This window comes from Melanotaenia boesemani, chromosome 1 (genome assembly GCF_017639745.1).
Source record: "Melanotaenia boesemani isolate fMelBoe1 chromosome 1, fMelBoe1.pri, whole genome shotgun sequence".
NCBI classification, from domain to species: Eukaryota; Metazoa; Chordata; class Actinopteri; order Atheriniformes; family Melanotaeniidae; genus Melanotaenia; species Melanotaenia boesemani.
In genome coordinates, this window is record NC_055682.1 from 26,828,654 (window position 1) to 26,900,742 (window position 72,089).

Consider the following 72,089-nt stretch of genomic DNA (forward strand, 5'->3'; position numbering starts at 1 on the left):
TTTGTTTTTCTACTGTTTGGAATTGAAAATCGACTATACATATATATATATATATATATATATATATATATATATGTATGAGTGAACAACCTCAAGACTGTCCTCATGTGGAAGTGGATCCCCCACTCACCTGTAAACATTGCTGTGTACTTATCTTTGCAGCTTTAGAAAAAGACAAAGGCAGTTTCAAATGGACACGGGACATACGCACACACATGTCTATAGACCACTTTCATACAGACCCACACACACAAACGCACACCTCTAATATTGTTATATTGCTGTCAGGTTTTCAGTGGCTTGGGTTAATCAGAAAGCAAGGGGAAGGGTGCTATCTACTCACCACACTGCCACATTTATCGATTCCATTTACGCATACACACACAGACACGCACTCCCCCACACAAACTGACACCCATTTTCACCTGAAGAACAGGCGCCCATAACGCCCCTTTAACTATTCTATTGGCCCCAAATAGATTTTCTCATTTTACGCTGTAGAGGCAGGGGAAACACTGGAGCAGAACTGAAAATGATATAAATGTATCAAAAAACAGATGAACAAACATTGTTGGAAGATTTATTACTAGAGATTTTAATAAAAATAGGAGGCGGATGAATTGATTTTGGTTTAAGGGAGGGTGTTATAAGGAACAATTTATCGGGATGGCCCAGCTAAGATGCATTATTTTCCGATTGTTATCTGGCTTCACTGTTTAACAGGCTGATTTGTGTTGTGTATTGCATTTTATGGGTAAGAAGGAAAGGGGAACTTTCAATGATTTAGGTGGGATGTATTAATCAAAGGCAGCTGGTGTGAACCATAGATCGCCAAGCAAAAGAGGTACAGGTGACAGCTCATTCTGCTAAAGAATGTTTTGGAGCTGCACATCACTGCTTCTCAATTCTCCTCTCCTCTTAACACCCTTCACCACCTCCCTGTCTCTCCATCTCACTATCTTTCTTGCCTCATCATCTAATCCTTTCTCTCCCTTTCTTTTCCTGCTATCTTACTGTACACATGCCTCTTCTCCACAGTGTGGTGCACACTTGGTTTTAATTTTATGAGGCTGAGAGTAGCTTTTAACCACCCATGCAGCAAATAAACTGGGGGATTAGGAGTATTTAGTGTTTTCCTCCTTCCTAAATGCTCCCTCGGTGTTCAGTGACCTTTGTTGCTGCTTTGACATGATACAAGACAAACCCATCGTCATCAGGTTTATCCATTCATCCCACTACCAGCTGGTAAATGATGTACTGTTTTCCTTTTTACTGAGTGCTTGGTTTCTAGTCTGTCTAGCTCATGGTTTAAGAATTTTTAGCCTTGTTTCTTAAAGAGTGTCCAGTTTCCCTGTTTTTTGTGTAATGGTTTTTAAGGTAATGTCATTATATTTCTTTGTGTATATCTGTGACCACTGCTAGGTTTGCATCTGTCTCACCATTTGCACCATTGCTGTTGCATTGTTTGTGTTCACAGTTTAACTGCAGTTTCCTTTTTCACCAGTGTAATCTACTCAGCATAAGTAGTGCTTCTCAGAAGGTTCTGGCTACTCAGACGTTTTCCTTGACAGTCATGATGTACTGTAAATGATGAAGTTTGAGGTCCTCTTTATGAAGAAGACATGAAGAGGACAAGCAGGAAGACATACAGGACGACACCAAAGAAACAAAAAACAACAACGACAATGAATTAATGAGTAAGTGTGGTGAAACTTATTAGAAAGTTGCATGAGCATTTAAAAGAAAAAGAAACTGGATACTTTGCAAAGTGCAGGCCTTCAGTGTTTGGCATCTCTGCCTACTTTCTAAATATTTGTAGACAGCAAAAAACTCTCTCTCTCTATCACATGTACACACACACACACACACACACACACACACACACACACACACACACACACACAAACATAATGAAAGGCTATTTGGCCTGGCCATTCACCTGTGGTCAGAACTGATTTATGGTGATTTGTAAGTTAGATTGGTTCTGTGATGAATGAGACTGTGTGTATAGAGTAGATAGGTAAAGCTGCATTAGCTTAAATGCAGTATTGCTGCAGCATGATGACAAAATCTGTTTTTCATTTAAAAATAATACGTGTTTGTTGAAATTCTTTGTAGCTGACTATATGTTATTCAATTTAAAAGCTGAGGTACTTGCACAATGCACTGGGAGGGCCTTTGAGAGTAATCACAGTCTAATATTAATCACAATAATTCACCTTCATATTTATAGACTTTACAATAACAATTTGATGTATTAATCTAGTCATTGCAATCAGGGAATGGAAGCAGAAAAACAGCTCTATCAGTGGGTATAATGGCCAAGAGGCAAAACTCAGTCAAAGGTTCTTGGACACACTATGTGATCAACAAATGCAAGGTTGCTGGTGCATGTTATTGGGTGGTCACCAACAACTATCAGCTTCACACTGCCTTATGCATGCTGTGTAAAAGCAAGGATGGAGTGACCAGCATTTGTATAAGTGCAATCACAATAATGGTGTAAAAAAAGATGGACAAAGTCAACTACTGTAAATTTCTGCAAAATTAAATATCATATATGGCCACCAGGAGTCCTCTCCAAAACATAACTGGTTCCATTGGTTTCCAGTTAAAAGAAACCAGAAAATTTTAAAAGTTTCCACATTCCAGTTACAACAATACTTGTGACCATAACATCTTACTAGACCGGCTGAAAAACCGGGCTGGACTTTCTGCAATAAGCACTGCAATTGATTAGTCCTATTTAAAAATCTGAGCAAACCAAAATAACCTGTGGGGTTCCCAAAGGCTCCATCCTGGGGCCACTGCTGTTCAACATCTACATGCTGCCACTCACTCAAATTATGAAAAACAACTAAACAACCACAGTTATGTTGATGACACACAAATCTACAATACCATCTCACTAGGAGACTACAGTTCAATCCAAACTCTGATCAACTGAATTAATTAAATTAAAGATTGGATGTGTCAGAACTTCCTTCAGTTAAATGTAGACAAAACTAAAATAATAGTTTTTGGAGCCAAGGAATAAAGATTAAAAGTCAGAACTAAGGTTCAAACATCTAAGTTCAAAACTAACAACCAAGCCAGAAACCTGGAAGTAGTCACAGACTCAGACCTGAACTTTAGGAGTTATATCACAACAATTGTAAAGTCGGCCTATTATAACTTACAGAACATATCAAGGATTAAAGGAGTGATGACTCAGCAGGATTTAGAAAAACGTTTCCATACATTTATCTTTAGTAGACTGGACTACTGTAACGCTTTCCTCACTTCACTTCAAAATCCTGCTGTTAGTTTACAAAACACTGAATGGTTTAGGACCAAAAAAGGATCTTCTGGTTCGTTATGAACCAAACAGATCCCTCAGGTCATCAGGGTCAAATCTACTTTCTGTACCCAGGGCCATAAATAAACATGGAGAGATAGCATTCAGCTTTTATGCTCCTCACATGTGGAACAAACTCCCAGAAAACTGCAGGTCTGCTGAAACTCTCAGCAGTTTTAAATCGGTGTTAAAAACTTTTCTATTTACTCCCCATGATCAAAACAACTGTTAAATTCCTTACACTGGAACTTTATTTCTTGCATTTTATCAATTTTATTTTAGCTTTTTTTCTCTATTTATATTTAATTTCATTATTTAATTTAAAGCTTGTTTTTAATGCACATGTTGTTTCCTGCACCTGGCTCTGATGCTTTTAATGATTTATGTAAAGCACTTTGAATTGTCTTGTACATGAAATGTGCTAACCTTGCCTTGCTTTCTATGCTAAGTAAAATACTGGCTCTTAAAGAAACCCCTTTTTTATCAAATCGCTTATCAATTTTACTGTTCAGCTTTACACACTTGTCTAAATATTGTCATTTCCTGCTCCAAGAAGATCAGGAATTGGACACCACTGAAGTGACCTCAAGCCTTCAGAACTACAGTTCACAAACCAATGAATGAAGCCATGATGGCTTCTTCCCTCTTTTATTTTGCAGTTTGTTTGCACAACATCAACACATTGTACAGCTAAAACTGACTGCTGCTGAGCATGCATGCATATACACACATAAGAACCCTCTCACATGTGCACACTCCACAGCAACACATAAGTGAAAACATAAATGGGATCGGGGGCCCCTGTGGCCCATGGATCATGCACAGAGGCCCTTATGAGCCAAAGGTCAAGGTCTTTATGAGCAGCTGAAACTCACTGCTTTAAAACAAAGGAATTTAATGCCCTCTTAAGCTGGTGCTTTCCTTGCCTGTGTATTTAGTTCTGAACTCAGCAGTGCATAAATAATTTAAGAACATTTAAGTGCTTAACATGCTTTTGGATTGCAACTTTGTTTTATGTGGGTTAGGAGGAGGTAAAGGTGGCTGGCAAAGTGTTGCATTCTACTGACAGCTGAAAATTAGTACCCTCATCAGTTACATACATTGGTTTCCCTTTAACCCTTTAGACTGGCTCGTGTTGGAGGAAACTGAGCTTAAACATTGATGTAAATCTCTATAGTCTCCTCTGTGACAAATAGGAAATGTCTTAAGAAAAAAAATCTAAATTTTATTTTTAGCCAATGTAGATGATTTCATCTTGTGCATGACAACAGGGAGTAGGATCTGCAGATGGTGGCGGTGCTCTTGGAGTCCCTAAGGCAAAACTCCTGGCCAACCCCTAAAAAGTGTGTAATTGGGCGCGGGGAGATTCAGTGTCTAGGGAATCTCTTGGCCCAAAGGCAGGTGCCCCCCTAGCTAGTCCATTGCCATAACCAACTGCCTGCAGCCTGGACTTAAAAATAATGGGAAGTGGTTTGCATGGCTGGCTGGGAAACTACTAGCTGTTCAAGCTAGATTTTTACCTTTCTTGTGTTCGCCAGCCTCTTGGCAGTACTTGCCTTGAAAGGAGATCCATCCCATTAAATGGGAAGTACTTAAGAATGCTGTGCCTTACTACTGAACCATATGTTTTCCTTTCTGCTTTGTCTCTGAACATGTTGTAGATGGAAGGAAGGCATACCTCTTGTCCCACGATGAACAAGTGGTGTGTTGTACAAGCAACAAGGGACCAGACTGTTGTTCTTTGACTCATTATAGTACCATAAAGTTACAGCTAAATTCCTTGTATTCCATTTTATTCCATGCTTTGCAATTTAAGAGTTTCCAGTGAATGCTTATACCCAATTCTGTGTTGATGTAACATCCATTGTTCCGTCTGTACAAATAAACCATTGTCTTTAAATTATTCAATCCAAGGGAGATTTCACACTAAATGTTTCATGACAGATCTATCCTGCTTTATATTTTATAAGAAATTCTTCAGCCTTACATCTGTTTTATTATAGAATTAACCTGCACTCTCTTTCACAAATGAAATTAATTAATCAAAAGAAAAAAAAAATTTAAAAAGCCAAGTGCAGCTAAGCTTAAGTTGAGCAAGCATGCAAAAAAGAGCTATGATAACAGTGACATATGTAGGTACAGATGTTCTCACAAGAAGAGATTCAATTAATCATTAAGTCACTCCACATGTCACTGCTTCAGCTTAACAAGGTCCAGTGTATCTGAGCCAGAATCACTATATGTTCTCATATGCGTGCATATAAGTGAGTGTGTGTACACGCGTGTCCCTGTTTTTGTGTCAGGGCTGATTGCTCTTGACTTCATTAATCTCTGCAGTGTGGTTATGATTAGCTCTCTGAGGCATGCCAGAGGACATCTGACACACTCGCTCACACACTTACTGTCAGGTCTTGCCACCTTTCCAACCTGTCTCTATCATGGTCCAACCAATTAGCTTTGTGCAATGATTCCTGTTCAGCGCACACACAATAAAGCAAAAGTTTGTTAAATTTAACACTGACGCAAAAGAGTGTCTGTGAGTTCAGGAGTTAACTTAAATCAACTTTTTTATGTTGCACAGTTTCACTTTAGGAAAGATTAAACAAGAAAACTCACAGTTTGCAAATTCCAGTGCCTTGAAAATGTTCTTGGCAGGATGTTTTATCAGTTGTTTGACATCAAAACTGGAATTTGTATGTTTGCAGTCTACATCTTGTAAGCCTAGTTACATTTTTATATGTAACAGAGTATGTCCTTTGTACTTGAGTGGATGTGCGAAACAAGTCTATTTAAAAAGATGAACAACTACAAGTGGAGAGATAAACCCAGAGAAAAACATAGTAAGTAAAGAAGGAAATGTCAAATAAAAAGAAAACAGTAATACACTATCATGCGTCACAAATTCAAAAAAAAAGAAAAAAAGAACAAGAAAGTAGACAAAGACAAAGCCAGTAAGCAATAGCAATCAGACAGACATAAACCAGAACGGTACATGGAATGAGTAGCAGATGAAAAGAACAAGTGAAGTGTAAGTGGTAAAGTGCCACAGAGATGGAGAGTTGTGAGATGCAAGACTACACCCTACCATGATCAGAGTACGGACTGGCTGATTTATTTTCCCTCTCCAATATTGAGTCCCTCAAAAAGAAAAAGAAAAAAAGCACATTCCATTAAACTACTAAGGGTTTTATTTCTGAAAGGAGAATGTGCTTGTGGGCATGAATGTGAAGTGAAGGAATGGTCATCAGATGCTGCAATCATGCAACAAAAAGCATCTATTCCTATGTCTGTCATGGCCCATGCTCATTCCCACTCCCTGCTTCCTGCTGACCATATTTGGATCTCCAATCATCACAGCTATTAGGACGACGCAGCTGGAGGATATCAAGTCATCATTCTCATCGCCATATAAACCTCACCCGGACCTCCAGTCATCGCTGGATTATACTACTCATCGTGGTAACCAGTCGTGCACATGATCTATATCGTATTGTATCTGAACCGACCTAACTTGTACCCTCTCTTCCAAGAACCGTACCTGAACCTCGTCCACACCACGGAGAATCCTGTCTGCCCGCTCCAGCCCGTCCTTCCAGCAAACCCTGCATACTGCACAGCACAATTCTAATAAAGTGTCTCTGATCATTCTCCGAGCGCTCCTCTCTTTGGATCCATACACCCAATCCATGACAATGTCACTCTGCCTGACCACTTGTTATGATGATTTTTATGTATTTTGTTTGTTTTTGTAAGCTACACGCTATGAAATTATTGTGAAGAACAAAAGTGGATGCTCATAAAAACTGATTTCAATTTAGATCCAATCACATTCAATTATTAGTTTTTTTTTTGTTTTCATATGGTTTGATCACTGGGTCATTCATGCAAATATAAGGTCTATGTTATATACTATAAACTATAGCATTTCAAAACAGAACTGCAGCTGGTTCAACATCTGAAATGCAATCATGCACATCGTCTATTTGAGGGAACATTGTGCTCCAAACAGGAAAATATAAGTGAGTCTTTTTGATAGATTTGTACCATAGTTGCGGGGACTAAAATAACAAAAAAATAACAAAAAAAATAACAAAAAAAAAAAAAAAACCTGTAGTCTCACACCAAAACATGCAGCATCATGAAATTTTTAATCTGTAACACTCTACAAAGAAAACTTGCTGCCATAAAGGTCTGTGTGTTTGTTTGTCTGTGTGTGTGTGAGTAAACACAGACAGCAAAATGACAAATTGTTCAAAAGCAAAATGAGAGGAGTAATGATGGAACAATAATGCCACATGTGTACTGTAGCCTGTGCATGTGTATGTGTGTGTATGTGAGTGTATGTGTGGTGATGAATCTCTCATTGTGACAGTGGGGCCGGCAGCTGCAAATGTCCTTCTGGGTGGGACACACACACATGGACACACACACACATACACACCGAGACACAAATACACAGATGGAAACGAGCACACTAATGGATCACCCCTGTCTGCATGCAATCCGCCACAAATAATGATGAACCACCCCTGCATTAAACTATTTTACACAATGCTCAATTCATTACTCTCCCACCCTCTCTCTCTCCGGGTATATGTGAGATAATAAAGGTATGATATTTCTCCTTTACTGGCAGAATCATAGTTTTTATCCATTAGTATGATATTAGGAATGAGGAAAGGTGGAAGGGAGGGGGTTGGATGGAGAAGTAAGTATAAAAGGCTTCAAATTGGTTTAAAAGCATTGCCACTGTAAAAAGTAACAGTAGCCACAGGCAGAAGGTATGAAGAAGCAATTTGCATGGTTTTGGTAAAAATACCAGGGCCAAGTTCCAGCATTTTACCTTCAGCTCTAGATGGAGGGACTTTTACTATGTTAGGGATGAAAGCGTTATTTAGCTGATGTGGGGGAAAAAAATTGGAAAGTTAAAAAAAAAATGATGACATGAACTGATGAAAACATTTTAGGTAGTCACAAGTTGACACACATTCCCGTTAAATCTAATGGGAAAGTGTATCCAAACTTTTGACTGGTCGTGTATTTCACCATATTTATTGAATATTGCATTACCGCTGTTATTTTAGCCCTTAATAAAATAGTCACCTTAAATTATTTTACCTACTTAAGATGCTTCATGTTGGATTATTTTTAGTTACTGGCAATTTGAAATGACTGCAAGATGCAGTTACAAAACTGTCTAAATTGTACATCAGACATAATATATGTCAATAATATGTTTAGCTAATTCTCATTGCAATGAGGAGTTTGGCCTTGTTAAATTTAACTGGTAAAAGAGTGCAATAGAAACAGCTGTAAAATTATTTCTACACTGCCTATGTTCAGAGCAGATTTTTACCAAAATTTAGAATCGAGATCTAAGCAGAGCATGTCATTATCTAGGATTCAGTCTAATTGGTAATCATAGAAATATAAACTGGCTGCGAACTGTGACAAAATGTTTGATAAGAAACTAAAAACAATTTCACTGTTAGACTAATGTCTACATTAAGCTTTTTTAACATGTTTTCTTCAAATTTGTAAGTGTCTTATTACATAATTAAAAATGCTCTGATTTGCATAACTTACCCAGAGACAAAGTTTACATAAAAAAAGCATCATTATCTTAATTTTGCATTTTTTTCCAAATAGAATATATGTTATGGAGGCAAAATCTTTAAAAAGTTTTTTTTCATTTGTTTTAATAGATTCATAGATGTGTAACTGTTATAATAACAAAGGGTCCACAACAAATGTCCCTGTGATGTCTTTTGTTTTTTTACAAACTCAAGATGAAATGTTTTTTTCTTTTAATTTGTTTCAGTGACTTGAAGAGCATGCCACTGCATAAAAGAATGATTAAATAAAAGCCAGTGCAAATATACTTTTAATTTAAAATACATTTCCCTGCTTCACTTTGCTCAGTGTGGAGAAACAAGAAGAAAGAGTCATTATGGATTTCAATTAAGTGATCCCTGGGCAGAGAGAATGCGTCAAACTGGGGAGGGGGGAATTAATGTGCTGCGGACAGATGTTTAATAATAATGGCCGAACTGGCCCTGCCGAGAAACACATATCCCCTCCATCGCATCCAGCTGTGGCTGCAGGACCTTCACATGCATGGACAGACATGCTGAAAAACCACACAGACAGGCCCACATACACAGACACTTTTATATAATCACTCACACACTGACACATCCAATAATAAGTCAAACACACACACTACGCAGAGCAATGTGTGAGAGTCTTATACACATCCACTCACCCATACAAGCTGGTATCTCCACTGGTGTGTGCGTCTTTATGACCAGTGCTGGCCACAGCGCATATGGCCCTCATTTAGGAACAATGGGCATGGAGAATGACTGGTTGGATGAGCTTCCTGACTGTGAGAGGTGACAGGAGGCGTGTTAAATGACATGCCCCGTATAGAGAGATAGAGTAAGACAGGAAAAGAATGGGTATTCATGAGTAATTGTGGATAAGGACTTATTGCCTCAGTGAGCAAAGAAAATGTTTGGACCAAGAGCTGACAGAGGAAGAGGAAAAGTTGTGATAGCATCTAGTCAGGGTGGGTCGAGAAGTGGATTATTAGCCAGAATGTAAACAGCATGTTCTTTTATGAAGTGCTCTCATTCTCTTTTCTGTGTCACTCTCTCACAGTTACACACCTGGTGACACCTAATCAGTGTTGTGGCAGGACAGATAGCTTCCAGCCGTCCTTACAGTCTTGTCAAAAACAACACTCCCCCTAAAACTCTTTCTCCCCCTCCTCTCTCTCCCACACACAAGCGTTGTTTCATACCCTCTTGTCACAACAACAACTCTCCAGTAATTACCAGGGTGGCCGCCCTCCTACCGCCCTTCGATGGATGGGCTGAGCAACCATGGGTTCGACCCTGCAGCCATAACTCTACCCAGGACATCTGCCGACTGCTCTTCACCACTCCTGTGGCCCTCAGACAGCAAATTGGCCTCAGAGAAAGACAGAGAGCTAGAAAAGGATTCTCAAACAAGCTCACTCCTTTGCTCACAATGAAGCAGACATGCCAGTACACTGGAATGAAAGAGTATGGAGGCAGACACATACTCATTCACTTTCACTATTTGTCGTTTCCCTGTCTCCAAGGAGTAATCTATAATACAGACATACCTCTGACCAATGGCTCGACAGATATCTTTCCTCGCGCAGATACAAAATTGTACACACAAACACACACATAACACCCTGCTGAGGTGATCATTTTGACAGGGAAATATGACTGAAGAGGAGTGGAGTGAAGATGAGGGGAAATAGGGGAAGGAAGAGCAGGGAGACATGAACTGATAACTGTATGATGAAGGGTGATAACGTCAGGAAAGGAGGAAAATAGATGAAGGGATGGATGCAAGAAGTCAGGCAGCTGGCAGATCAATACACACATTTACTATCTGTATCCAGAGAGCAAGCATTTTTAAAATGTTTGTGTGTGTGTGTGTGTGTGTGTGTGTGTGTGTGTGATTTTTATTTATATTTGTTAATGAATTTGAAATGTATTAGTACGGGCGATAGCGAGGAATGAATTATCAAACATTTTTTGAGCAAACTAAGGAAACTTTCTTTGTAATATCAGTAATGATTTTAGTTAAGTCTGTAAAAAAATAAGCAATTGTCTGCTTGAATTTTAATTTTTCTAAAGAAGGCATGGTAACTGCTGACAGTTTTTTAAGCATATCAATACATTAAGTTGCGTCTAAATAAATTTGCTTGAAAATGAAGTTGTAAATTATCAGACACAGATTAGTAATTTTTTACTGTGGTCATCACTTGTTGGAAATGATAATTTTTTGTGTTTTTTTAAAGAACAAATGCAAAACATAAAAACAAGAAATCAAGCTATGCACTTAATGAACAGAAGGTCTAGAAAATAACACAAATAATGTTTGAAAACACTAGCAATATTCAAAACATTCAGAGGGTGCAGACCTCTGTCAAGCCATTTAAATTTCTTTTTGCCAATGATTGTGGGCAATTTTTTAGAGTTAGAAGCTCCATCCCCCCGTGGTGAAGGATCCTTTAAAAATTACTGCATCAAGCATTGATCCTGATCACCCCAAAATCTAATTTGGCTACTTGTTCCTTATTCCATTATTGATATTTCCTGAAATTTATTTAATCAAAATCCCTCCATAGCTTTTTGAGTTATGTTGCTAATAGACAGACAGACCATCAGAGAAACCAGCCAGGTGATACATAACCTCTACCTTGGCGGAGGTTATAATAATTTATTATAACATAGCCTTCCATCTACATTAGAATCACAGTCTTACTGAGTGACAGTAAATTATACCAAGAACTGTATACACAGCATAAACTTTTCAAAGTTTACGTGATGTCTACATACGTCGGACTTTTTTAATTAATTATGTTGAGATCAGTACAAAGTAGGTCTGATATTCGTTATCTTTTTTTTTTTTTTTTTTTTTTTTAAGAAGAAAGGTAATTTTTCCTACAGTCCTGAACGCATCACCAGGCACTTGTCGTCAGGACAACAAGTCATGTCAACTTACTCACGTCGGAGCAGACATGGCGGAGCTGCAGAAAATAAAATGTGTAGTAGAAGAGTTCCTAAAGGAATACTTCCTCCAAAACAGGTGTATCTTGTGGATTTTTGTTCACCTTTTATTAATGCGAGAAGGAATGCTCTAGCTGGGCAGTCAGTGAACGGTTTACAATGACTAATAATCAAACTTTACCAGAGTTTTTAAAACTAACTTTAGCATCATGCTTCCATTATTAGGCTCCCAGCTAATTAGCAAAAAACGTTTCAATACGTTTGTCTAGGCATATATAAAGCTACATCGTGTAATATCTATATATTTAGCTATAGTTCAATGAGGTATTATGTGTTTCAGCCAAGCAGAGGAGAACAGACAGAAGGAGACCCAAGCTGCCACCGAAATTCAGAGCTGGTTCCGAGCCTGTAAGGTGCGGGCATACCTCAGGTACAGAGTTTGTATGTGAAGATAATGATTTGATCCGATTAGAATTTTGTTTCTCTCTCTCTCTCTCTCTCTCTCTCTCTCTCTCTCTCTCTCTCTCTCTCTCTCTCTCTCTCTCTCAATTAACAAAAAGCAACTAAACATGAAAAGTTTGAAAACAGCAAACACAATATTTGATAGGTATCAAAAGTATTAAGTGGTATTAGGTATAGTTGTCCTTTAGTGGCTGTAAAATATTCTGGAAGGGGGTGGGGGGGTATAGTTAATTTAATGATAAACCTTGATATTACCTCACCCCAATAATTATCCCTTTTCCAGAGCTTTGCAAATGCCCTCAAGGAATAAATGCGGCTTGCACTCTGAGCTCTTTTCACACACAGTGAAATGTATATCTCCATCTCCGCTCTTCTTTGGCTACTGTGACCCCAGCGCCATTCTGCAGGGTCAGCAGACAAACTTCCAGACAGCAGGTTAATTCAGATTACTTTAGTTAATTGATCAATGTGTTAAGTGGATAATTAGCAACAATTTTAGCTGCCTAAGTGCAACTCCAGGGTTGTGCTATCCCCACTATAAGCATTGATTTTCTGGGCATATAAATGGCCTTTTGGAAATTGATGGCCTCATTGCAGGCAGAGAATCGCAGTGGACTTGCATTTAGAGTATGTTTGAAGATTAATACAAATGTGCACCGCTGACTAAAGGGGGTGAAAGGCTCATCGGGTATGATCGAAAAAGCCAGGAAGAGCAAGGGTGTTTGTGTGTGTGTGGGTGTGCGCAACTTGAAAGTTTCCCTGACCTTTTGATTTAAGTCCTTTTATGGACCAAGATTTGTTTAAAGAAAATCACTTTTTTTTTTTCTTTTTTTTTTTTTTCACATTTTTACTCAGAATGTTTCTTCAGACAGTATTCATTTTGTGATTTAACACTAAAGTCTTTTAATATTTAACTTTATAATAAAGTTATTTTTTAAAATGTCAGGGTCCTATTGGGTTTATTTTTCTGCATTAGAAGGCCAAAATCTCCCTAGTTAATAATCAAAGAGATAAATCTATCATTTAGTCCTTCCTGCCTTCCCCCATGTGTATCTAAATAACTTTTTCGGAGTTTTGTTTAATTCAGTCACTTAAAGCTACCCATCCAATCCTCTCCCCAATATGATTTTATTACAGCCATCTGCACAAGAAAGCAGTCATTATACAGAAGATATGGCGGGGCTTCACAACAAGGGCACGTGTCAGACAAATGGTGAAGGTAAGCCAGAGCCTGGAACAGCTATAGATATATTGATTATGTTATGATAGCATGCATTAGAATTCAATTGCCTTATTCCTAAGTCCCTGCCTCTGACCTTAAGAAATATAATTCACTCATTGCACATTTGGAAATTAACACTTAGTAAATATGATGCAGTATGATAAGAAATTCCATCTGTATTGCAATTCCTTATATGCATCTAGAAAGAGTGTTCTGATAAATAGAAATAAGGAAAGAGTTGTGTGCATTATGATTGTGTGCATGTGTGCTTTAGTAAAACAAGGCCCCATTTTCAGCATATTGCCTCCAACTGCTTCTTAATTGAACAGATTGTTGATACCGGATCCAATACCCAGCACTCTCACATATAATTTTCCCCTGGATTGAGTTTTGTAAATGTATCACAACAAGCTATTTATCATGCCTGTAAATTGACTGTTTGCTAAAGCATAACTGCCAGCCAGTGTTTGGGAGGCGTTCAAGAAATGGTAAGGGGGTGAGGGGGTGTTATAATACACAATGAAGGATGTGTCACAACACACATATGGGCTAAAACGAGGCTGTTTGGTCTCATTTGGAAACAGACGAGCACTAATTTGAATCACTCAAAATTGCCACAGTGCACTATTTTGAATTAGTCCAAATATATTCCATGCTTCACCTCCTCTCGCTCTGTCTGTCTGTCTGCCTTCTTTTCTCCGGCAGACCTTATCTTGTGTAATGTGACTTGCTCAAAGCCTCTTCTCAAATCATCAAGCTGAATTTACAACCACCTTTCAAGTCTTTGTCTTCTTTTCCCTTCCTGTCTTCCCTCTCTCTTCCCTGTCATTATTGAAAAAGACGTGTTGAAATATGAATCGCTTTTATGGCCGACACTCCAGTTTGCTCCTGAAATGTTCCCCCAGCGGTCTGCTGGCACGTTTGGTCTGTGACGGCTCGTTGAGCGTGTTGCTGAATATTCTCTGGCCTTTTGTTGTTAGTCTCTTCTGTGGCAGTGCTGTCATTGATTATGAAATCCAGAGGAGAGCGTTTGGCCGTCATACATCTCCATTAGCGCGCTGCTTGACTACCATAGATTTTCTTGGCCCTTGTCTGCGCTGGTGTATTAAGAGAGTACCGTCCTCCCCTTGATACAAAGTCCCACTAACCATTTTCTGTCTCTCTCTATCTCTCTCTCTCTTTCTCTCTCTCTCTCTTCCTCTCCTCCTTTCTCCCTTCATCCCCTGACTTTTTCCTCATTCTTCTCTTCTCTTGTGCTTTCCCTCTTTCTGTTTCTGTCCCTTTTCCCTCCCCCCACCCCATCTACTGTGGCCCTATCTGTGCTGTCTCTTTGCAATGTATTATGTATAAAGAGCTCTTTATCTTTGACGCCTGCTGTGGACAGATCAGAGAACCGGGAGACAAGATGTAACGCCATCTTTTCCTTTGTGTTCACAGGAGGCATATTTTATCATGAAGATGAATTTCTACAATGTGATGGCGGTCAGGGTAAATATCACCACAGTGTTTTGTATTAGCAAATGGAGTGTCGTGGTGGGGGGACACTCTGTTGCTCTGTCTGTGCTGTGAATGCAAGGCCTCATGAATAGCAACCTCCTTTGTCACTTTTTTTTTTCATTCAGCATTTATTACTTGTAAATTGACTGATGCTGGAACTTTCAGGGCGATGCTTACATGAATCAGGGAATACAAAATGAAAGTGTTTTCCCACACACAGATTTGACTTTTGCTTGCATTTCTTAAGCATATTTGCAAGCCTGTGTGTTTTACAGTTTACAATTTTAATAAAAACTACAGTTTAATCTGTGAATGTAGTCACAAAGGAGCTTCTCTCGCTATCTCACACACACAAGAGCTCTACTCCAAACACAAAACTAAAACATGGGCATGTGTCATAGCAGGAACTGGGAAGATTTAGATTCACAAACCTTTGAACGTACTTTAGTTAAAAGAGAAAAATAACATTATGTTGCTTATAATTATTTCTCCAAAATGTAGATGACATGGTAAATATGGTGCTTATACCAACATGCTGAGTCTGATTCTGTGAAAAACTTTCTGCTTTATGCTGAAGTAATATTTAAAAGAGAAGATTTGTTAATAACTTTAGAGCCAATTTCATAAACTAATGTCCAGCTCATCATGATTGCACAACACTGTCTCTGGTCCGCTGTGTGCTAGAGATGTATTATCAATTGAATTGGAGCTTGAAAAATCATGCTATGAAACCATTTCCTGATTGCATCAAGCTTTTTTTCTGCACTCTGCAATAAACAAACACACAAAAAATACTGGTGCATATAGGGCCTTATATATAAACACTTCTAGAAATATTTCTATAATAAGACAATATAATAGCCTGCAGGGTCAGACCCTGGTTATTGAGAACTGGTAGAAACCACTACTATCTGATGCTTCATATAGAAATGTATACTCTCTTTTTTTCTACTACTGTCTTTATTCCCATACTATCTACTACTGTTCAACTTATTAATCATAACACTGTGGCTGTGATTGATGTTTTGGCACTTTTACACATGGATATTTCACAGAAACATTATATTTTTACAGTTTCATATAATTTTTCTCTTGCGTATGGCCTCACTCTGCCAAAACTGTACAAGGGTTTTACAGACCAACAAAAATCCACCAGTGTTTATTGAGGGTGTGTCACTGTCCAAACGGGCAAAGATGGTTATAGTATTTTCACATAGTTGGGAAAGGCTGAAAATGGAAGGTGTTATATTTTACATTTAATAGCAATCCAAACAAATTAAATTGACCACCCTGTTTTTTATTAAATATCCAGTTTTAGGAGAGAAAGAACCAGAAGTAGTTTTTGACCCAGCTGTTTAGGTCACTGGGTGAAAGGTATAGTTGATGTCACCATGTAGAACAAAGTAAATGCTTCTGAAGTTAGAGGCGAGAGGCTTTTATTACCCATTAAAAATAACCTTCATATTCCTATAAAACCCCCAATGTTTCCTAAAGGAAACAATAGAAATTTAATAGAATATTATGTGAAAAGGTTTGGTGGATCAGCAGTTAACAATGCAAGAAAGCACTGGTTTAATCCCCACATGGGCTCAATGAAGCTTTGCTGTGCTGAGTGTATTCTGTCTTTGACTTGGATTTTTTCAAGTGCTCCAATTTTATCCCACTGCCCTTGACCAAGTCTTTGGCCTCAGAAGAAGAGTCTGTCCCTGGGTGCTATACTGTGTGCTGGCCACATCTCCTAAAGATATGCCATGCAGAATATGCAGAGACAAAATTATGGTTGATTACAGATTGATTGCATTTAAAAATCTAAAACAGCTCATAAAGTGTTATAAAAATTACAGGTTGATGTGAAAGTACATCCAGTATCTGATGGCCATTTCCTTTTCATAATAACACCTCTTGAATGTTTATTATCTGTATGTCAGACCTGCAGATGCTGTTTCTTGGCTTATGACACATGGACCAACTGAACATGTTAAAGCAATAGTGTCCATGTGTATAAAACACAAAAGTAAGTCACTGTGCAAAAATGAATGAATGAAGGACACCAGTTCTCTTTTCCAGGAAGTATTTATTATTTAAAAAAAGAGAAAGAAAAACATAAAAGGGAGAAACAATCATCTCAGGATCCCCTTGTGACATTTCCTTTGAATCAATTTTGACTTCTTTTCTCTCTCTCCTCCTCTTGTCTTTAGCACGGTGTGGTAGATAACAGAGGATAAAGTATTAAGGCCGTAATAGAAACCAGTGTTTACATGCCGCACCTCGGATTTGTATTAGATTCAACAGCATCGATTTCACTAGTCAACAGAGGTCAGCAAGAACTCGGGTGGCGCCAATTACTTTATTTAAAATTATCTATTGACTGGCAGATCAATGCTAATTCTCATTTTGCTCTTTGTTGTTTTTCCCTATCCTCCATTCCTCATCCTCTCCCATCTTTCTTCTTCTCATAGCATGATGATTCTTTTACCTGCCATTGTTTTAATCTCCTAATTAGTCTGAAGGACATCCGCCCCCTTGGTTTAAAATGGTCCACTGATGTGTGTGGGTGTGTGTGCTAGCTAATCTACAGCCCCCTCAATCAGCAAAGAGTGATGTGGTTAAATATATACAGAGTTGTGACGGTTGTCAGTCCCACCTTGGATTGTCCCTCTGTCGCTATACATGCAGGCGCAAACAGTGTAAATAATGCATAGATTTTATATGAATGTCATGACAACACAAAACACTTGAAAAAGACTGATTTAGATACTGCTTTATAAAAATCTTAATGTGTGTCAAGTGTTAGGTGTTGAAGTAACAGGGGAAATTAGTTTATTTTATTTATTGTTAAAAAAAATAAATAAAAACAACATATTTTCTCATCTTCCATGCCAAGTTCTGACAAAAACCTTTTGATTTCGTACAGATTCAGCGGCAGTGGAGAGGATTCTTTGTGAGGAAGTATGTCCATAACTTTTATGCACGTAAAAGCTACATGGAGAGGCTGATCATAAAAAATCACCTTATCAGGTAAGAAAATTAGGTGTTTAATACAATACAGAGTTAATAAGGACAGCATTTTGCAGTTTGTTTTATATTATTATTTCTGATACTTAAAATGTAGTTGATTTTGGTTTTTTTTTAATATTACATGGAGACACACTTCTCTGAATTTTGAGCATATGACTTTGAGTGTGTCTGTGTTAGTATGAATGGGAAAATAGATGAGAAGGGGGTGTGCATGGTTGGCTGTTGATGTGACTGTCTGGAGCTCACTGCTCTCTGGCCCCCTCGGGCTGCTCACCTTTAGAGGTTTGTGGGGGTTGAGTCCGGGGGCTGGCTGGGTTCAGGGTAGGGGTCTGAAGGAGAGGTACAGGTTGGGCTGCATCTAGGGTGTGAGTTTTAGAAGGCTGAGTGAGTAAGGGGTTGAGACCTCTAGGGTGCTTGGTGATGGGCTCTGAGGCAGGCGCCAACTTACAGAGGGTGGCTGTCTGGGCTGGACCTGGTCTCGGGTGTCAGGCCAGGCCTTTCCTGGGGCAGTGGGTGGTTCTCAGGCTCGCAGGGCTCTGGGTTCTGTCCTCAGCTCATGTCTGGGGGGCTGGTGCCTGTCGGGGCTGGCTGACCACAGTCCCTAGTCCCCCAAGGCTCACACCCCATGGCAGTGGGGGCTCTGGTTGCGGTCTTCCTTTGCCTTGTTCTGGGCAAGTCCGTGGTCGTCCCTGCGATGGGCTGTCTTGGTTCTGATCTCTGTGGTGGCTGCTGGTTGCCCAATGCTTGGGGTCCTCTCGGTTTGCCTCTGATCCTTGGGTGAGACGCGGTTGCATGATCACTCAACACAACTCACCCCTAAAACTTTCTACACACACACATGTACACATGCCTACCCCCATATACTTGTTGCTGTTGTGTTAGTTTTAGTTCATGGTTTTTACAGGTTTTCTTCCCCTCAGTGTTTCTGATTGTCTGTTGTCTTTTCTTAGAAGCCTTATGAAGCCTTATAGCTTATATTATGATGTTAACTGTTTCTTTCCAGTCCAGCAGTTAAGAGTAAAATGAGCAAGAAACATATTTGGAAGAATGAACTCGGGCCTGGTCGATATGGATTTTTTGAGGCCGACACCGATATTTGGCAGAAAAAAATCAGATTACCGATTAATTGGATGATTTTTTTAAAAAAATATATAATGAATAAATTAACCTCATTTTTGGTTCATTAATGCTTACAGCAACAAAAATAGGAATTACAGGCCGAACATTTTACTGTTTCACGATACTTCATCTTTATATGTTTAACTTTTCAACAGAAGAATTTCCAAAAACATGCAACAAAGCATTAAATAACTGGGAAATTAAAATATAACCTTTAAAAAAGTCAATCTATAAATGAATTGTATAAATAAATGATTAATTAATTAATTAATATATCTATATGCCTCAACCTGCAGCTGATGGAGAGATGAACGGTCATTCTGTACTCAGATATTTTGTACACTTACATTATTTCTGCAGTTACTGGCTACTTAGCTAATGTTAGGCTGGGATAACAGCGATACTATTGCTAACATAGACGGGTGTTATGACTGGCCGTTTTTTAGGAATAACTTAACCACACAATATGTGTGAACTGCTGACATCAGTCAGTTCTTGACGTGCTATTACGGCTACTAGTGAACGTTGCAATGCTTTAACATTTTACATGGACATCCTGTTCCGGTGCTTCACACTTCAAAATAAGAGTTCGGCTTACAGCAGTTAGCCAAAACATTTCAATGGGGAGCACCTTAAGCTAATTTAGCACAACTTTAGCAATGCAGCGTAAATAAAAAGCTGACCGACACGCCGAAGCACGCGCCACTCATTATTACATCTATGTTGAAAAGAGAGGGGGGGGTGACTGTGGGATTGAATGGAGTTAGAACTCCATCTAGTGGACAAACGCTGCAAGGACATCATTCTGCAGACTCCAACACTTCACTGCATTTACTGTTTTATGAGAAAGTAAGACTAAATCGGCGTATAATCGGCAAAACAACGGCCGATATTGGCCATTTTGAAAAGGGCTAACATCGGCCGATTTAATCGGCCTGCCGATTAATCGGTCTGGCCTTACAATGGACCTAGTAGGGCTCCATGAGCAAATGTCAAGAAAGACTCCTCTGTGAATAAAAGGCAAAAAAATGCTTAGACAAATCATTGCAAACTGTTTCATAGATGAGTTTTTCCTAAGAAGTTTGTTGCTTTCCCACAACAACCGGCCTGAGTTTCTATAGAACTTTTTAGTAGCCTGTATAGTACCACATGAAAAATTTTGTTGTTCAATATTTGTAGTCTTTCAATAAAATGCAAAATTCTGTTCCAACAATTTTAACCAGCATTGTATGTTACAATGGACATATGACAAGATGCAACATTGTTCTTAAAAGAGGTGAAAAACTTCTTTATGTTGTGTCTTGAAGGGGTTGCAAGGGAAGGAAACTGGATAACATACCATTCATCCACATCATTCATGCTTCATGTAAGTTGAAAGTTTTCCTTAAAAGATTAAAATATGGAAGAACCCATAAAGCTCCCCTTGGCAAAGCAAATTTGTTCGACACAACACAGCAGCCACATCATCATTCTGCTTGCTATGATGCTGGACAGGACAAATTAAAAAAATATATACATTTATATGGAAGAACTAGGGTGGGATGCAAGGAAAGGAGAGGTATTGAAAGAGACAGTCATGCACTGATGGAGGGAAAAGTGGAAGAAAAGAGAGAAGTCCTTTAAAGTGCTCGAGGCCAAGAGACAAAGAAGTGAACGATGTGAAGAAATTAAAAATTAGCCTCTGATTTGAACCGCAGCTTGTGCATTAATAAAACATCCTGTGCTTCAGGGCTTCGTGCTAGAGATACGCCATCTTTTATTTTTGACAAAGTAAAAAAAAAAAAAAATCACGTTTAGCTAATAGTGACATTTTTAATGTTGCTAATATATTTTACAAGGAAATATCTTTAGGCTTCTGCTAAAATTAAATGTAAATTTGTTAAAGTGCTCCTTGGATCACTGACTTTCCCCCTCATTTCCCCACAAGCGTTCCACCTTCCCTCCTCACCCCGTTTAGAGGTAGCATGGATTTAGCTGTTAAAATCCATCACGGAAATGTTGCCACTGTATACATGTAACACATAAAGACAGATATACAAAACTGCCTCAGGTACTCTAACTCTTCTGAGAAGTAACTGTCATGATTGTGCTAATGAGTTCCTAATCAAATTTGCAAACTTTAAATATTTTAACCTGAACTATAAAAAAAAAGAACTGCTTTTGCCAGCAACATTTCTGTTTGGAAGTTTACTGCTACACACACTTTTATTTATTTATTTTTTACCTTTTTACTTTTTGGGAAAAGAATGTGATACAAAGGAGGAGTTAAGAAAGAAAGAACATTTGTTTGCAAAAAATAGCCCATTAATCTTTGTGATTGGATTTCATTTTACAGATCTGGTCCCCACTCTTCCCCACTGTTTTCACACAAACACACACACACAAACACACACACACACACACAACCCCTCCTCCACAGTGCTTTGGGGTGTTTAGGTCACTTTTCCTCCAGTTAATCATATGTTTACTTAGAGCTGCTAGGGTCACGATCAATTAACGCTGTGCTGTCATTTATTTAAAACATCCTTTCCATGTTAGCTGGTTTGCCCTCAGATTACACAGTGCCAGAAAGCTCACCCCACAAATGTCTGCTGTTAAATCCACCAGAATTTTCTCTTCTATTCTAAGTCCTTCTGTCTGTCCCAACCTCTGAATATGTTACTGAGTGTCGGACTGATGGTGCCCTTTCAGTGAATTCTGATCAGATGTGCATGGTAATGATAAAAGTAGTACACGCAGTACCAACCCTTTCTCTGTCCTTTCACTCACACAGTCCTTATTTTCTAATGAAAGATCTCCCCAGCACAAAACTATCTGTGCTATTTCATTAGGTACAGCATCTAACTAATCCGTGCCACTTAACACAATCCACTTCCCTGTCTCTGCCTCCCGCCCTTAATCTCTAACTTATGTGTCTCTCTTTCTTCTTCTCGTTCTTAATCTATTTAGCTCTATATCTTTTCCTCCCTCTCTCTGTCACAGGTTCACTGTGCTTCAGCCCATCCTCATTCATCCTTTCTTTCCTTCTGCATAGCCTAATGAAGTCAGGACCCCGGCGCAGTCCCCACTCTGCCACAGTTTTCCTTGATACCCCAACAATTTATCACTTTGTCAGGGAGACACTTAAAGTTCCTTGGCTTTAATAAGGGCATGCATTGGGACGATGGGGGCAATTAGGAAAGCAGAGCAAGCACGCTTTGCATATTTACTAAATGTGCTGGTGTCATCGCTACTGCCACTAACACGGCCTGTTGACTGCATGAATTATTCCTCTATCTGCAATAAACAGCTGGGTAATTATTACTGCCATAATCAGATAAATAATTCTCCCTGTGATGTTGCAACAACATGGTAAAATCTTTAACTTATCCTTAGGAGCTAAAAAAAAAAGGCTTGGGAATAATTTATGAATTGGTACGAGACTGAGCAGCTCTAACTTTTTTCTAGTCTTCTTATGGTGCGTTTTCTCTTCTTCTTCCTACTATTTTCCTGTCTTTCTTTACTCCAGCATTCTTCATTCCTCCCTCTCTTGTGTCCCTTCCAAGGACATTTATGAAAGCAGAGCTGCTATGGTGGAGAGAGTACAGGCCTGCCCTTATATCACTCTCGGCTTATTTGCGTCAGTCTTTCTTTTGCTGGTCTTCCCTTCTGATCCATTTTGGGTGCAAACTCCTTCATTTTGATCAGATGTATATGTTCAGTGTTTGGGTTGTTTGAGTGTGTGTCTGAGATAGTCTTTTCAGAGTAAAACAGTATACATAAGCACGAAAGATGTAGTCATTTGTAAAGACTTTTTTCTTTCTTCTTTTTTAAATTTCAGCAATACCGATTGGTAGTATTTCTACACTGCACTTGAGATTCCCTAAACACCTTTTTGTGTTGTCAGTTTTGCTACTTTAATAAATGAGTTCATCAATGAGTTGGTCATTTAATTGAAAGGTTGTGTTTTTATGGTGTTGAAGGCTCAATACATTGAGTGTCTCTGTCTAAATTGATTGTCTGAATGATCCCCCTACCTCCATCTTTTTCCAAACTATTGAATCATTCAATTGGAGCAATTAAATCAGCCAATCAGGTCATGCCTCCATTAGATATTTAGTACCTGGCCAATTAGCTGCTCCAGTGCTGGCCTGTATGACCAAAGGTGTGGCCTGCTGTTCCTCAATGCCTCACTCTGATATTCCATCAGTCCTTGACTCTCTGTTGTGAACCAAGGAATAAATTATTGACGAAGAAGTGGAAAATGTAGCTGTAATATATTAGGCATTTAAATAAGTTAAAAGTCCAGGGTGAAAATGTCAGTGAGGGTTTCAGTCATTTCAGAGTAGTTCAGGTATGCTTGATTAGCTTATTTAACAGTTCAATAGCCTGCAGAAGTAATATGAAGTCAGAGTGCTTGTTCCATGTTTTAAGGTGTGCTTTGGACATTAGTGTTCTATTATTTTAATGGTTATGCAGCAGCTGTAATTCATAGAATTTGACTGTTTAATATTTGTGCGTGTGTGTGTGTGAACACAGTCACAATAGGAGCACATTATAATGTAGTGAAAGTGATAGATCTTACAAGACAGTAAAGCCATTGTGTATTTATGTCTTTATTTCTTTCTCTTCGCTTTCACTCAAACACATACACACACACACAGACACACAACACCCACACACACATACAGAGGGCATGTGCGGCTTGCCGAACAGGGCTAATGAGGGTTGTATGTTGTGGTGGCTGGTTAGGTCGACACAGATCGAGGTGCCTTCAGCCGTTACAAATCTGTTTGGCTTTTGTCCACTACACAGCAATTAATAACACGGGGACTGGATGCAGGGAAGCAAAGGTCACCCATTCAGCCTGACCTACACAAACACATACAAAGTGCATGAACATCTAGAATGAACACGTATATGCACATTTCTGATACAAATACCCAGACAGGCACACACATACACTGATAAGTCTCTCTCTCTCTCTACAGAAACATACAGAGATTTGAAAACAGGCTAGGCTGCTTCTCTCTAAGGTGTTATTAATGCTCATGTGAGCAGAAATACACAGATTAACTGAGCTCACGTGAATTGAATGGTTTGTGAACCAGTATCCTACAATAAACCACAACTCTATATTTTATATTAATAAGTAATATCCGTGTTAGCTGGATAGACAAATAGAGGCCAGACAACCTCAATATTTACACTCTCACACATACCTCCACACTGCATTAAGTTGTTGTGCTTAATATAACATAAACATTCACATTTATACCTTCTCCTCTTCTTGCTACACACACAGACACACACACACTTGCACACACAGAGCTTTGTATATTTCATTTATTTTGTAATTTAATCTGGTGCTTTGGAAGGAATGAAAATGCAAAGGCAATGGGAACGTGTTGTGATTTCTTTTTAAATGTCAGCAGAGGCAGAATGTGTTAACCTCACATTACAGACACACTTTGAATATCCTGATTCCTATGTGGAGGCTTGTAATTGAAAACAGAAGTTGGAGAGAAAAGAAACAATAGAGAAGAATTAGAGGAAAGAAAAGGGATAGGAAAAGAAAAAAAAGACACAAGGCTGTTGATGAGCCATAGCTAAACTCTTATTGGTATTGTGCCAGCGGAATTAAATTGGTTTAGTTTTCTGAGCGTCTTTTCAAATTATCATGGCATGTGTGTTTTAGTAATTGTTTCCAAGTCCCCTTTTAAGTTATTACCTCCTTGTAACGCTAAGGCTGCATGATTGTGAAAGGAAATAGCTGTGTATGGGGTTTTAATGCATCCCATTTAGCCAGCTTCACTAAACAGATGTCACAGACAGACCTGTCCTGCCTGCAGTGATGAAATATATTCATCATCCTTCCACTTATAGCATCTCATGCTTTCACTTGGCTTTTTCTCTTCCACACAGTCTCATTCTTTTTTTTTCTTTCTTTCCTCACTGCTTAGGTTTTTTTATGTCTGTCACTGTGTGACTAGGAGTTTTTTTTTCTTTTGTTTGTTTTGTTTTGTTTTTTTAAGTCATCTGAAGGACACTTCAAGGTATTATCAGACTTTTTTCCAAACACATATTAACCCATAGATGAATGTGTAGCCAAAGGCAGTGCGATATAACATGTTAATTTGGTCTGAAAAATGTCAGAATAACAAAAGATTATTCTTACGTAGCACTCACACTGTAGGGGAATATATGAATGTATGAACTATTATTTATGTATGGTACTATTTACATCTGTTCTTATTAAACAGTCAAATGATAGTTTATATGATGCCTAAAGATGTAAATATAGTAAATATTTGTTTAGTTTTTGTAAGTTTATCCTACCACTTTTTTTTTGTACTTGTACTGAACTATAATCCCCTGACCAACACTCATTGTGGGATTAATTTAGTGGAAGTATTAAACTTATAAAAATTCTTTGTGTGTGTTAACTGTGTCCTGCAGGAGGGAGCTGGATGAGATTGAGGAGCTCCAGATAAGAAAAAGAGAATGTGTAGAGATGGTAAAAGAGCAAACAGCCAAAATCTCCCAAGCTCGGCGGTTACATCACCTTCTCAGTACAAAACAGGTTGGCATTTACAAACACCAAGACACACGTTGGACATGGACATGACTATGATGAGACTAATATTTAACCAAAGACCAATTGGATTTTGTGATTCCTTATTAATGAAGTCTCTATAAAAACAGTAGTTATTACTGTTAAAAAAAAAAGTCAACAGACTTTTTTATTCTTAAATTACAAGCATCATAACGTTGTTATTGTTGTATGGTTTCTTCTAGCTGAAGATTTAGACAAATATTGATCATTTACAGCATTGGTATCAGAGGGTGGGTGGTGGTGGCAGATTGAACAGCTGTCAGCTTTTTTCCTTCTCCCAGGTATTACTATTTTATTGGCTGTTTAATATTCCCCTCCATTCAGGATTTGATTAGAATGATATGTTAACTTTGTTTATTATTCATTATTATTTGTTGAATTTGACAAAAAGTGTGTTATAATGAATGAGTCTGGCTTTTTATCTAAAGTTGCAGAAATAGCTAAAAACCCAAACCAGATAAAAATAAAACATATACACACATGAAATAGGCTATCAATGTGTTAATACGAAATGTCTATTCTGGAAATTCATATGTGTAAACACATGCATGACATGTGCTGGAACACACACAGATTAAGATAAGCACTACAGGATAGCAAGCTCCTCTAGAGACTAGCTTCAGAGAGAAACGAGCCTTCTTTCTCTCCTTTTGTCAACACAAATGGGCTGTGTGAAGTTAAGTTTGGTGTGTACACATAAGTATGGATCCTCATGGCTCTTCTGATGTGCTGAGTGGAGTATTTTAGTGCTTCCCCTGACACAGGTGTTCTTGTGTGTGTGTGGCATCTTCGCATCTCTGTGACTCCCCACTGGGATCATAATGAAGACAAAGCACACTGGTCACTGTTGATTCAGCATCACCACTCCTCTCTCTCGCTCTCTTTCTTTCCATCTCTCTCTCCTTCATGTCTGTGCAGCAAGCATCGTCATTTTCTGGATACTAGCTGCTTCCTGCAGGTGTCTTGTGGTCATGACACACACATCATCATATACTGTACACATAACTTTTAAATATTTAATTGTGGATGTAATGAAAGCACTAATGCTCTGAACAGAGTTAATTGTGCATTGTGCAACATGTGCATTGTTTTTGCTATTTTTCCCTAAATATATGAGATGGGAACTTTATGAACATGCAAGAAGAAAAAGAAAACAAGAATGAAAGTTTGTGCTCCTCCTGTCCTCTGTCTATCTCTTTCTCTCTAAAAACCTCCCTCTCTCTTTCTCTGCATATGGCAGGGGACTCTTTCCCTTCGTAGTTCTGACCTTGTCAGCAGTGAATAGATGGCTCTCCCACACAGTTCATCCTTCCTCACTTCTCAGACCCCAGCCCACACACACACCCACACACACAGACACACACATTCACACACATACTTACACAAAGCTTACCAAAAGGCCCCAAGTCCCTCTGACAGAGACAGAGATGTTGTGTTCCAGGGGTCAACATCATTGGTCTTCTCATAGCTAGCTTGGTACTTTTGGGTTTGTGCGAGTGTGTGTGTGTGTGTGTGTGTGTGTGTGTGCGTGTGTGTGTGTGTGTGTGTGTGTGTGTGTGTGTGCGTGTGTGTGTGTGTGTGTGTGTGTGTGCGCGTGTGCGTGCCTGCGTGTGTCTTTCAGAGTCATGAGATTTACATTTGTGACTGTGTTTGTGTGGTGTGTATGTCAGTGGCCTTTGAGTTAAGTGTGTACACTCATCCCTAATGCAGTGTTTCTCATAATTAGAGTGTCAGGAAGGATTTTTTTTTCTTCAGTAATTTAGGTGTTTGATGTAGAAAGAAATGGATATAGCCTCACTGTTTTGTAAACTGCCATTTAAAGAATTGAGTTCAGCATTGCCATCATGTTGATGGAACTGTGTGAGAGAGTGTTTTTAAATCTGATTTGTTGAAATTATGTATTGCTGAGGTCTCATACAGTCAGGACCATACATTTGGACACTGACACAACTTTTTTATTTTAGATGTTTAGCAAAACATATTCAAGATATAGTTATCTATATCTTTAGGGTATTCAAATCCAAATTGGAGAAACGGATTAGGAATTACAGCTTTTTAAAATCTAGCAGCCTTTTTCCAAAAGTAAATGGACAGTTTACTGTAAAGCTATTTCATGCTTCATGGGCTATTCTGTCATTAATCTGTCACCAATCAAGCAGGTAAAAGGTCTGGAGTTGATTCCAGGTGTGGCTTCTGCATTTGGAAGCTGTTGCTGTGAACCCACACCATGCAGTAAAAGGAGCTCCTAATGAGTGTGAAACAGACCATCCTTTGGCTGAATAAAAAAGAAGAAATCAATCAGAGAGATAGCAGAAATATTAGCAGTAACTAAAACAACAGTTTGGTACATTCTGAGAGAAAGAGAGTGCAGGCCTGGAAGACAGGATCATGTCCATAGTGATGAAAAACCCCTTCACAACATCCACCCAAGAGAAGAACATTCTCCAGGAAGCCAGTGCATCAGTATCCAAGTCTGCAATAAAGACTTCATGAGGGAAATACAGAGAGATCGCCACAAGGTGCAAACCATTAATAAGCCTCAAGAATAGAAAGTCCAGATTAGACCAAAAACCATGCGTTCCAGACTGAAGGCAGCCATTGTCCTTAAAGGATTCTCAAAAATTATTAAAAACAAAAATTTTATTTAGGGTAATGTTAATTGTCCAATTACTTTTGAGTCTCTGAAGAGGAGGACTTTACATAAAAATGGTTGCAATTCCTAAATTTTTTGTTCAACCACTTGAATTAAACCAACCCGAAAGTCTGCACTTCAATTAAATCTCAGTTGTTTAATTTCAAACCCAATGTGGTGGCATACAGAGCCCAAATCTTGAAAACTTCTAGTGTCCAAACATTTCTGGGTCTAACTTTATTTGATTTAGGGCCTGAAACTATTCTACCCATAAGTATAACTGGTGTTATAGAAAGAAACATTTCAGGAGCATCATTTCATCCAACAGCTTGATTCTTTTTTCCAGACCAGGTTCCAGGTAGGAACACATCTAAGACATGCAGGGGAGTGACCTGTTTTTTGAACAGAGGACCTAGATTGAGAAACACCGATTTAAGGTTCTGATGTTGGATGCAATAGTTGGACAAAACACATTTAGTGTGGGTGCAAGCGGTTGTTTCATTGCTGTTCTTTCAGAATTAGAGAAGTTTGGTGGCTGCTTGCATGCCATGCATTGATCTGAACAGAAGAACTGAGCAGAGGTCCTGGACGAAGAGCTGAGATTAACTGATCCTTGAGAGTCACTTTGAAAGTTCCTGGAGGTTTTGTTGATCAGACAGGGTTGTAGCCATGGTGGCTTTTTATCAGATTATCAAAAAGTGGTTAAATATACTGTTGACCTTGAGAGTAAAAACTCACAAATCAAAAACTTCTTGTGGAGTCCTAGTTCACTTTCTTATGTCATCTACTTACAGTATGCCTTGGCAACATGTTCCCTGTTCCAGATGTGATCATACATTTGATCCAGCAAAAAGAAAACATTGATTTTGCTGTTAGCTTTTTAAGACAGGGATTCATGTGCTGTTATTCACCCCACCTACAACCTATGGTTAAAGAAAGCAGGATCGGTGGAGTTAAATTAATTTTCCTCCTCTTGTGTTGCAATAATTAACATTTAGATCAAAGTTCCTGTATATCAAGTAATGAAACATTTAGTAATTAAGTTATTTTTAATGGTTTATTTAGTTAGAACAATGTCTCCCTTATGTACTCCCTTTCTCTTTTCTACTAGTCTTTTAGAGTGGCTTAAACAGCAAGCTGTGTTATTAGCATATAGAGTAGATACAGAGTCCTTAAACTCAAAGCTTTAATTAACATACTGGCAAAAGGATCACTGTGATTTGAATAATTATTACTGAGGCTCTATGTAGCAAATCTTAACCCTAATTTTATAAGAACTCTAGCAAAGTTTTGTTTGTGTACATTAATGTTTTTGAACAGCTAGTAATAACTAGCCATCCATCCATCCATCCATCTCTCCATCCCTTCCTTCCTTCCTTCGATCCATCTATCCATCGATGCATCCATCCACCCATCCCTTCCTTCCTTCTTCCTTCCTTCCTTCTATCGTCCTTCCTTCCTTCCTTCCATCCATCCATCCATCCATCCATCCATCTCTCCATCCCGTCCTTCCTTCCTTCGATCCATCTATCCATCTATCCATCGATGCATCCATCCATCCATCCCTTCTTTCCTTCCTTTTATCGTCCTTCCTTACTTCCTTCCTTCCATCCATCCATCCATCCATTCATCCATCCATCCATCCATCCATCCCTTCCTTCCTTCTTTCCTTCCTTCCTTCTATCGTCCATCCTTCCTTCCTTCTTTCCTTCCTTCCTTCTATCATCCATCCTTCCTTCCTTCCATCCATCCATCCATCCATCGATGCATCCATCCATCCATCCCTTCCTTCCTTCCTTCCTTCCTTCCTTCCTTCCTTCCTTCCATCCATCCATCCATCCATCGATGCATCCATCCATCCCTTCCTTCCTTCCTTCCTTCCATCCATCCATCCATCCCTTCCTTCCTTCCTTCCTTCCTTCCTTCCATCCATCCATCGATGCATCCATCCATCCATCCCTTCCTTCCTTCCTTCCTTCCATCCATCCATCCATCCCTTCCTTCCTTCCTTACTTCCTTCCTTCCTTCCTTCCTTCCTTCCTTCCTTCCATCCATCCATCCATCCATCCATCCATCCATCCATCCTGTGCAGTTTGTGTGTAAACTTTGTCGGTACTGTGTTGTAATCAGTGCTGATTGAGCTTCTGTCTGGCTTGGCCAGGACATACTTGTAAACCAAATTTTAAATGCAAAGAGTTTTATTTTCCCTATTAAATACATAGTCAAGTCAAATTGAGGCTTAATTCTAATACATATCCATCTAAACACTGTAGATGATCTGTAAGAATGATCTGTTATTCTCTGGATTTCTCTGTAACACAATGCTAACCTCTCTTTTTATCTGTTTCTTTCTTCAGTGCCCAGGGGTCTTCAACTCTCCTTTCAGGCCAGCCCCTCATGAAATGGAGCTAATGTTGAGGCAGGTCAAGTACCAGACCCCCACCAGGCTGGTCCCCAGGGATAGGGCTTGCCTCTTGCGCATTCCTGGATCAGCAGCCCCTAGTTTCTCTGGGACTCCGAAATCCCCATGGATCAAATCCACTAAAACCTGTGGCTCCAGGCCCATACTGCCTCCAATTGCCAGCAAAAAACAGCAGGTGATGTTGGTCTTGACAGATGGGAAGGAAGAATAAGAACAAAAAAATAAATAAATAAATAAAAAGAAAAAAAAGAAAGGAAAAGAAAAAGGAAAAAAAAAGCTGTTATACACTGGAAACCTGTCCAGGGTGTAGCCTGCCTCTTGGCTGCTAATTTTTATGATAGGCTCCAGCCCCCCCATGACCCTGAACAAACACAAGCAACGATTCAACTGTGCAACTTAGATTTAAATTTTGGATTTTTTAAAACTCTATTCTTTATCTTTTTACTCTGAAAGACAAGATTTAGTTTATAACAAATTCCATTACCACAAAAGACTTGAGTACAGAGAAAATCATTTTCTATCATTACAGACTAACTTCTTTCTAGTTTGAAACTGTAAACACTTTTAGGATTTATTTGTGGCTTCTACAGTGCAGTCCTTTTGTGATTACCCCAAAAGTTTTGGGTACTCTCAAAAGTACTTTTTTATGACTGGAGTCATTTGTTTGGAATGAAATTTTTTTCTGATATTTTGCTGAGGCCCTGGTTTCTGCAGTTAAAATGCAGGTCATTTAGAAATCCTTACAATCTGTGAACTCCTTTATTTCAAATTCAGCTTAAATAGATGGTTGCACCTCAGGCACAGGCAAACTGTCATTCAAAGTTGCATTTAATTGGTTAAAATACTTTCTGCTCAGCAGCTGTTCTGAGTGTGAATCCTGCATGTAATACAGTAAATGCACTTCTACAGCACCACAGGTAGTGCTATAGACAATGTGTAAGACTGTAAATGCCAAACATTTTTAACTTGTCTCTTTATTTGACGTGTTACTTTACTTAAGTGCCTATGTCACTTTGCTTCATTGTCTTTAGTCAGCTTACTTCTATTTTATGCCACTTTATTATATATTATTCCTGATTCTACATTTGCAGTTTCGTTAATTCTTGTTTTTTTTATTGTTGTAAGTGCTGCTGATTCCCCAAATTTTCTTTGAGATCAGTAAAGTATTTATCTGTCTATTTATGCTTTGTAGCTTTTTATGACAAAGTGCCTGGCATGTTATTAATTTCTAGTAATTTAGAATATAAGTGAACAGAAACAAGGTATGTATTAATCTGAATGTGTTTGCTGCACTCCTAGATACACACACTTCAACTGGCTGTAGTGTGTTTGAGATCATTAGTATTATCAGGAAAGTCACAGGTGCTGATAGTAAGATACTTTGTTTATCTCTGAATATAGCTGTTTGTCTATCTCTGCCTCCCTATGTGACTGTTTTTTGTTTGTATTTGGGTGTCATTAGTGCAGGAAGTCCCTCTTTTTTTTTTTTTTTTGCACTCACTCCAACACCTCACACCCCCCAGTGTGATAACTATCTCATGGTGATGGATAAGGTTGAGGTGCTGGCTGTGGAAGTGGTCAGGCCAGGCCACTGATCCCATGGCGATAGGAGCAAGGACAGGGTTTCTGTCCCTTCCTCTATCGCTCCCCCGCATGCTCCCTTCTTTTTTTAACAAACACCAAACAACAGCTGAAGGTCACCTTAAACAAGGCTAAATCATTTAAGTTAATCTGCAGAGCACAAAGTTTATACATCACTATTTAAATAGAACACACACACACACAGTTCCACTTAAATAGAAAGTATTTTTAGAGGATCCACTCTGAGTTTTTTTATTCAGCGAACATAGACTTTTAAATATTAGTTTGGTATTTGTTTCTATTGAATATATATTTTTGCAGGTTGTTAACATGTCACTCTGTAGTTAATAATGTATATGAAAAATGACGCAGCTGCCTGATGAGTCAGAAACCTTATGCCTGCTATACCTTCAGTATGCAATGTCCGTGACTTATATGCAAATATTTAATGTTTTTAGAATTTAAATTGTTTTTACATTGCTCTCATATTGAACATGTTTCAGTGGTATTAAAGGTCCTTACTAATAAATATAGTATGGTGAACATAAGAGTCCTCAGGGGTAGTAAGGAGGAAATGAGGTGAAATGCATAAGAACATCAGTGATAACAGTCGTCAAAGTTTGAATATCAGTTGACAACAAACACATCACAGAGAAGAGCTCTCATTTTGAAGAGGATATACAACAACTTTAAGCAGCTGTTTAAAGGTTCTTTGGTAGTTTGTAAGATTTAATTCCTCAAATCTGTTTGATGAATTAAGTCAGTGCTGATTGCATTATGTTTTATACATTTTAAATGTTCAGAATTCCAAGCAGGAATTTTAGAGAATGATTACACTTACATTTATGTTTCTATTATTATTGTGATTGTTACAGGAAGCCTTCTGCGAATGTGGCCACAGCCACCATTCCACATCGCTTTATTGTCTTTTGTGACTACTGTATTTGAAGCTTCCTCCCCTTTTTCCTTGCTATTACAGTAGCAGCCACGGTTATACTTTTATATTTCTCCTAAGAGAATGCCTTCCACTCTTATCAATCACTCATTTTGGATCTTTCATTGCTGTTGAGTCATGGAAAGAGAGCTATGGTGGATTGTCATCTGGTTTTAGAAGGATCAGAGAATAAAAGCTAAATGCATCAGAGTCTCACTGATCGTTATCTTACTAATTCTCTGTCACTGCATGTGTTGATGATTATTTCAGGGTGAGTTTAGAGAGCCAGGTGAATTGTGGGAGCAGCACTTACGATGTCCTGACTTGATGATGTCCCTCCAGACCTCCTACACACACTTAGAGGAAATCCAGAGGCAGCTACGACACCATCAGTCAGTAAGGCTCCCAAGTGTTGTACAGTAAGTAAGATATAGAAACATACACAGTACTCATGCAAACCTAACTACAGAAAATAAGGCCACAAAGTCTTCTTTTCTATTAATACTCAATTAAATACAAGCAAACACACAGGTGCACACCAATAGAGTATTTTAAGAATTATTCAGACTGGATTTATTGTGAACAGTGTTACAGTCCTTCCTACTTAAGTTCAAAACCTCCATTAGTTTTAATTAGGAATTGTGTGTGTGTGTGTCTTTGCTGAAGCACTTGACTATAAACTCATTACAACTCATAGGCTAATCTACTCAGCTGTATGCGTGTAAGTGTGAAGTACCGTTATTAACCCTCTGTTTGATCTGCCTCGCACAATAATTTCCCTGACTACACTACTAAAGACCACCCAGTTTTTTTCTTGTCCACCCCCCCCCCCAAACACACACACACTTTAACCCTCTACAGTCTTTTCTACTATTGCAATTAAATGGCCATGGACATGTGTATTTTTGTTTTACAATTTTACACTTTTTGTCTTATCAGTGTATTTCTTTTCATTTAATATTTAGTTTATCCTTGTTAAAAATTCATGCTCATTTTTAAAATTAATCTCTACTAATCTTCAACTTATTTCTTTGCTTTTCATTATCAGAGGAACTGGAAGTGTTCTCCACCATATGAGTCACAGCAGTCCTTCTTTTAAATAGACGCCAACTTTCAGAGAAGGTAACCTCTACACACATACACTGGTTTTTGCATCATAATGTTCAGCCAGCAGGGCACTTGCATCCCTCCTGTGGATATTCATGTAAAAAAAATAATTGCAATGAAAACATAAACATATAAGTGTAAATAACATGAAAGGCATTATTAATATTTAAAATTATGGTGAAAACACACTTATAGTTTCATTTTTTGCTGCAGCATCACAAAAATATTTCAATAAGGAAAACACACAAACAGAAGTCCAGTGTGTGTGATAGGAAGTAATGAAAATGTGTAAACATAGCTGCATATGATATATGTATTTCAAGCTGCTGCATATGGAGATGAGTTTCATCATTAAAGATTTATTAAATTAAATAAAAAGGAGGTAACTTAGCTTTTATATATGCTGTAAGCTTGTAGTAATGTGTAACCAGTTAGTGTAAAAGTTAATTAGAGTTGGATGTAAATCCCAAATGCGAAACTTGCTCATGAAGCTACTTCAGATGCTGCTTGCTGCTCGTGCAGGCTTGTGGCAGTCATGGGTTCATGAATTTTCCTGGGTTTGGGCCGGAAGATATATAATGCTTTCCTTGAAGAAAAGATTGAAAAAAATGTAGAAGCAGTGCAGCCTAAACCTTTCAACTGGCGTTACACAAATTTGTCAAAAGTGACAGCAATTTAATAAATTGTCGCTCTCCATCACACATATGTACACCCACACAGTTACACCCAGTTCCCAGCTATGCCTTCCACTGCCTGCTCTACATGTATACCTAAATGAGGTGTATGCATGAATGTGTGTGAGTGTGACTGAATGTGTGTGCATGGGCCTTGCAGTCCAGTCCAGGCATTAGGTAATTGACTGTGTCTTTGCTCAAGGCCTTTCATGGATCACTGTCCTTTATTAGCTCACTTCCCCACACACACACACACACACACACACACACACACACACACACATATATATATATATATATATATATATGTATATAAATGAGGGCACGCACACACACCCATGCACACAAGTACAAAGTTCCCAGCAGCTCCACCCCAATCTCTTACTCCTCACCATCAGCTCCCAGACCCAATTGCCCGGAAACGAAAAATGAAACAAGTGAGAGAGAGAGAGAAAGAGAGAAAGGAGCAAGAAAAGAACAGTGACAGGGGAATGAACTAACACGGCCCCAGGAAGTGGAGATAAATAAGTATAAGGAGTGAGTGGGTGGGTGAATGGGGACTCCTCCAGCTGACAGCAGAGAGTAAGATCAGTTTAGCTCGGTGCATTTTACAAACATCATGCAGTTTGTGAAATTCAATTTTAGTGGTGAGGCTGTAGATCGTCATGGATGACAAAGGAAAATTACACCTGCACTGCCAAACTTCTAGCAATTAGGTACACTGTAGCTCAACGTTCTGATCAAAAATCACCACAAAGTGCCAACCCTACAGACAGACAGCTTTATTGCACTGAAAGTCTACAGATTCCCTATAAGGCCTAGATCGGAAACATTTTATGTCCTTTAGCATTATTTTATATTACCTGCTCTCAGTAGAGGAACTCTGAGATATTATGATAGCATTATATGTCATGTCATGATTGAGACTCTGTAATTACCTCCTACAAGTTGAACCCACAGCATGATTCTGCATTAAGCTGTGGTTGCTCAGTGGCAAATCTGTATCACTATACTGTAACTCGATAGATTAAGCCAGTTAACAGAGCTCCCTACACCATGCCATTAGGCCTATAACTGCCTGCTGTCAAGGCTGATTGAGACAATCTGCAGTTGCGATTACAACTCTGTCCATGGTATGACATGCTAGTCAATCTGTGGCTGTAGCACTTTGGTTGTTGTGATTATGGCTGTGACGCATTAAAGTGTGTATAACATTAATGTGCTCTGTATTCATTGAAATGACACAATAGTGTTTCCTTATTTGTCATGAAAATTGAATATTAAATATATGTGCTGTTTTAAGCACTGCTAGTTTGAAACCTAAATGTTTTAATGATGGATGGTTTGCTAATATAACTGTCCTCAGGTAATGAGTAGGTGCATTAAAGCTATTTTTGTAATAGATAGAGGTAATCAATGTTTCAAAGAAAAAGTTAGTGAAAGCAATAACTAGAGGCATTGTGCAGTGATATTAAGAGATAGCTATGGCGTCTACAAAACACCTCAGAGTGCTGTTGTCATACTGGAAGTTGGATATCACCAAGCAGTCGTTACTTTTATTGTTCAGTATGATATCTGGAATAGTTGTTAAGCCTAAGGCTACGTACAGCACTTTGGTCAGCTATGTTGTTTTAAAAGTGCTCTATAAATAAAGCTGGATTGGAGTGGAGTGGAGTGGAGTGGAGTGGAGGTAACTTTGTGACTCTTACAATGGCTACTTTAGATGTGTAAAATCATGTTTAGGCTTCAACTTGTATCTTAAAATGGACCAACAACACTAACGCATGTTTAATAAGACAACTTTATATCAGATCAGAATTTTATATTACTGCTTACACGTGAACACGTTTAGATTTGCAGTACAGATGGTATAAAAACTAGAAAAAAGTATGCATGTATTTATATGTTTTGGTACATGTCTTCTTGTGAAATGCTTGCAACCTTTCCTCCTTATTCTGACAGACTGCTTTGTGGAATAGTTGAATATGATGTTAAAGACAGTGCTGCCTGTCCTTAGCCCAGGCTTGTCACATTGCTGTCACTCAGAACTCATCAAAGCTGAGATTTACCCCATCTCATCTCTGTTCAAAGCTTAATGTTTTCTGTATCTCTCTACCTCTGTTTACTCTCTCTCCTCTCACTCTGTGGTAATTAGTGCGTTAGTCCTATCATTGGCATCACCGCCAGCTACAGTTGCAGCCAGAAGAGCTTCTTGTCACAGCTCACAGGGCCAGTGGAGTGGACAGCTCAACCCTGGTACTCATCATCTTCATACCATGCCCCGCCAGCCTCCCCCAAGCCACATTGTCTAGCTATGCTATCCAGCCATGCTCTTAATTATTTTCCAACCCCAGCCTCTGCCACATTACCTAGCCCTGTTTGTAATAACCCTAAGCCTGGCTTCAGCCTCTCTACACACCCTAAAGCCTCATCATTAACATAGCCCCCTTTTTTTTCTACTTCCAGACTCTAGCTCTTTGGCTTGACCATCACAACTCTTGGCAGTATGTACACAGTACCCGCAGTCCAAAACAAGCCCTAGAAATAGCCCATGACTCCTGGACCTTTATTTACCTTAGCCATCTGGGTCACAGGAAGACAGTCAGTGTAACACTGTCAGTGTAAATGTGGCCCAGCATATCAGAAATTACACATATTATCCTCACACAATCAGACAGGTGCCGATTCCAACTTATCTGGGTCCTTAGAGACCTTGTGAAGAGGGGCTATGAAAAGGTTTCCTCTTTTTTTGGCTCATACTTTGTGTGTCCTTAAACTCCCCATCTGTATTCCCAACCAAAATGTAACTTTGTACATCTCATATTTTCCTTCAGCAGCTTTTCCTTTTACTCATTTCACATCTCTTATCTGACTTTTGAAGTACTACTAACACTCATTTGGAAATCATTGCACCAAGAGACCCCCTCACATCTGCAAAGTGATGCTGATAATGATTAGATTTTAAAAAATATTAAAGAAACAAACTGATAAAGAGATAAACTGTGTGTGTAGAAGACTAAAGGTGAGCAACCACGTGTAAAAGAAACTAAGTTTCATTTGATATTCATTTAATGTGAAGAGTGGAAGTCCAAAAGTTCTTTATTTTAACAGCACTTAAAAAAATCTGCAGCAGAATAACGCTGAAAATCATCAATTAATGAAGGTAAACTTTCATTAGGATGCTAATCAGACAGCACTGACACCGAGTGCTCTCCTACCCAAGATGATTTTATGCACTCACTGTAATTTTTTACCAAGTTATTTGGTTTTAAATCTTACTGAAGGTTTTGTGAGTGAACAATGCCCAAAGTAGGAGGTAGAAAGTGTAACACTGGCAGCACAATGTCTCTTGTAGGATAAAATACCGTAAAATATTTCTAGCTTCTGACTAATTTCAAATGCAAATATGGGAAAGCCCTCTTTGTTAATGCTAATTTTGTGGTTGTGTTATTAGCCATGTCACCAGTGGTCCTGCCTGTAACCATAGAGGATAGCTAATTAGGAGGCTACGTGCTAATCAAGTCCACTACAGTGAGTGGTCACGTCTGTGTCTCTGTGTGCTTCAAGCCTTTCCTTCCCCTCGCATTAGACTGACATCCGTCACAACTTTCCAAAGCTAGCATCTGATCAGAACCAACTTGCATTAATACAGAGCTCACATTTGCCCAAAGATCCTTTCTCTCCCAAACATATACACTTGAAGACACACTAAAAGATGCATACAATTAAATAAATGCATACATGGAGACCGTTGCTTCTGAATTAACATATATACTCCTGAATGCTAGTCCACTAATGTTCCAGCTTTTATGTATATTCACCAAAAGCACCGTAGCCCCCTCCCAGCTACCTTACTATGGGGTGGCTTTATAATGGCATTGTGGATGTGAAGCTTTAGGCAACAGTGAAAGGGAATGTGTCTTCACATATACACACTCAGTGGCCCACCATTAATGGCCTCATTTGTGATATATCACCATATTGCATACAGCTGATGTATGAAGGATGTTTTTAATGAGAACAGTATTCATTAGCAATTAATACTTTCTCTGAAATAGGCCACAAGCAGAAACAATGGAATCAGGTGGGGCAGGGGCAACAAATGCCCAACCTCTATGTCCAGCCTTTATGTGTGTGTGGATGTGAAGACCACACATCTATCTGGCTCTGTTGCATTAATGTCTGTTACTGCACTGAGAAATAAGGAATGCTAATTCTCCATAACCATTTTACAGCTTGTGTAAAACTCTGCAGCCCCTTCATTTGCACAGCCATAAAACATTCCCCCTGCCACACTCCTTCCCTCTCAGGACCTCAGATTTATCAATTAACCCAACACTGTGCTTCCATTACTGTGGCATTTTGCACTATGAGGCCAGCCTACAGAGTAACAATAAGGAGCAAGTGCAGACAGCATAATATTAAATGGACAGTCTATATTAAATTATTAGTATGTAACCTAAGAGAATGAATGACGTTAGACTGTTATTTATGTCCAAAGCTTTTGGACCTTACTTGACCAGATTATTTTGAGGAACCTCAGACTAATTCTTTAAACTTATTTACTGAATTTGGGTCTAGTTCATTTTTAAAGCCATATATAAAAATGGATGACAAGTCAGCGATTCAGTTTTTGCCTTAGTTTGGTTGGATGAGTAGTAGAGTTAGTTGCTCATATAATTTTCTGATACTCCTTTTCCCAAAAAGTCGATTTAGGTAACTAGGTTTCCCTTAATGCACAGAACAACACAACACCCCTGAAAACTAAATGCAGTGGCCTCATAGTGTTTCTAAGGTGATATCTGAATGGAAGCCTGTTTTTTTACTCTATGCAGATGTTTTCCTCTCCGTGTGTATGGTACATGGATGTAAGAAAAAGCAGGCAGACAAGCTTGATAGGGATGTCTCTACTTTAATGTACTGCCTGTCCCTGTGCAGATATGCTCCACTGAACCATACTGCATGTAGCGTGGTATAATCACTTTCTATCTTTTTCGCCTGCCATCACTCCATCTTTGCTTTGTTGTCTTATTTATGTGCACACAACTTCTTTCCTCTCTCTACCTCGTGCACAGTTCCTACCAGCAACCTTTTTTTCACACACCTATCAAATGAGTTGATATGAGCTGAGTGCACAATACATACACAGACATACTTTGGAAACATGACAACCCTCTCATACGGTAGTGTGTTGGTGATATAAGTCAAAACTGGCTGAGAAATGCAAATAGATTGTGTTGAATCTAAGGTGTAGACGGACACTGAGGATACAGTAGATAGAATACATTACATGAGTGTTTTGCGGTCAAAAACTGAATGCAAACAGAAGATGTTTTTAAATCTCTCTGTGTGTATGTGTCTTAGTGCTACCAGCTGTGTACATGTAAAAAAGGGTGTCACTGTGTCTGAGTCTTGTTTGTCCAGGTGTGTTTGTGTGCTGCTTGATTTACATGTAAAAGCCACACCTTTTCTCTTTCATCCCTACAATTAGTTGGTACATATAAGTTCATGTCTGCATGTGTCTTATTACTGGCTCATATGTCCACAGGTTAGCCTGAAAGTGTGCATGGTGCTGGTTGTGGGACAAAAACGGGGGGTTACAGTGGAATCTGGAAAAGGTAGCAATCAAAAACACTTAAACCTGCAAATGGCTTTGATGTCCTGTGCAAAGCAGCCTGTGTTGACTGATGAGCCTGTTAACCCTAGCTGAAACAACTCCAGCACAGGGAATTAGACAGCAATGCTGGTCCCGGCTGTTCATGTCCCGTTTTGCATGGGAATTGTGCATATTTAATCTGAGGTGTGCCGAGGTGCAAAGACAAGCCTCCCTCTTCTCCGTTTCTCATTATAGATGTGTAATAGCACCCCGAGGCTTCGGGCCTTAATTCACCAGCCGCAGCCCCAGTCTTAATCTTACCCTCAGTCTCAGCCCCCGCCTTCCCCCAGTGCCTACTCTCAACCCAAATCAAAGTCCTAGTTGAAACTGTCTTCCCAGGCTTTGTCTCTCACACATAGCTTCTCCCTATTTTATGCTTCAGGGACCAGTTTACTTTATCGGATCTTTAAAAAATATCTTTACGTTAACCCTCTTTTGTTTGGTGAGTTGAAAATGGACACACTTCTGTTGTTATGGCAATGATTTGTGGAGCATTATTTTTTGGTGGGACTATGCCAAAAATGATGGTCTTTTGTCTCAGAGTACAGTCATCTGGTAAGGCAACAACAAAGTTTGTTTAAAAAATAAACTAACCCTTATCTTAAGTTTGGATTTCTTGCTCTGAGCGTCTTTTTGTTCTTATAGCATAACCTGAATAAATGCCTAACTGAGAAGACAGTAATATATAACCCATCCATCCATACAGATTTACTGAGAAATCTGAATAGGGAATTTCACGGGATATGGGTCACTATGGATTATATTGTATGATGATTAGTGACAAGCAAAAATGAGATGGTAAACCAAAAAAGCTTGTTTGTCATGGTCTTTTGTTTAGTTCTTGTCGGGTTTCTGCATGTGTGGTTTTGGTTTTGGTTTAGTCCTTGTCTCTTGTTTCCTGTTGTTTCTTAATATTTCTTAATATCTGTAATGCTTTTGTTGTATGTAAAGCACTTTGAATTGTCCTGTACATGAAATGTGCTATACAAATAAACTCCCTTGCCTTGTTTTCCTTGTGCTCACTTCATGTACATGTCACACCTGGTCTTAAGTTAAAGATTGTCAAACAGGCTCCTTATTTTTAACTAGCTCCCCCTGTATAAGTAGTCCTTGATTTAATTTGTTCATTGCCAGATCCTTGTCTATCCTGTGTCTGTATGTCTCCCTAAGTTTTACTTTGTCAGTCTTTTAGTCGGTTGAAACTTTTATTTTGGTTTTGCTCAAGTACCTTATTATCCTGCCGTTTCACTGCCTTTAGGCCACGTCCATGTTTATCCTCTGAAGTATTTTATCATTTAAATATTTCATCACCATGGAACTGGCGTTTTAGGGGCTGGGAAACTAATTTTTAAACCAGGTCCCAAAGAGAATAAATCTATAAACCCTACAGATTAGTTTCTGTGTTTACAACACATACGCATCTTTCCTGAAATAAAAACGCTGTAGGCCCCACCAAGAACTACAATAATGGTGGATTACAATGTTGCTGTGCTGTAGGAGCTATGGAGCATGATATGGACTGAACAGAAGTTCTACCACCATCCATCCTTTTTCTATACCACTTAGTCCAATTCAGGGTTGCAGTGAAGCTGGAGCCTATCCCAGCAATTAGCAGGTGAGATGCAGGGTACACCCTGGACAGGTCACCAGTCTATTGCAGTAAAATATAACCCATAGTTTTTAGTAACAGTTTAGCCTTTTTTTGTTTATGTTGTTTGAAACATGATGCAGTAATAAAGTAAAGCTAATTTAAATTGAGCTAAGTGATAAAGATTATGGCTATAATTTTCTATAATAATGTAAGATTATTGATTATTTTTCAGCAGTCACTGGTGGTGGGTTTCTTTTCCTGTACTGTCTTTTTCATTCATGGTGCCAAGTTTAAAATTCAAAGCAGGACAAACTTTATAACATTGTCTAATTGTTAACATAACACAGGAATTAAAGCACATGATTCAAATTTATAGCACAGCAATAAAAAAACAGGTTAAATTTCAGCTGAATCTGCATCTCCCATGAGCCTTTGTGGTCCAGATATGTTGAGTTTTGAAAATAGCCCCGCCCCCTCTGACAGAAACATAACATGTTGAATTTTCTTGACCAATCATTATTATTACACTGCACAATGTAGAAAACTATTAGAAACACTTATTTGTTTTATTAATGAGACACTGTTTATACAAAAACATAAAATGATAATTAGTCACTACTAAAAAGTTTATGTTCAAACCAATTCTGGGCTAAGAGTGTGGAGTCACTGTGTCAAGGAAAACAAGCGCACCCTGAAGAAGGTGAGGACGATTTGCTCGAAAATTATCTTGTATTCTATTGGCTGGAGGAGGTGTGACAGACAGCTCTTTCAGCAACCCAAGAGAGAGGAAAAAATATCCAAGAGCAGAAGTTTTGAGAGAGCAGAGAGTGTGTCTGAGTGTAAGGGAAAGAGACCAAGTCTGAGCGCAGAGCTTTGAAGGAAGAACAATATATTTGAAAGCAAGAGGGGACTTTCTGAGTGTGAGCTCATAGTTTTGAGAGAGAGCAAGATGATATTTGAGCGTGAAAACCAGAAATATTGCTCTCAAAGCAAACAATTATGCTCTTGATTAATGATCGAAAAATACCCCCATGGTTTTCATCTTTGTCTGTGTGTTTCACTGGTTGTGAGTGCAGCTTTTGCTCCCGATTAATGTGATTGAGTTTCAACAAAGAGAGCTCTCTGAAACTTCTAATTCTATCTATCAATTCATCGTTTTTTCTCATCAATCCAGCCAGTCTTTTTCAGTGCACAACAGAACAGTTATTCTGTCTCCCTTTTTTGTCACCTTAGTATTTTTTCACATTCCTCTTAAGACAGTTTTACTCTTCTTCTTCTTGTCTTATGCATCATATACTAACTTATGAGACAAATGGTGGTTGAGTCAGGGTTTATGTGTGTGTAAGAAAGACCCCATGCTGTGTGTGTAATTTCTTGTTTATACATGGTTCCAAACATCGTAGGGCACCACAGAGCTGGGGAGAGATACAGAGAGGCACAGAGAGGTTGAATAAGACAAAAGGAAAACAAAAAAAAAAGACTGAGAGTAAAGGAAAGAGAAAGGGGAGAATGGAAAAACAGGATGATAGCAAACGTGGATCAGATTTCACAGACGCATATTTCATCAATCATGTGAATAAGTCGTGGTGATTATGCATGGCGGTGGCAGGCTGGGGGGGGGGGGGGGGGGGGGGGGGGGGGGGATTACCATACACCATAAAGGCTGCTTTCTTATCTCACACACACTGATTAGTTTCTGTCTGCAGATAGCCTCACACTCTTCACTCTTTTTCACACACACATACATATCTACAGACACTCATGGGTTGTGTCTGTCTCATACACATATATGCATGCATGCACATGCAAACACATGCTTACACACACTCTCACGCACACTTAATGCTACTGGAAATCAAGATGAATGAAATTTACCCGGTGGCATTAGACCAACCTCAAGAGCCAGATGAAAAAAGTTCACTCAGCTGGTCTTTGCTAACAGTTTTTTCTTAATCACAACTTGGAACAATTTTCCAGAGAAGTGTGGTCCTTATTAGATAGACCGTCAAGTCACTATTGTGTTTGAATTAATACTTTATGCTTACTCTTACTTTCATGACTCACTGGCAGATGCTTTACAAATGCACATATTTACTGAGCCTATTAAAAGATTACTCAGCTTACATATAAAAAAGCAAAAACTGTTGTATTTTATGCTATCATCAAATAAGTTTATATTTATTTTTAAATAAAAGCTATTGGAAAAGCTAAAAACTTACTCAAATGTTTTTTCCATATGTATGTAAAAAAACAGCGAGTTCTAAACAACATTATTCTAAATCTATAGCCTTTACATAATGTAGAACAAGTGGGCGAAAGCAAGTCTGGAGGAAGATGAGGACATGATGCTGGGTCAAAATTAGCTACGTATGAAAGGCCTCGCTTTCGTCTCAGCCAGAAAATTAGAAATGACTCTTTTCTCCTGCACTTCTCTCTCTCTCTCTCTCTCTGTCACTCTGATATATAATGTAAACTCATTTGGTAACCAGGCAGGAGCTGTGTTGCGCTGTCTGAGTGCCTGCATGTGAGAAGTGTGCCTGGGACGCATTAGGGCCTCCTGACAGGGGCCTGGGTGAAATAAGTGAAATTAATGGAGCTCCTTTCATGTCGGACAAGGCCGCGGCACCCCTTTCATGCCGCATACAGTCACCGAAAAGTCAATACTTTTTTATTACTCCTCGCTTGCCCTACATTCTCCACTACAAGTGCTCTGCCCGCTAATTGGTTTCAGTTTGCAGAAAGAGAGAGAAAGCAGGAGAAAGAGTAGGAGAGGACTCCATCGCAAAGAACACTGAAGCAAATAAATCAATCTCATATTTTCTCTCCCTGCTGTCTTTTTTCATAGACTAACATCATGGCAGAGAGAGGCAGACATGAGGGAGAGGAGAGAGGGAGAGGGTAAATGGTTGGTTAGAGCACGCCTGGTCCCCAGGGAGCATAATGATATCTGGGAGCCTGTTAATGGAGACGAGTGGTTAAAGTGGTCTGGGGCCCTGCCCAGGTCACCCCTGGGGGTGTCTAACCAGCAACTCCACCTCAGTTGACTGCTCATGGGCTCAGAGGTACAATGAGGCATCCCAACAAAACATAATTTGAGGCAAATGCTTTAACAGTTGTGCAGAAAATTAGATTCAGCTCAACCCTGTGTGTGCATGTGTGTGTGCATTTAAATGTTGGAATAGTTAGCATGCATTAAGGCCTTTTTTGTGAACTGCAGGCATTTCTCAAACCTTTGTGCACCTTCTTCCTCAATGTTAGATAATCATAAACGTTGTCAGATTGTGTTTTTGTTATGCATTGTGACACTTGATGCTGATTAATTAATGCATGTCTTGTTTTTTTGTCTTGTTTTGTTTTGTTTTTTCAAAAAGCTGCATCATATGAAGTATCCTGCATCTGACTGTTTTTCAAGTCAAGTCAAATCAGATTTTTATGATGTAGTCAAATATCACTATTCAAAAATTCACCTTAAGGGATTTGCATAGCACATAACACCCTCTGTCCTCATGTCTGACCTTTTACTCACATAAGGAATACTTTACCTAAAAACTTAGCTTAAACTGTGCAGACTTGTAGTTTTGATGAGGCCTGTGTGTGTATCCAAGCATGTGTGCGTTGTGATGTATGTATGTGTCCTGTCTTCCAGTATGCTGTTCACTGTTGTGCTAAGCTTAAGTGGCAGTGGGGTTAGCCTCTTTCAGAAACAGCACAGCCACAAATTGATGTGACACTTTGAACCCCACTCCACCACAAAGACGCACACACACACACACACACACACACACACACACACACACACACACACACACACAGCAGTTGGCCTCCAGTTAAAGGGAGCTTCCACCAGTCTCGTTTTCTTTCTGCACCCCAGCTTTCACAGCTCTGGAGTTTGGGCCAGGGCAGGTTTGTAGGGTATTTTTTTTGTGTGTGTGTGTGTGTGTGTGTGTGTGGTGGGGGGGTGGGGGGGGGGGCTGCAGCATGTGTCTGCATATGTGTATGTATGTGAAGCAGCTGTCACACAAGGCTGGCATCACCGTCCAGTTTGCCATGTCTTCCTTGGTTTGACAAGTCCCTGCTCTCTAGCCTGTGGCCAACGCAACCTCACATACCCAGACCCCCCCCCCCCGCCCCCCCTTCCACACACACACACACACACACAGGCTGTCTTTCTGTTTCTCTATCACTTGTCTATCACATTCACGAATGATATGCGAAGATATATTGTTGGGGTGCATAGTCTGATATGAAAGCCCACACACACACAGATGCACAACCACATGCAGCCTAATATACTATGAATGTGTTTGACAAAGCTTGCAATGCACTCTAAAAACGGTGACAGTAGCACATCACATCACATCAATGTTGCTGATGAATAGAGCTTTCATTTTAAATTTAAACCGGATCGTGCTTCATTTTTTTTTGCGGGCCAGAGCTTTTATTTGTGGCTTCGCTGCGTGATGGTTGTCATTCCTGTGTGCTAGTGTGTGTAAGTGCAAGCGTGTGTGTGTGTGCAATCTTCTCAGCAGTTGTTGGCGTCAGATCGCGAAGGGGTTCTGTTTGTTACAAGGACAGGCTTGTCCCCGCCTCCAGGCGTTGGCATTATGATGATTGTCATGGCGATGGAGTGTGAGTGACAGGCGGGATCACATGTGGTAGCCGCGGAGCTGGAAGCCCGAACCGCCCCAGTCCCTGACATTAGTTTGTCCTTCATCAAAACTTTACACTCGTTTATAACTACTCACTCCCTCGGTTGCAAAATCTTTCTTGTTGAGTTTTTCTTTTTTCTTTTGACCATCTGTCTCTCTTATCATAGGATCCTTGTTCATCCTTTTTACTTCTATTTCTCCATTTCTTTCTCTCTCATTTACATTTCATCTCATGGCTACTCATCTTTATCTTGCTCTTTCTCACATTTAAACCTCAATCTTTCTTTTGTGATCTTCTTCCAGTGCCAGATTCAAGATAAATATTTTTAGGGACTTACTTAAGGGTCTAACACAACTTTCTAAGGAATCTAAGTCATGAGTTAAGAGTGCAGGTTGATAGAAAAGGTCATCACACACAGAAATACCTGCACAGTGCATTCCCTGAGCAACTAGGCTGGCTGCAAAACCACACATGGAGGCTCAAGGTGTGTCTGTGTGCATGCGTGCAAGTATTTTTATCTATCAGTCTATTTTTGTCCTGCAGAGTTTTGTTGTTAAGATGTATGTGTTAGTGCAAGTTTTAACCTGCGTGTGCGCCTGAATGCACGTGTATGTGTGTCTTTTAGTAAAAGAACCACAGCTTTTTGTGCATCACAGCAGAAAAGGAGGTCAGGGTTTGCACGGAGACTCGGGCATTCATCATTAGCCTGCTGCCGCTGCTGGTAATGTTGCCCGTTACAGCCGTGATTAAGAGCCCCGCTTAGTTCCAGCAGCCAGTGCAGACGCACAAACACATGCACATGTGTGGTACTAACTCCTTCTCCAGCACACTGCAATTTTACAGAAAACTCTACCCCGTACAGCGTACACTGACGTCAGTGTGTGTGTGTGTGTGTGTGTTCGTTGTTTAGAGATTGTGCTCTACATGGTCTCTTACTGCAAGGAGGCTTCAGGGCCTGATGAGAAACCTGTCACAGTCACTTATGAAAAGAGCAATTCACCACTCTACACACAAACACACTCTCCTTGTAATATACACACAAGTCCACATGGCAGCTGCACACAAACTTGGTGAGTGTATTTTTGAATCATAATGATTGGATGTACATCTTCCTTCCTGTTTATGAATGCCAGTAAATGGCAAAAACAGTATTACAAAAGGTGTTCATCTGCCATGTTCAAGGAATGATAATGTAGATTGTATTTTATTGTGTATATGAATAAACGACCTGAACTTTGGCACCACCACTTTGCATACTAATATACTGACTTATTTTCCATTATTTGGTGCAAGATCAGAAAGAATATGTAAATAAAATCTTGCTGACCACTCTCCAGGTTGAAAGGTCATCCTTTAATTGTCATGAATTTATGATTGATTCTGAAGTGTTTGATTGAAGGCCTTTTCCCAATTTAATGAGTGTAATCTTTCCCGTTTCTAATGTTTTTTCCCAATTTTTCTCCATCCCTCTACCTCTTCTCTGTCCTACCTTCCAGCCATTTAAGCCACCTGCAACACCTTTGGAATGGATGTTTCTCTGGACTCCAAAGCAAAAAGCATTACACAGCTTGAAAGTACAAATAAAGGAACATGAGTCTTTGAATGTATTACATCGTGTTTGTTATAGTGCCTGTTGTTCGTACTGTATACACCTTGGTTTATTCACTAATAAAATTCACGTCAAAATTCAGGTCCCGGTGGTGAAGTGCTAAAATTTTTAATTTAAGGAGTATGTGATACACAGATGAGTCATTGAAAGAGACAATGCCTTATACACCAGTACACTGGTAATGTTTGGATTTTTGGAGTCGCACAATTAAATATTTTAACCTACGTTTGCAAACCTGGAATTGCTACAGGAGAAACAGAATATGTGTGCATGTAAGCAAAGCTTGAGTAAAGATTATATTATGAGAAGGGAGCAAGTTGGACTACATCACCCTGACTGAATAAAATCAGATTCAATTAAGTGTGTGTTTAGATTTTTTTTATAATTTTTTTTTTTTTTATTTTAAGATATAAGGTGTCAAAATTATGATTCAGAGCAAAAAATGATAATGAGATATTAAATTTGTTTATTAAATGGTATTTTACATGCTTGATGAGGGTCATTTAGGACCAAACTGAACTGTGAAGACTTCTTTGTGCAAAGGAAATGTGACATTTAGTTTTAATTAATTAGTTGTACTTTATTAATCCTGATTGGGAAATTTGGCAAGAGAACTCAGAAGAGTAAACACTGCAAGACGATGAACCCAACCCCCCCCCCCCCCCCCCCCTTCTCTACAGATGAAAGGCCGTGGTTGGAAATTTAAACATTATCAACACTGTCCCTGACAGCCTATTTCAGGAAAATATACTTCACAGACCTTTATAACCGAAACAACTGAAACAGTTTGGATTAGTCCTCTTGTGAGTTTGATAAAAAAAAATTATTGATTAATTACCTTTTTTGAGTTGGAATATGGGTCTTTTTGCCACTATTTTATTAAATGACTCTGTAAGAATCACAACCCAACTTTTTTTTTATCCGTATTAACTGTTTTCTAATGGATTCAGATGTGATATATAGAATTTCTTGACAATAACTTTCATTAAATGTCAAAATGTAAAACTTTCTCAGAGACCATTTTAGCTATGTAAAAATAAAGCTTTAATTATTCAGCCCAACCTTGAACTTTTACTGGAAGTGAAGACTTTATGTCAGACCTTCCTCTACCCTAAGGCAGAACTCCCTCATCTGTGACTCCTTTCTTAAATGAGTTCAAAGACTTCACTTCTAGACTCTGTCACAGAAGTGACACAAAAGTTTTTTTTTTCTTTATAACTATTAAATCAACAGCTTCCTATTGCTGTTTTTGCTCTGTCATGACCTCTGTTTCCTCACCTGTTTTTCTTGTATTTACCTCTTCCTTTATCCTCCTCCTTCACGTTGTTGGCATTCCCTCAGGTCTGCACTATAAGATGTGAAAGAGGAACGGAGACAGAGCATTTAGTAATGGCTTCTTAATGGGCTTGTCGACAGCCACATTAGAGCACACTGGCAGTGGGTGAGGCCGAGCGACGATATGCCAAGCCAGATGCCATGCCAGCTGTGGCACTCCACACTCTCACTCACACTCTCATTTGTAATCACATTTCTCATATGGATGGACACCATGTGTGTAAGGATGAGAATGCAGACAATGGTGTCTCCTCCCATTTCGAATCTGCTTTGGTTTGTTTTTTTCAGTGTTTGTCATATCAGAGTAAAAACCATTTTCTCTTAACTTTATTTAATCCTGTGTGGAAAGACAGCCACTGTTTTTTTAATGTGTTGGACAAGCCCACCATGGCTCAGTCATCTCTGTGTTTATTCTCAGTGTGATGCTCACATATGTGAATAGCTGATCAAAGGTACACAGTGTTAAGTACAAAAACAGAAATATAAATCTGCACCAACATGTCAGAAAATACACAAGTTTAGCAGCTACATGGAAAAGTAAAGAACTGTAAAAAAAAAAAAAAAGTAAAGAAGGAGAATGTGAAGGAAAAAGTGAAGGCAGGGAAAGGGCGGAGTGAATAAATGAAAAGATGGATGATTGAATCAATTAATGAATGTTAATGTGTTATAGTGTAACAAGGGACTGAAATGTCATTGCCAAAGGTCTTATAGGTCTCCAGTAGGGGGAGTCGTGTGTCAGTGACTCCAGGCTGTGTCAAAAACCTTTATCAGTACAATAATGTGTGTGTGTGTGTGTGCTGCTAAACAATGAATAGTCAGAGGGTGGCTCTTTGTTTCCTCATCTGATCTTGTTGCTACAAAACCAAATTTTCCTGTGTCAGCGATCATTGAGTCTGATGGGAATGCAAAGGGAAAATGGTGTGTGTGTGTGTGTGTGTGTGTGTGTGTGTGTGTGTGACAAGCCATATGCATGTTTATGTATTGGCAGCTGATAGTATTTTAGGCTCTGAAGCCCATATACAGAGTGGCGACCCTCAGCGCTTTATCGACATCTGCCAATTGTCACTTCTGTGATTGACAGTTTTGTATTGATGGAGGGGATCTGCTGACAGAGAGATGGAGGACAAAACAAAAGGAAACAGCACCACTGGAGGAGAAGGAGAGAGGAGAAAGTTAAGAGAAGAGGTGTAGGGGGCAGATAAACCCATTTATGCAGTGTGAAAGTGGGTCTTAGAGAACTTTCTCAAGGTCATGGGAAGGCAAGGAAGAAAAATGTTTTCAGCCTGTCCAGATCAGTTCACCTTTGGCTTGAAACAACATCTTTTTGTAGTAGGTCAGCAGTGAATCAGTTAATCAAAATCAAAATCTCTTTTTACATTTTTGTTTTCCTTCTGTTTAATGGTTATAAAGGTCTATAAATATATGATCCTGAAATAAGCTGTCAGGAACAGTCCTGCTTGCTATTGACAATGTTTAACTTTCCAAATTTGGCCTATCATCTGTAGTCAGCTCAGGAGAGTAAACACTGCAAGATGCTGCAAATTGCCATGGTTTTGTTAGCGCCCTCTCAGATGAAAGGATGGAAGACCAGTTGTGTTCCTCAAGACCACTACTTGTGCTGACAACACACACAAAAAAGGTTATCACAACCAATAAAATCTATCAGAGAAGTGCATCTTCAGGAATTCATTTTGGAGTTCATTCCACCATGATGGGGCCTGGCAACAGAGTCAACAAAAAGAACAGCAGGGCCCTCTGAATAATTGGGTGGGCAGCTGTCCAGAAGCACAAAAGTACAGCAATGCCAGTGGAGTGGCAAGTTTGAACATGGATTGAAGGTAAGTGGACCAACACCACAGTCTGGAGCTACAGCAGAGGACCTTTAGCTTCTAGTTGAACTAGTTAGTTATTTGGTTTAACTGACATATTAGTATTTCTTGAAAAGTATGTTTGATCTGAGCCATTTATTCTTGGATTGCTTATGCAACAGGTGTGGTACTTTATCAGACACTAGACTGTCATGTTTTTGTATAACTGACTGATTAGCTTTTTTTGTGTTGATGACTTATGATTTTATTTACTAACAGAATTCAGATGGTGCATGATGAGCAACAAAGCATAGTTTTGGAAGAGTAGTTTTGGACAGCTCTGTGAGATCCAAATCTTCTGACTGACCTCTGCAACCCAAATACAACACACATCTACATACACACACAAGTGTGTCTACAGCTGTGTGTGTGTATGTGTGTGTGTGTGTTGCCTCACTTCAGGAAACTTGTGGCTAATTCCATTAGTGGGAGGAGAGAGTATGTAAATGAGGGAAGACAGCTGGTGGTGAAGGGAGGTTGATGGAGCGAGCCTGGGGGGTCGCAGAAACAAGCACACATACACCACTAATCTTTTCACATGTACAGATGCTTTTTATAACGAAATATAAAAAGATTCAAACTTGACTTAATATATGGGTATGCATTGTGCTGACTGTTGATTGTAAGTTTTAAAGGCCTGAAAGAGGCAGTCATCAGTCAGCAGCATAAAATATTAAAAAGATTTATAATCCGTATTGATCTGACTTCAACAGGAAATTAAGTAACTGTAATTACTTGTAAAATGTTTATTTGTAGAACAGATTTTATTTCAGAGCAAAGTTTTGATCCCTGCTGGTCACATAGGGGGTATTGCAGAATGGGATGCCTGTGTCTCCAAGGAACCAGTGAACTTTGCTTAAACTTTGTGTAAGAAGGATTTTTAATTATAGGCTGGAGGAAGAAATTGCTGATAAAGTCAGATCTTATGACAGAACATGAATTGCAATGGTCCACACCAATTCAATTCAGTTCAATTCAACACAAGGTGCTTTACAGACACAGTTCAGTACAATTCATTGTAGTCCAATTGCATTCCAATTAAATCCATAATAATTCAATTTATAATAATTGTGTTCATATAAGACAATTCACAAAAATAATTAAATAGCTAAGTAAACAATGGATTACAATAAATCTCTTCAATTCAGTCCTACATCTCAATCAAGCATGGGGCAGCAGGCGACAGTGGACAGGAAACCACAAAGCTCAAAAATGATATGACCACATCTCCCTCTCTCTCTATGTATAGAGTATGATGATGATGATGATGTCCAGCTGCCGTGTTGCTTCCTTATGATGTTATTCATCTGCAGTGTCTTGTTGCTTAGGAATACACTGTTCCAGACTCTTTATTTACTCATATATTGCCATTGCAGTAATATCAGATGGATGCCCCACTTAACCAAGTCAACAGCCTAGGAATGTATTGCTGTCTCACAGTTTTTAACCCAAATTTGTGACCATGTTATTCTTTTGTTGCAGTATAAAGTCTCAGAGATGACAACACATTTATTTACTTAATCCATTAGCTTTTATAAAGAATATGTATGACTTCATTTTTAACTTCTGGCAGTTGAGCATGATTTTATGACCAAATTAAAGAAAAACTGGCCCATGTGCAACTGGAAATGGCTGTGGGAAAATTTCTGCAGATGTGTGTTAGGGGGTTAAATTGTTAAAAATGGAGGAGCAGCATGTTAAAACTGTAATCAATGGTTTTCCTCTTCAAAGTGAGGTATTGTTAGCTCAATATGCTTGACTGACAGGAAATAAAAGAAAAGGCTGGCCAGTCTGTCATATTGCTAATGTGATAGGTAACGCCCAGAGGACACATAACACACACAACTGAGTGACTCCCTTCCTGTCCACCTCCATATACATTCTGTACACACCTCTATTTCTCCATCTCTGTCTGTCTCAATTTCGTTCCCACATACACATGAAGAGTTTGTCAGTTTTTTCCTCACACACACAATCTCAGTTAATCACTCACATACACCTATATATGCACTCTCAAGTGTTTGGCTGTGTGGCATTTTTCTGCAGGTTAATAATGAGAGGAGAGGTGTGTGACCCTGTCAGAAGTGTGAGAAACTGACCCAAAGAAATCAGACAGGGGCCGAGACCCCCCCAACCCTGAGGGCATTAGAGTGTGTGTGCGTGATAGAGAATGGTGGGTGTATGTCCATCCCTGTCTTCTCATTGATGGCATATGTGGGGTCATTTACATACTATTACCTTTCTACTAGATATGAGGTAACACACACCCACACACCCACACACACATGCATGGAATGGTGGACTGGTCTGGTATGATGTCCCTGTCAGATGTCAGGATGCAGATGGGATGGGATGAAGGGGGGTAGGTCACGTCTGTTTCCCTTTCTCCCACTCTGCCTCACACATGCACACACACACACACCCACACCTGTCTTGCCCCCCTAAGGTGCTCAGTTACTAAGAGAGTTGTCATCACATCTGTGTGGGGCTTCAACTGTTTGACATCTGTCTGCACCCTCCCCAAAACATTCATATATTCACTCCCCCACCACCTCATTTCAGAACAACAGAGCATCTCCCAGTGATCAACATTTAGACACAGTCATCACTTACTGGTCCCAGCTGCAGACACACAGTCACAGGAAAAAAGGAGTGCGAAAGAGATTGGCTATTGAAGAGCCCAAAAAAAGAAAGAAAGAAAGAAAGAAAGAAAGAAAGAAAGAAAGAAAGAAAGAAAGAAAGAAAGAAAGAAAGATTGAAAGAAAGATTGAAAGAAAGAAAGAAAGATTGAAAGAAAGAAAGAAAGAAAGAAAGAAAGAAAGAAAGAAAGAAAGAAAGAAAGAAAGAAAGAAAGAAAGAAAGAAGGAAAGAATGGGGAAGCTTGTCCCACAGTGGGTGCATGTGTGTGTTAAGGTTTTTCTTTCCTCAGGTCTCCATACTTACACACAGTGATAGAGAGACAAGCCTCCATTTGTCCCACTTTCATACAAGATAATGAAGCTGTCATTCTCAGACAACTTCATTGGATTGGTACAGGAGCACAGACTGCTGCTCGGGGACACACACACATCTACCTAAGTGTGCAATGCTACCAGCGATCCCCCTGGACCCCGTTAAGCATATGTCAAATATAACCATGTATAGAAAGGGAGATTGTGTGACATATGTACAGCTGGCTGAATGGCAGACACAAAGCGTAGCATAACACACACACACACACATGTGTACACCCACCTCATATCTTTAACATGCAAAGAGACAGACAGCCCTGATAGCAAATGAAATGAAATCAACCTTGAATGATAAAATCCACTGTGAATACTTGTCTCCTTTTTACAAGTCAATTTCATATCCTGTAGCTCAAGACAAACCTAAAGAGATTTGGGAATGATGTAGAAATAGATGGAAGATGGGAGGAGTAATAAGGGTTACAGAATGAAGCAAAGAAACTGAAAGTGTGTGATAGAGAAAGAGGTGGGCGAGAGCTGGAGTCTTGGCTGAGGAATCATAACAAATCCACATTCATAAGTACAACTAGCATTAGTTATGTGGCAGATTAAACAAAGATGTTATTCTTATAGACATCTCGGTGGTATGTGACACATGGCATTACTTAATGATGTTAAGGGTTTGAGGGTTTAGCTGTCAAACCAAGTATCACTGTTTCGAAATTCAGAAGTTGTGCACTCTAGATATGTAGTCATCTATAATCACAATATTACACCAACATTAAATCACTAGATCATAAACTGTAATTATTCAGTTTTATGATTTTTCAACCAAATAACTTGGTTTTCTGCATTATCTAATGTAGTTATCACAGCAGATGCAGCTTTTAAAATACACTCCCCTTATGGTGAAAACTCTTGGGGGGCTTTAAGGCACTGGTAGTTTGGTTGAACTGACATTCAGGTAGAGAGAACATAGAAATTCACAACCTACAGGAAACCTTAGATTATCAGTGTCAAAGTCAATGCTAACTTTAGATTGTTAGATAACAGCTAACAGAGTTTTATCTGACATTGTGACATTGTTTTTTTCCACTTAGTATGAAGACTATAGAAGGTTTGATTTTCAAAAACTTTTCAAAGCAACAAAGCAAATAAGCATATTTAATAACATATTTTCATGTGTTTGGCTATTTAGTATTGCACATGGTGCTTGGGTTTCTTCTTAATTTTAACCCTACCCTAACCCAGAAGATGTTGGCAGGTGTCAAAATTGTATGATCCACTGTGTGATCCACAATCTCTCTCTCTCTCTCTCTCTCTCTCTTTCTATATATATATATATATATATATATATATATATATATATATATATAGATAGATATATATATATATATATATATTCCCCAGTCTCTCTAAAATGGAACTCTTCTAGATCTACAAAAGACAATATGTGTTGGGGTCTGGCAGTGTTTCTCCATCCTTCCTGTTTCTATTTCTCTGCCTTCATATTTATTGTGCGTTAATGCCCTGGTCTGTCTGATCTGTTGTGGGCGTGGTCAGCTGACCCGGCTCTCATTCCCACACCTGAGGTCATCAGTATCTGACTATATATTAACCCTTCTTCCCACCAACTGCCAGGTTGCCTGTTTACCCATGTGGAACACTATTTGATCAAAGATTAGGCTTTATTCTCTGATTTTGTTCTCAACTTATCAAATCTCCTGTGTGCCCTAGTTCAGTGCCTACCTGTTTGCTTGCTCCATCTCACAACCTAACTGCAGAAGATCCATTATAAGACTTACCTTGAAAACCCCAGTCACACCCTGTAGATCTTCGTAAGATATACCACCTACAGCCTCTCCTCCAGGATCATTACACCAGAACAAGTAACATTTAAGAGACTGTTCTGTTGATTTACATGAGAGAGACCCTGACATTTCCATAGTAATCCTCCATAAGAAACCAAAAAGACTGATAAATATTGTGCAGAATAGACTGCTGCATTGTCTCCTGCCTCAGCTTAAGGCCTCAGTCTTGCCAAGATGTAACAGTAGTTTTGCAGACCAAAGAATTTTCATTTTGTTAAATAAACTTAGCTGAAACTGAATAAGTAATTTGAGCCTTTTATTGCATTTAAGTAAACCAGAATAATAATGCCATTCAATTTTTTGTTTAATCTACTTGAAGGAATTTTTCAAAAAGGCTGATCCAAAGTAAATGACTGTGTTTCGAGTTAATGTGAACAAATGAGAGAAGGGGAAAATAAGGCTGGCAGTCAACTTTTTTTCTATCCAATCATCTTCACATCCACTCATCTCTGTCTATTCAAAGGCAGACATAATTACAGCTTTGAGTATTTAGCCTTGTAATTTACTCGTTTCGTCGCATTATTTACAACTCTCTCTCTCTTCTCTCTTACTTTGTCTCGCTCACTCGGCAGGGGTTCACCCCTATAATCTACTCTGTTAGGTCCAATCCATATTCCAAGTTATTATCACTCTCATTTGCTTATTAAGTGCTCCCTTGTTTTCTTCAAATAAAGTTATAATTAGAGATTTGGTGTCGGCAGCTTGAAATACTATCTCCTCTTTATGGAATCTTGGGTGGGATGAGAGACAATTGTGTTTTATCATGCTCATGGAGTTAATGAGGATGTGCACAGCTTAATATAGTGTTTGTATGTGTGTGAGAGTGTGTGCGTGTTTTCTAATTACGTCTCTGTGACAGCTTTCTGGCCTCCGAAGTACCCATATACTCTATACCCTCTGCTGTTTTGTTTTCCCACTGATGCATGTTAATGAAGAGAATCATAGAAGAAATGTACAGTTTAAGCTCTTGCTTTGCACATTAAGAATTGTATAAAAGTTACTGTATGCTGGAAAATAGTTTTACACTTTTTTTATTTAGGATAATAGAGACTGTTATAATCATATATGGTATTTAGTTAGTTTTTTCTTAGTTGCTTTCTGAACCTAAATAGACTGAGAGGATCTCCTAATTGGTGAATACTAATTACCAATGTTTCCTGAGGATGATCCACTGATCCATTCTTACCTTCTCATGACCCACCCCATGGGTCCAACCCTGTCTTTGAGAAACAGCAGAGTACATTAAGACACGCCCCAGCAACACACTGATTACATATGCTAGCTATGGTAATGAGCTGAGCTGGACAGTGCAAGACTGCTGCTGTTTATGGCAACTCATTATCTGGCCCATTGACCAGAACTGTTCTACACATCATAGAGCCCCGTGTCCTCTACATCTACTCAACCACTCTCTCTGCTTTTCTAGGTGTGTGTGCATGTGTGCATGTGTGTATATGTCTATGTGTTTAACCGACATCCTTGTTTACATAATGAAAATTTAGATGATCCGAAAGCTAATGATCTTGCCCGGATGTCTAGCATTAAATGTCCATTTGAGTCCATTTTTTTTTTTTTTTTAAGTGAGTGTTTGTGCACATATGCATTTGATTATATGCACAAGTCTCTTCATCACGAGTGTGTGTCTGTGTGCTTCTGCATGCGCATGTTGCTGTGATCGCTTGCCAAAGTAAAGTGTTTGCAGCCGACAGAGACAGGGGCGCTAAGCTCAAGGGCACATTTGTTTCAAGCTAATGATAGAATGTAAATGGAGCAAATTTCCTCTGCAAGAGCAGAAGCTCTCTCTTGCTCAAACCCATACACACACACATAACGTAAGACACACGCATTTTCACCCACACATAGCGGCATCGTGTTGATGGAGTGCAGAATCTCATTACACATCTAATAGAATAAGTGTAGTGTGCGTATGGGGAGAGAAGAGGAGCAGCCAACCTGATTAGCCTTATCACTTTATTATGCCGCTCTGCACGCAGCACACAGGACAATTGCATTAGAGAGAAGCAGATGAGCTGAAGGCAAGGAGAACTCAGCAAACACAGCCTTAATTGATTCCTCACCAAATTAGCAGGGACAGGTGGGGGGCTCACTGGCTGGGTAGCTGCTTGACTGACTGGATGCACGGTCAGATGCTTCACTGACTGGCTGACTTATTGACTTGTTCGCTGGTCAGTTGACTTAGTTACGGCAAAATAAGCTGAGTGACTGATTGGTTTACAGGCTGCATTAGAAGCATTTAGTGAAGCTGAAGGTGAGGAGAACTAACCAAACTGTTTAGTGCTTTAATTGATTTCTTACTAGATTAACAGGGACAGGTGAGGTAACAACTTACATGACCTGCTGACTGACTGGGACTGTTGGGTGACTGTCTGTAGTGCTTATTTTAAAGTATTTAGTTTTCAAGATGATAATCTCTTTTGAAAGATAACCATAAGTACACACATATCAAAGATGAAAAAAACTGATTGGATAATAACAAAAACACACAAGCATATATGTAGTTAGAACTTAGACATTATGATGCATTAACATGTAATTTTAAAATTATTTAACAAGGTTTAAACTGAACAAAAATTGTTAGAATCCCTTTTCATCAGCTGGGCTACCAGGAAACCCAGTCAAAAAGGACCGTATAAAGATGACTTTCAGCCTTTTTTTGTGTTGTGACACTGTTCTCTGTTGCTGCACTCCTGTTATTATTGTATTGAAACCTGGTTTCTGGACAATGGGTGGTATGTGAGGAAGGATGAGTGGACTGGATTGGTGAAATGGGGTGCGGGAGGAGCAATGAGGGGGTAGAGAGTGGGGGAGACACAGGACACAAGGGGAAGAGAGTTTGTCTTTGTCTCTGTAGGTCCCCCCTTAGGGATTTTGGGATGGTGGAGGTTAATGAATCTGATTGGCTACTGGGAGTTTTTCTGCTGGTGCTGCGGTTTGCACTCTCGCAGAGCTTTACTTTTTATTTCACTAAGTTTGGCTTTGAAACAGCACAGCATGAAGGACAGCGTGGCAAACAAAAAGGGTGCTAGATTTCATTGAAGCGTTGGAGTAGCTGAAAGATTAAGACTAATATGTAGGGTTTTTAATTATAATTGTCTGCATAGAACCCACTTTCCTCCATCTTTCCTCAGTCTGCTATCTGAACCTTACTAATCTATGTTGGATGCAAACGCCAAATAACACAAACGATGTGGCTTGGTTATGTCTAAACTTACTTTTTCCATAGGTGAGGTTTAACTTTTCTCTCTTTGATGTCATTATGCTTATAAATAGACATCCAGAAAGTGTAACAGAGCTGTAATGACTGATTTTATGTAAAGTTTTACAGTAAAAGTCATGTGTTGTAAAATATTCAAGAGCAATAACTTAGGAAAGTCCTAAACTAAAGATGGATCGAAGTACCAGCATGCATTCAATTTCTTCTTGATATGTGAAGACATGTGCATCTTTACACATGCGTACATACATTCATTTGTGTCTATGTGTGTGTCCCTTTTGTGCAAGTGCACGATTGTATGCGTATAAAGCTGAACATGTATGTGCTAATGAGAGTGGGGGGGGATCGGGCTGTCGCAGCAGTGCGTCCTCTGCTCTCCCGGCAGGTCACTAGCGACAGATGTTCTCAGCATATGTGGTGAATTAATTAGCCGCTAGTAAACAGAGGGGGCTGCCACCATGAGCTGCTGGTCTGTGCCGACACTGAGCCGCAACGGGCCGCCTTTTGTCCAAATTCCTCTTTTCCCACCATTCTCCTCTGGTAGGTAGTTACATGGAGCATCATTCTTTTTGATCAGTGGACCCATAATGAGTTGGGGGCCATGTGTGTTTGAGTTGTGCATTTGTGTTTCCATGTACGCTGTGTGTATCTAACGGCCTGTGAATATGTGTGATCTGTGTGTAAGCGTCTCTTGAGTTTGATGACAGTGGAAAGTGTGTGTGTGTGTGTGTGTGTACATCAGCACCCCATCATTTGGGCATGGCAGTGGGCCTGATTTTGTGATGAGAGATCCCCTTGATGACCTAATTGGTTTATTGAGGTGCATCTCTGCATGTGTGGGTGAGTGTGAGTGTGCCAGGGCCTCAGCATTCCCAGAGCTGGGAATGCTTTCACAGTCTCACAACAACTTGGCAGTGACTAGAAACACTTTGAGAGCTGCATGGATAAATACACAAAAGTACTTCATGCTGGTACTTTTGGCCTTCATTTGTAACCCTTTGAAGAAAATCTAATAGTTTTAAAGTGACTTTCTTATCAGCAAAATACTTTAGTGTATCCATATTAATCTACAGGATACTGTAAGTAACACTACTGTACACATGTGGTGCCACAAGTGTGAGTGTAAACTTTAAATGTGGGGGTCTGAATCTAAATTTCTAATGTTAGCATGTCTTGTTATTCCTTCTTATAATAAAACTTCAATTAGATGAGTGACATTGTGAAGTTTTCTAGCCGACTGAGATCTGTTTGATCAACAGTGTTGGGCTACGTGTGCCCAAGCTTGTTTTTTTTTTTTTTTTTTTTTTTTTGTGTGTGTGTGTGTGTGTGTGTGGCTGCAGTAATGAAGTTGTTAGTTAAAGTGGCCCTCACCCCATGGGACTGGCTTAAGCTGTGTGTGATTGCTTAGGGATCGGGCAGATACACACACACTTATCATTATCCACACATACACATACACTCACAGTCATTACTCCATTACGCACATGGACTATTGATTTTCTGCCATCTTTCCATCAGGTGAGAGCTTGCCAGGGAATATGGGAATGAACGCCTGGCTAGGAAAATCAAACTGTCACTCCTCCTTTCCTCTCTTCCTCCCTTCTCTCCTTTATTACAGACAGATGACAGGTCAAAGCTGTTCCCGTTCACTCCGTTGTTTTTCCTCCACCCGTCATCACTCAATCACTTCCTGCTTTCTAACGTCTTCATCTAATAAATCTCAATGTCTGTTGATGTCTTTCTTCATCTCTGTCCTGTCTCTTTCCCTTCTGTTTAACTTTTTATCTTTTCTTTCTTTCTTTCTTTCTTTCTTTCTTTCTTTCTTTCATTCTTTCTTTCTTTCTTTCTTTCTTTCTTTCTTTCTTTCTTATCCTAATAAATCAATACATTCATGAAGATGAGAAATGCAAAAATAGATAATTTATTATTTTTGTTATTGCTTATCTTAATAAATATTTATAGTAGATAATATTTTTCATTCAATTATCTTTTCCTCTTTTTGCATAATGGTGTCTTCCTATTTCAAAGTGATGGATTCATTCCTGTTTTTCTTTCACTTTTGTCCTCTTGTCATCCCTCTTTTCTCAGTTCCCCAGCACTCATCACAATCAATCAGCTGGTCCCTCCTCCCTCCCTCCCTCCATCCATCCATCCTTAAACCCCTAATTCCCTTTTGTAGTCCCTCTTTTCACTAATTTCCTAAACCTTGTTCCCTCCATACAGCCTCTACCTTCCCATTGCTTTTCTCCCGTAATCTACTTCTTCTCAAACATTAAACTCTGTTACCTTTTTCCTGCCCTTTCTCTTCTTCTTTTTTCTCTGATCAGGCTAAACAGTTATGAGCCAATACAAACAAGTCTAAAATCCTCTATGTCCCCTTTTCTTTCCTTTCCTTTCCTTTCCTTTCCTTTCCTTTCCTTTCCTTTCCTTTCCTTTCCTTTCCTTTCCTTTCCTTTCCTTTCCTTTTCCTTAGCCCTCTCACCCTCATATTCTAGGTCCTCTCAGCTCATTTAAACTCCTCTTCATGCCCTTTCTTTTTTCCTTGCCCTCTGTCCTTTCCCCCCAATAGCCCTCTCCTCCCATCAGTCCTCAACCCTTTCCTACCTTCAACTCTCCCCCCTTTCATCACCTGTACTCCCCTTTTTTCTCCCCTCACTTTATCTCTCCATTCCTTCACCTCCCATGACTCCTCCCTCCTCACCTCTCCTCCCTGAGAGGAGGATATAGGATCAGAGGATGTAATTCACTGACAAGGGTATCTATATTTAATATTAATGGGCGCGTAGGACCCTTCACTCTCATGCTCACACATACACATATGGAAACATACTTAGTGCCAAATAAAGAGTGATCAGAGGCTGTAGAAGGTGCTGTGTTGTAGCCCCCAGGATAGACGCCTTGTGGATACACACAATACACACACCTAAGCGAGCAGCACTTGGCCCTCCAGGATGGATGTGGCATCATTAGGCAGAGGAGTGTGGCCGTTCTCAGTAGAAATAGCCACGCTGGCGGTACACATCAATCTAGCACCACACGCTCCCTCAGATATTGCCCCCCACCACCACCCCACACACACATGCACACACACCCACACACACACACACACACACACACACACACACACACACACACACACACACACACACACAGACAGACAGAGAAAGGGACAGTACATAGCAGTGCCGGTTCACAAACATGTACGATACCTGCATACACGCAGGGTCTTGCTGTTATGTGTTTCACTTTAGGCTTCTGACTGTCTCACAGACACACAGACTCAGACTTACTTATTATAATACTAATTTATTTACTGCTGGAAAGTGCCACCAAGGAGAAAAGGACAGAGATAAAGAAAAGTAATGTCTTCCTTTTCATCCTTACTGTTCTTGTCAATCCCATCAGCTTCTGTTTTTTTCATATTGGCTCACTTCCTTTAACATAATTTCTCATGCAGACACAGAGTGTGTGCATGTGTGCATCACAGTATATCCAAAAAAAAAAAAAAAAAAAAAAAACCCAACCCTTTTGGTAAACATTCATCCTAAACTATTCATGACAAGAGACTTTTCATTTCCACAAACTCACTTGGGAGAATTTATTTTGATGGAAGGTAGCTTCACAACCTACAAGAAAACAATAATAAATAATAAAGTGTTAGGACCAATCTTTAGACCAAACTGACTCACAACAAACAATAACTGTCGACACATCTTTTCAGTAATAACATAAAGCATATTATTGGCTGTCAAAACCACATAGATCAGTTAAATCCTGTACACTTAAAAATGTACTGGAATACTTCTCCTTGCTCCTCCTCCTTACTAAGCTCAAGTCTTACACTATACTGGGATTATTATTTGTCATGCCTTGGTTTAACTGATATACTACAGAAATATCTTAACTCATTAAAGTAACTTGTAATTTAATAAATGTCTGTTTTATGACCATTTCTGAGAAGTTGTTTCTACATGAACATTAGTCAAATTAGAAACACAACAGAGTATCCCATCTCTTTCACTTTGCATTTATATTTAAGATAAACATGTTATTTGGAAGCATTTTTTACATCTTTAAAATACCAATTTCTCTTGTTTTTAGTTGCAGCATCAGTTTTTCACAACATGTTAAAAAGAAAAATTCCACACATGGCGGTTTTAATATGCTGATCTCTTAAGTTTTATCTCATCGCTTCAGGTGTTTCAACGTGTTTTAGTGTTTTCCTTGTACTAATGATCTCCATATCAGAGTTGTTGAGAAATAACAAGCATCTACTGCAGATACCATCTGCCTGTGGGCTGTGTGTGTGGCGTCTCCTTTGCTCCCATTGATCTGTGGGTATCATACTGTATCAAGTAACAGAATGCATTGGGAAAGTGGCACACGCATATATATATATATATATATATATATATATATATATATATATATGTATATATATATGTGTGTGTGTGCGTGTGTGCGTGTGTAAGCGTCCACCTGTATTTGAGTGTGTCTGTGTGAATGCCTGTGTGCTGCAATTAAATGAGAGCAGTGGCGGGATGAACGCAGCACAGAGTTTCTCTTCGTCCCCTCCAGCCGACAGATGAATAGACGGTCCTATTGGGAATCAATGGTAAAACTCAAGCCATTGAACAACTGTCTGCCTTTTCAATTGTGTCCCGTTTGAGAAACAATTTGACAATAACGTCAGCTTGGAAAAAAAGACACACAGTCAATATACAGGGAGAGCTGTGTGAAGGACAATTTACAAAGCGTCATCATCTATATGTGAGTGCTTGTGTGTTCTTTGTCCTATAGTGTGTTTTTGGACAGTACTGACAACAAAGCATTGTGTACCCTTCACTGATAAACAGCTTCCAGAGTCATTAAAACAGATTTAGTGTGTACACACACGCACACACACACACACACATATCAAGGTTTGGAGAGGTGAAACTACATGTTATAAAAAGATAAATGTTAAAAATACTAAATTAATTACAGCTTTATGTGAAGCTTAGTTTGATTTTTTTTTTCTTGTCATTTTGTGGACGCATTTCTAATAAGAGCTTATTATTTAATGCTTCAGGTGATGAATATGAAACGTGCTAAACACTTTACTTCTCCTACTGATAAACATGATTTCTCCATCATTATTTGGTGCACCATTGGTCCAGATATTCAACATAATTGAAAATCAGTTGTTGCTTAAGTGTTCAATATTTGATGGCTTTAAATTAAAATATGAGCAATATCAACATATTTTAATAAAACATTAATCATAAAATGAGCTTCAATTGTCCCACAAAACAATTTTTTTATGTGTACACATATTCCTTTAAGTCTGCGTGTGGACAGTGAGTTATCAGAAAATGTATAATTTGCATGTACATGCCCACATATGTTTTTAAAAAAAAAAAAAAAAAAAAAAAAGCACATGATAATTGCCAAGTTTTTGTCTCTGATAACACAGAGGCATATGGACCTTGTGTTTTCATATCTTTAGCTGTTAATGCCTAAATTGTTGTGTGTGTAAAAATGTGAGGTTGATTAAGGCAGGGGCCACAAGAGAGCTGCCCCCACCCATCCATCAGTTTGATAAGTCCCTGAACAGGTAACATATTGCCTGGAATGCAAAGAAATAACCAAGGATATCAATTTTCAGCTGTCTGACACAAGCACAGTGCTACTGTCATTTGCAGATTGCAAGAAACCAGACGAGGTGGAACTCGAACTGTAACAGAGTGATTTCAAGATGCTTAACCTTAAAATGTTGGTGAAGGGGAGACAGAGTGTTTGTGCACATGTTACACTCCTGGAAGGGATTGAAGCAAATTACCTTTTTCTTTTTTATCAAACTGTATTACAATATTATATTATTTTGCTTTGTGTTTTAATATTAGCCATTTTATAACTATTACACACACAGGATTGAACAGAAGGAAAACAGTTAGTTTTTCCCACATTTTTCCTACTGTGATAACTTTGCTTTGATTTTATGGTGTAGAGTTTTGTCATAGGAGATCTAAAGTGACAAAAAAATCATTAAGATGTTTTCTTTTTTTTATTATTAATTTTGATCTTATTTATTTTTACCTTCATTCTTGTGTACAAATTGTGAACAACCATTTCACAGGCCTTCCCTGTTGTCAGTGTAAATCATACCCTTTCATTTTTTCTTTTTAAGCTTTGACCAAAAATTTAATAAATTCAATTTTGCAGTTCCCTCAGGCATTGTAAGTTTATTTATAGGTCCTCACACTGTAACCCATCAGACCTGGACTGGCTGTGTCTGTCTCATTAGCTGCATACAGGTTTCTGTTTGTGTGAGTGCGAGTGCATGTGGATCAATAACCAACCTAGAGGTGTGGGTGGAGAGGGGCAAGGTGAGGGCCAGGGTTAGCCACGCGGTGTTAGGAAAATAAGTGGATAACCAGATGAGAAAGGAGATTGAAGTAAATGAATTACAGGAGAAAATTTGAGTAAAATGCTATTTGCATTGGGCGAAAAAAAAATAATGTTTCCCGAGTTGTCTGTAATCTGTTTGTTTATTTCAATAGCAAGAAGAGATAATTAATCTTTATTAGTCAATACATTTAAAATTAACCCTGATCCCTGATCAAAACATAACTGCACAAGTTTTTTAATGCATCAAGCATCAAGTGTTTCTTATTTCACTTGCCTGAGAATGGAGGTCGATATAAAAACAGTTATTTGAATAATTTTTCTGCTGGTAAAACAAAAAGATTTTTAAGTAATACTATTATTGTCAATATCAAATTAATTTGAATTGAGTGATTAACATGACTAGATTCACAGAGATCATTATATGACATTCAGGCACAGTGTTAACTCAAGAGGGAAGTAGCCAGTTGCTTTAAAGTCAGTTTTCAGGTTGTCTGTCGTCACAGCTGACAAACTTCTTCCTCCTGTGATAGCTCAATCTGTCAGTTACACACACACACACACATTCACACATAGTGAGTATCAGGCTTTGCTCTCTACATGATTGAATCAAATTTTCCAGCACCTGAAAAAAAAGAGAAAGACAAGCGTCAGCATTTTCTCCTCCGTTTTGCATGGCCATTGATTGTCCTTCGTGCTCCTCTCTGTAAACTAACTATAATGGTACAAATTACTCCACAGCTCAGAGTGAACTGATCAAACCCTCAATGATCAAACAGACAGGAAGTCATCCACATTTCTCTCCTTCTTTCCACTCTTCTACCCCTCTTATTATCTTTTCCTAACTTGGGCATAACCGTGTCACATCACACGTGCACGCAGGTATACGTCCGCACACAGTCCTATTGTCATGATAATGGATTCCATGTTGTTGACTTTAGGGTCAGAAGGTCAACATAAGCTTCTTAATGGACTGTGAAATAACCCTAACTGCATTAACCTCCTAGATTTCACATCTCTCTCCCTTTCACACACACACTCACAGACACACACATTTCCATCTAGTCTCATATGTATAAGTGTATACATGCAGACACACACAGTGCACCTCCACACACAAACACACATTGGATTGGCGATTGGATTGGTCTTTAATTGGCAGGGCAATCGCACCTTGAGGATGGAGGGAAGATCCTTCAATTAGATGGAGTGATGGAGCCCGGGATGGACAGGAGGGAGGAAAGGAGTAATGGATAGGTGGAAAACAAATGAGTGAGCCTCAAAAGAGGACACCGGTGTCTCACACAGGGTTACGGTGCTTGTCCTGCACCTGGACTATGGGAAAACACTCACGCGTGTGCATACACACACACACACACAAAGTGTCGGGCTTACATTAAGATAATGTGCTGTGCAAATGCTGCTTTGCCTTTTAGAGTGTATTAGAAAGTGGATGATGTTCAAGTGCACACTCAGTTGGCATACAGGGAGCCAATGAGACGCTGCCGCTGGCTGCGTTTGACCTCAGCCCAGTATCAGTCTCCGCATGCTTACCTGTAATACAATTATTCCTCTCTCTCTCTCTCTCTCTCTCTCTCTCTCTCTCTCTCTCTCTCTCTTTCTATCTATCTATCTATCTATCTATCTATCTATCTATCTATCTATCTATCTATCTATCTATCTATCTATCTATCTATCTATCTAACTATCTATGTCTTGATATCTCAAGTTTTCAAGCCAAAATGAAATGATGATTTTTTAAATTAATTATTTATTTTTTTCATTTCCTCTCTTTCAACTCTTCCCTCGTCCCTCTCCTCTCCTCCTGTGCCAAATGGGTGTCTCCCTGAGTGGGGATCACAGAGGATTTGGGGGGGATTTAGCTGCATCTCTTAAATCAGTCTTAATTTTTGCTCTCTGCTATTAAAGCACTGCCATTAAGCTCTTCTCTTCTCGCCTCATTTCCCTCTTCCTCTTGTTTCACTTTTTCAATTTGTGTGAGAGGGGGAGTTCACTCCTCATAAAATTTCACTTTGGCCAGCCTATCATTTGCATCTGAGCCAATAAATAGCAATTAGCAATAACAATTAAACCAGCCAGTGGAACTGCGGGCAGCTCCCTGAGATGGCCTGATGGATGGGAAGGTGGATAGGGAGGAAGAGACCGGAGGAAAGGTTTAGTGTGTTCTTGTATGTGTGGGATAGTGGAAGTGTGTATGTGTGGCTACTTACTTCATGAACTCTCTCAGGGCAATCCAGTATATCTCTCACTTTCATTTTCTCCCCAAAGCTAATTTATCTACTGTCTCTATGGTCTAATCACAACACACACATATGCAGTGTGGGCAGAAAACACCAAGCTGGCTCACCATTTGGTTCTCAGATATAGCACAAACTTTACTTGTTAATTACACTCATTAGATAACAACTGTTTAGGGTGATCCATCTTATTTTACAGTTGTGTTGTTGGTCACCACAGTTTTACAAATGCATTTAATAAAGACCTAATGTAATGTAGGCAAAACTAGCTGGTGATTTCTCTTAATATCATTTTGTGTAAAATTGAGGTTCTATAAACATATAGTCTATAATGCATAAACATTCTAAGAGGTTTAATATTTTCGAAGTGATACACATTGGAGAAATGTGTTCAAATATGTTGGAAATAGATACATGAGGAAAAAAGTAATCTGTGCAGCCCAGAAACAAAAGTTTTATTGGAGTCATCTAAGAACATCAGGAGTAAATTGAAAATAACTTGAAAGTGGACAGTTTTTTTTAAGCTCCCCCTTTGTGTCTCAGAGTGTTTTCAAAGAAGTTCATCTGCTTTTCAGGGTAATTCACACAATGCTTGCAGGTTTACATCTGAGAGGCATATCTATAAGTATTTAGTAGGCCGCAACACATTGAGGATATACATGGTACAACTGGTTCTGGGAAAATGTTTAAGTGGCTTATTTTATTTTATTATGTACAGTACCCACATTATATATATATATATACATATATATATATATATATATAACAGCATGCAATTTCTGGTGTTAAAGCAGTATAATATTTGCTCCCAATGTCTCAGAGATGACCTGGCTACATGCCTTGGGATAATTCCAGAAAATCCAGTGTAAATACACATTTAATTACACCAAGTTCACCAGAGAAATCACAAATTGTTCCTGCTACTCCATGATATTTGTGCTCATTTTTTTTTCGAATACATCCAAACAAGATGTATTGAAATCAACAAAAATAGTCACCATAACAGAAGAGACAGAGAAAATCCTCCAGTATTTTTGATGCACTAGAACAAAAAAATATTGTGATTTTCATTGCCAGTCTTTGCATGATGCCCTAACTAAAATAACCTGGTCTCAACGGGATTTAGAAAAACTTGTCCATGCATTCATCTTCAGTAGAATAGACAATTGTAATGCTGTCCTTACAGGTCTCCCTAAAAGTCCATCAGACAGCTGCAGTTAGTCCAGAACGCTGCCGCTCGAGTCGTCACTAAGACCAAGAAAGTAGATCGTGTAACTCCAGTCCTCAGATCTTTACACTGGCTCCCTGTCTGTAAAAAACAGACTTCAAAAGGACATTAACATCAAAATCTTGCTGTTAGTTTACAAAGCACTGAATGGTTTAGGACAAAAATACACTTAGGACTATCTATGTGGAACAAACTCCCAGAAACCGCAGATCTGCTGAAACTCAGCAGTTTTAATTCAAGGTTAAAAACTTTTCTTTTTGCTGTCCTATTTGCGACTTTGATAAAAGGCAAAAGTTCAACTGCACTTTTTTTTTTCAAGTGGAGTTTATGAGAAGAAGTTTGCAGTGGGGCTTTTCATAGACCTGATGAAAACGTTTGACACTATAGACCATAATATTATGTATGGGTCAGAGAGGTGGGGCTGGAATGGCTGAAGAGCTACATCAGATATAGAAGCCAGTATGTACAGGTGGGTGATGCCATGTCCAAGACATTACGTATGGACTGCCACAAGGTTCTATTAGGTTTTTTTTTATGTCATTTTAGATGATGATATTACTAGGGTGGCTGTAGCTCAGAAGGAAGAGCAGTTGCTTTCCAACCGGAAGGTAGGTGGATCAATTCCAGACTTCCACTGACTACGATGTGCCTATCGGGGTGTGTGTGTGAATGGGTGAATGTGATATGTAGTGTAAAGCGCTTTGGTCAAACTGACTGGAAAAGCACTTTATAAGTACAACTCCATTTACCATATTCTCTGTTCAGACGGCTGTTTATAGAGGCAAATGGAGAAGGAGACAGTCAAGCAAGGTAAATTGAAATGTTATTAACAAGTTATTTTTGAATTTGAAGAAAACCAAATTTATGATTTTTGAAATCATAAAACCCAATCATTTGAAATCATTTAACAACTCTGGTAGGTTTAAGGATTGAAAGGGTTAACTTAGGAAGAGTATATGAAAACATCTTTTTGGGATTAATAGTAGATCATAGGTTAAGTTGGAAACTACAAGTGAACCAAGTAAGATACAGTATCAGAGTATTGAACAAAGTCAGACACTTTATTAACTTCGGATCTATGAATTGTCATGGTCTGTGGGTTTTTGGTTTAGTTTTACTGTCCAATGGGTTCATTGTTTTGTCTGGTTTCCTGTTTTTATTTTGTAGTTTGTTCCCCTTTTGTTTTGTGTTATGTTTTGCTTCCTGTTCATCAGCTTACCTGGTTTAATTAGCAAATTCATTTCATCATCTGTTTTGTGCCTGTAAGTTTGTTGCAGTTCTGAATTAAAACCTTTATTCCTGAATTCAGTCTGCCTCCTGCCTCTGAGTCCTGCATTTAGGTCCATTTCCTCACCTCTGCCGCACCGTGACTCTATACTGCACATAGACTCTACCTTACTGAAGTGTGTTAAGATTTGTGGTGATGGATGCAAAACTACGCTTCAGTTTACACAGTACAGAAAAGAGCAATGTTGGCTTTTATGATCACACCAATTTATTATTAAATCACAAGCACTAAAATTCATGGACTTGGTGGATCAAAAAACAGCTTTGCTTATGTATAAAGCCAGAAAAAACATACTTCTTCTTAACATACAACCCCTGTTCAAAGAGAGTGGGGGCTTGTGCCCTCAGAGGCCAACTTAAATGGAAACAGTCCATCTGTAATACAGTTATGAAAAGCAGATGTGAAGTTATGGAATGCATTACCTGGTGAATTAAAATATAGTAAGAATAAGCTGAAAAATAATTTAAAAAAAAAGGTTACAAAGATATGATAAGTACAGACTTGTTCCCAGGTAACTGAATGTTAGAAAGAATTGAGTATTATTACAATGATTATTACTTAAGTAATTATTTCTACGTATGTATGTGAAGGTATGTGCAAGTATGTGCTGTATGTGTATGGATGTGTAGTGTGCAGCAACTCCTTAGAAAGTCCTAACTTCCTTCAACCATTCTCCATTAATCTCCATTAAACTCCATGTGAGAAAATGCTTTAAGATGTTTTTTCAGCTGCCAAAATAATTTCCATTTATCTTCAATAGTTCTGTTTCATTCAGTCAATGACTTTAGATCATGGATTTTAAGACATCAGCTCATGGCTTCTTTTTTTTTCTTGTCCTTGTCTTAATTACATTTGAAAGATTATTTTCTAAAAATGTAGGATTTTTTTTTTTTTTTTCAGGTAATTTAAGATTTACAAGATTTTTCTTAAAATTACTATACATGATGACCTAATGTGTGACTAAATATAAATATTTAGTTCCCTTTGGCGAAGGCAGTCTCCATCTATAT

At 39.0% G+C, this 72,089-nt stretch overlaps 1 protein-coding gene across 4 annotated transcripts; it reads left to right on the forward strand.

The window, feature by feature from the left end:
* Nucleotides 1-11,886: 11,886 nt before the first annotated feature.
* On the forward strand, nt 11,887-48,976 carry spata17 (spermatogenesis associated 17). Of its 4 annotated transcripts, none has more exons than XM_041988028.1 (10): nt 11,887-11,971; nt 12,233-12,322; nt 13,492-13,573; nt 15,014-15,064; nt 17,988-18,091; nt 25,649-25,772; nt 30,795-31,034; nt 33,645-33,793; nt 34,423-34,496; nt 48,549-48,976. In XM_041988028.1, exons 1-9 carry the CDS (start codon nt 11,904-11,906, stop codon nt 34,475-34,477), a joined length of 963 nt encoding a protein of 320 aa, XP_041843962.1. In that variant the 5' UTR covers nt 11,887-11,903; the 3' UTR covers nt 34,478-34,496; nt 48,549-48,976. The 4 variants fall into 4 exon arrangements, with proteins under 4 accessions (XP_041843962.1, XP_041843973.1, XP_041843970.1 ...); XM_041988039.1 differs by lacking the exon at nt 48,549-48,976 and adding an exon at nt 45,248-45,332; XM_041988036.1 differs by lacking the exon at nt 48,549-48,976 and adding an exon at nt 42,309-42,388.
* The last annotated feature ends 23,113 nt before the right edge of the window (nt 48,977-72,089 follow it).

Coding starts and splice junctions, on each gene's coding strand:
- spata17 (XM_041988028.1), top strand. CDS start 11,904: ATGGCGGAGCTGCAGAAAATAAAATGTGTAGTAGAAGAGTTCCTAAAG. Junction 13,574..15,013: donor GTGTCAGACAAATGGTGAAG/GTAAGCCAGAGC, acceptor TTGTGTTCACAG/GAGGCATATTTTATCATGAA. Junction 31,035..33,644: donor TTGCCAGCAAAAAACAGCAG/GTGATGTTGGTC, acceptor TGATTATTTCAG/GGTGAGTTTAGAGAGCCAGG.